Below are 72089 nucleotides of genomic sequence, written 5' to 3' on the forward strand. Positions count from 1 at the left end.
GTGTCAGACTCACTCAGAGTCAGTCAAAGTGTTGTCGTTCACTGAGTGATTCGTTCGCAGTGAACGAGTGAGTGAGTCGCGGCAGTTCCACTCCCGACCGGCAGCCATGCTCGCGGCTGAGCTCAACTGAACTGAACTGAGAAAGGAACGAATCAGTTCATGAAGTGATTCAGTTCACTTCGTTCACTCAAAAGATTCGTTCGTTCGAACGACACGTTCGCGAACGACACAACACTATTCTCCTCCTCTCTCTGGGTGCCAGACAGACTGAGGACAACATGGACCCAAACACGACGATTCTGCGAGTCAAGAGAAAAAGGGGCACCGACCCCGCGGATGCTTTGTTACTGGCTTGCAAACGTATCCGACCAGAGACGTCCCAAAATACCGGCGAGACGGTACCAGAGCCCAATGAAGCCGAGGTGGAAAACTCTGTGTTCAAACTCGTGGCGACCGTAGCGACGCAGGTAAGAGGCCCGCGGGTGCTAACTCAGCTAACCGGGCTAACGTCAACGCAGCTGGCGTGGGAAAGAGTTAGGAGCGGTGTTGGGTAAAGTTCAGTTAGTTAACGCGTCGGTACAACCGTAGCTGGTTTAGTGAAGTTGACTGGCTGATATAAAAGCTGAATTGACCAACTAAAATGACGGCTGTCGTAGGGGAAATAACGCGCCTTCTGTGTTAGCTGTGGTAGCATAGCGCTGGAGCTAACTACCTCCTGTTAGCTCATTTTTGTTGATGTTGAGCGTCGTTGTGACGTGTTAGCCTGTAAAATGGTTTCACTTCATCCAAAATCAATACGCTCTCATTCATATGAAAACGTATTTAAATGCGCCACATCAAGTCACACCCGTCACCTAAGCTATGGAGTGTGGTTTGTAAACATTATAAGGGCAACCTTATGGGTTTAATGACATCACTCAGGAGTTTGACTGATCATTGTGTTTCTATGACTGTTTATCTGATTTAACAAGTGTTTTTAGTGGTGCAGTGAAGAATGGATATGAAAGCTAAGTATAGGTGGCGTGTTCTTTTGAACCTCACGCATGTTTATATATTTATTCCAACCACTAGCAGCTCTTAACTGAATCGACTGATTATTTCAAAATTATTCTGTCTAGGATGCTCCCGTTCAGACGCAGGTTCGACAGGCCCTGGCCCGGCCTCGCATGGCCCATGCCCTGCGCCCCTCTGCCGGCAGCTCACAACGGATCACCGGGGACCTACGGAGCACTAAGTGGAGCACAAGGAGGGAGGAACGCTACAGAATACTGTCCAGCCACCGCACAGGTCTGTCAAGCCCAGCCGAGCAGCAGGATCCCCAGACGGATAACTCTGAGGGGGCAGAGGAAACTGAGAAACACCAGGACAAGTGTTTGGGTCTTGGTGAAATCCAGGTGGTGGATCTCATACATGAGGATGAACAAGGCGAGGACAAGTTGTCTGGCAAGGTGGGTTGAGCGTTATTGTAGTTGGATGATTAGGGATCAATACAGATACATCAATCAGTACCACAAGTTTGTTTTTAAAAGGTGTCACTTCTGCATTATTAGAAAAACAATGGGACATAATATGATTTAAGTAGTAATGTAAAGGTGGCATGCTGGTAGCTGTATGAGATCACCATCTTATTGCTCACCCTCATTTTCTGCTTCAACTATCAACTGATCAATAATGGCAGAACTGTCAGAAAACCAACAAAAAGTAGGACCAAAGAATGTTGAATAAACGGATGCGGATAGTGTTGCCTTCTACAGTTAATAATTAAATGAGTAGGACTCTATCAAAATTCATTACCCTTAAGGTACAGTTCAAACATGGATTTAGGACACACAGTACACAGGCTGTAGTGATAGAACATGTTACCAGAGCTGAAGCAGAGGCTTCAGTCTTCTATCTGTATACACAGGATTTATTCAGGCAACTCAGATTTCAAAGCAGACTTCATTTCAGTTCATGTATGCACCAATAGCCACGCATTTTAAATTTGGCATATTCTTGTCAGGTGTGGGCGGGAAAAACAGTCACATATGAATCGTGACTCTTGTATTCTACTGTTCTCAATCCATTCAATGCCAAAATAAATGTTAAAATGTTAATTAAAATAATGTTAATAACACTGTTAGTGGAAAGGGGAAAAGGTGGAACACAATTGTTAAGTCAGTACAGTGGGGGGAAAAAGTAGGTGCACCTTATGTTTATCTCCCCAAAAAAAAGAAAACTATACACCCGTTCAACATATTGGACAGTGTTGGTTTTTCCTCAGCAGCAGCGAGGCTGTTCAGATATTATGTTAGAAAACAACACAGCTGGGCATTCCTCCACAGCACGAACACCAACTTCAGTTTTTACAGAGGGAATGTTGGTCAGTAAATGACACTTACTGACATACATTGGGATCATTTATCTTAACTGCCACTCACTTTTATATTGTGTTTCAGCGGACTACAGACACCAATTAATGATTTAGCATGCTGTATACTGGAGTAACTTTTCTGTTCATTCAATCGTGAATCAAATCTTGAGATTCCCAAAGATTTCCATCCCTAATTCCTGAAGCCAGCCTGCCCTCCTCCTGCTGCAGGAGTACCTGCTGAGCACTAAATCCTTTAAGAACAGAATTAACTGAAATGTTTAAGTCTGCTTTGTCTTCTACAGCAGTCAATCTTGACAAAAGGTAATGGTAATTGCCTAATGTAGTTTTTTATCTTGTAAAAATAGTAATGTGAAGCAGGAAAGCAATGATGTGTATATTAGCTGTATGAATAACAGTGATGTAACACTGGTCAGGGGAGAGGATGAGCTTTACTGAAGCAGCAACAGCTTTCGTCACACTGTCAAACACTGTTCATATTCATGACACAATGTTCCTTTTAGGCTCCTGATGTAACTGCCATTGCATGCAAATGTAAGGGGAGATGCAGTAACTGTTAAAGTGGCAATATCACAAGATTTCATGTAAATTTAAGTTTAAGTCACTCTTTTTCTGAATGAGGTAACACAGTGCTGATAGAGTCTATAACCTGCTGATGAAGTTCTTACATTCACAGTATTATGATTATAATGAACCAGGTGTCAGTGGCAAATTACCCACCATGCATTCAAATTACAAACAGCACAGATAGTGACACATTTACTTGTGTCTGATCTGCCAGACTCCCTTCACTAGTGTCTTTTTTTTTTCTCTTTTTTTCCCCCCCTTCCTGCTGTGATGTGAGGTCCAAAAAACACCCCTGCAGTTACAGCTTACTGCCATATGATGTCACCAAAGGGAAAGAAATGGAGATGATTGAGATTGCCACTTAAACTATATCTAAACCCCACTTGTCTGTTATGACACCATGCTGACATAATCCTGTGTTGAGCCCTGTGTTGTGTAAGGAATGTGGAATTAGTGTTAAGAAACCAAAGAGTATCACAGATGTTTAATAGCTTATTAATTAATCGTTAAATCACATTTTATTACAAAAATAGATCTTTTATCTGAGCTGACTCATGTGTATTATCTGCCTTTTGTTATTGGAGGTTATTAGTCAGTATTTCTAATATAAACGGCCTCAGTCATGGTTAATTTATCTTCTCCCTTCATTTTTTTCCCCCTTTTCTACAGGTGCAGACCCAGGACCCAGAGGTGATCCTGTGCAACAACACCAAGATGCTGCGGGAGCGTCTGAGCATAACCGGGGAACTAGGTGGCAACAGGCAGCGTGAGCAGGAAGAGGACTACGTGTATGATCTGTACTACCAGGAAACGGTCACACCTGGGTGGATTCAGGACATCCTGTCCGTCAGGGCCTACGCCGATGAGGGAGAACTGGTGTGTGTGGATGGATGGACGGAACAGATGAATGAGTGCAAAAATCGGAGTGAGTGAATGAATAAATGGGTGAAGTAGAGAGTTAGATGACTTAACTTAAATGACTGTGAAATGTGTATTTTGGATAAATGAGCACAGGTCACAGTGCTCGGCAGGTGACTCACACATTTGGACAAGTGGTCATTCAGGCTTTTATCTCTTTATCAATCATTTCTAATAATAAAAAAACAAGGCTGTCAGATAACTGGGTCTTTGTTTAACTCAGGTGCCCGACCTTGTGGTGCATGAAGAGGAGGTGTACGAAGATGATGACGACGAGAATGAAGAAAGCAACTGGAGGAACGATTACCCCGACGAGGAGAGTGAGTCAGGCAGCGACAGAGAGGAGCGCTATGGTGGTACGTTTGCTCATTTGAGATGATCTTAACATTTTTAGTTCAAAACACTCTGGTATTATTTTTTTAGGCAAGTGGGGGTTTTTTTTGAGAACAAATAACACATTTTAAGATGTATAAAATAGAGCGTGGAAAAAACCTTTTGACTCTAGAGGGTTAAAAAAACTCACGGGAAAAGTAGGGCAGGTTTTTTATTTGACACACTTGATGGTGACTGACAGTAATGTCTTCTACATGTAAGCACATGTTCATGTCAGTTATAAAAAATAATTCTGTAACCCATAAAGCATACAACATATCTTTTAAGTGACTCTTTCCTTTCCTTTTCATACCTTTTTACAGTACGTTCATGAAATGCAATATCATCCAATCAAGTCTAAATCTGGAACTAACTTAAACAAGGTTTACTGCCAATTATGATGTAAATGACAAAATGAGGTGGAAAACTAAATTCTATTGCATCTGTGCACATAATGATTTCAAATTATAATCAACATATTTTTCTGTCTTAAATAGATGAGAACTTTTGGCAGATTTCTTCCCGCTTCTCCACATTAGTTTTTTTTAATTTTTTTTATTATAATAATAATTTCCATTAAATCCACATTCATGTAATAAATCTGTGCATACATTTCATTTGCCTCCATGAGAGAAATCCCAATATCTAACTAGAAACCCTGCTGGTTGGTAAATGCAGCAGCCTGTTCCACAAGTTCTCACTTTTTGTATCTCTGTACTCTTGTACATAATGTAAGAACAGAGGAGCTGTTCAAGGAGGTTGTATTTACATGGTGAGACTAGTTAGGCAAGTCCACACACATCCCAGCCAAATACAAGACATCTGAGTGATTTAATTAGTAGTGACAGATTATCGTGTGTGTGTGTACAGCGATGACTGCTCCTAATAATAATCACTTTAGTAACAACATCCTTCCAAATGCCAGCCACTCAACAACAATCAACTCCCTCATTGGCTGATCTGCCTTGTGTGCGTGTGCGTGTGCGTGTGCGTGTGCGTGTGCGTGTGCGTTTGCAGGTTACTGGGAGGAGGAGCACTCGTACAGCCGGAGGAACTGGGAGCGCTACCAGAGGGAAGTGCTGCATGAGCATGCTGAAGATGACGATGAAGATGATGATGGGAACAAATATGATTCCGATTGATCTACCCTCCCATTATTATAGCATCTATTTGTGGCTCTCCTCTTCATGAAATACACCATACTCCATAGACCTCTGTGTAGGGGAAAAAAAACCCAAACATCTTATGTGTAGCACTCATCACACATCAGTTAATAATGAGGTCCAATCAATACATTTATGTGCCAATATTAAAAATTTGACTGAACCACAGAACACTTTCTCGTCTCACTGTTCAGAGAATTGCACATGTACCAAACTCGAGCTCCATCCCTCTCTTTGCTACACAGATGTTGAAGGAGCAGGTGTTATTTCCAGCAGGACCCAGTGTCTTTTTTTTTTTTCTTTTCTTTTTTAATCTGTGGTGGAGTGAATTTGTGTGTGTGGGTGTTTGTTCCAAGTGAACGTGTGTGCGTGTGTGTTGCACATCAGTGTGAGTTGCCTCGTATGCTTCGTGCTGTTAACACTTCTGTTAGTGAGACGTCTCGAGCCGCGCGCGGTTGCAGTTTTTAGGGTGTTTGCATTTTGTGCATGGTAGCGTGTGTACGTACAAGTTGTGTGTGTTTAGAATTTGCATAATGTGAAAGCGTGGCGCGTATATTTTTTGTTGTTGTGGTGAGCGTGTGAGTTTGGTTCAGAAATGTACTTTTTTTTTTTTTTTTTCTTTTTTGGAAGATCCGACTGTTTCTCTGGAATGCTTGTCGAATTAAACTTTTTGTAAATATGTAGATGTGTATAAAAAGAAGGCTTTCAAAATAAATGGAAAACATCTGGTTGTCATTTATTCTTGCATGATAAACATACAGACTGGTTAATTTACATATTAGTCAGACATCACAGAATACAGTGAAAGTTCAATGACTGCTCATGTTACTGGAAGAGGCAGCCTGATGGTTCACGTTGCTGAGTCACTTTCCTGAGGCTAGAGTAATGATTTTCTTCATGATGGATAGTCAATAAGAAAGTGTTGAATCCCAGAGGTGAAAAAAGGAAATCAGTCCCAGCTGATCCAAAGCTCTCAGTGGTCTTCAGCTGAGGTGTTTAATGATCAAGCATCAAAACTTTAAGTTCTAAGTGTATGAATGATACACTAGCTTAAGATCAAGCCCCTTTAAATGTGTGATTGGTCTTTTGCATCAGTTAAGATACAAACTTAAGTAGGCAAAAAAAAAGTGTAGAAAGTCCCACAAGCATCTAGCAGTAATTCACAGATAATTGACAGTAGAACATAGGGGACAAAGATTGTGCGACTGTTGACACAGCTTGACATAATTTATAAATGCAAAGCAACAAAATTACATTAAAGCTATTTTGTCCAAAGTCTTAACATCTGTTTGATGAGTTGAAAGCTAAAGAATTAGAACAAACTGATTTAGTTCAAAGTAAAGCTACACTTGCCTACAGTGTTGGACTGGATATTGCAGACATTAAATGTTTAAAACATTTACCAGTCATTAAACATGCTTAATGGAAAATTGCTCTGTTTCAAACATAATTAAAATGGGGGGAATACCAGAAGGCAATAGGATAAATTGACATCTTCACAAAGCAGCAGACAAAAAAATACTTCCCTTTTTCATTCAGGAAGTAAACACGAATATAATATATTTACCGTAGCTCTTTCTCCTGCTCACACATACTGCACACACACCCTACCATACTTCAGATAAAACAGGTCTTTTTTTTGCATCATTATCAAGTCCCTGTCAAATCTCACAGGCACGTACTACTCAAGAAGGCAGACTTACAACTGCCTGTAAAACCAACGAGGCTATTGATCTATAATGGAGGTCATTAAATTAGTGTGCGTAACAATATTCACTATATGGAGTATAATAATACTATATCAGAATCTGTACTTTTGGCTAAGTTCAGTCTGAATCTGCATCTGTGGCAGAAGTATCAGCGTTGTAAACAAGTGGGTGAAGTCTGAACACTTCGATAAAGTATACAGTACAATAAAAAATCTTTCTTTTTGTCCCCTCACAGCAGCACCCTTGTCTGGTCCACTGGGTGACTGTGAGCTGTGATGCTGCAGAAGCTGCTGGGTAAAGTGTTTGTAGTGCTATTCATTCACTTTTGTCCATCTCTGTCAGTACACAGTAGCAGGAGTACTGGGTGAAATGAGTCAGAGAACCTGCGGTGAAAGAAAACAACATGTTGAGGGAGAATAAAAGATGACGAAGAATATGATCCATGTGACAGATGTGTGGCAGACTCACGCAACAACTTGGTGATGACAGGTGGTCTTTTGGACTCGGGGAGGTAGACGCCCAGGAAGTAGACGGGTACTCCTGACAGGGCGATGGCAATGCCGATTAAAGAGTTGATGGTGTCGCTGTAGAGAGGCACGACCACCAGGAAAATGGTGCACATGCAGAACACCACCGGGTAGAATAACGTCAGCTACAGAGAGAGAGAGAGAGAAATTTCTTTATATAGTGAACATGTTCAGTGCAACTGATTTTAGTAGGCGTATTCAATAAACCTGAGAAACTACAAACTGATGTTACATTCAGTGTAGCAAATATTGAGAATTATTCAGCCTTGTTGAAGCATTTCTATTTTAACTGGTGCAGCTTTTCTAGCAATTACGGCACTAGTTTAGCAGCCCAGGAAACTAACTCAGAGCATTTGCATGTGTTGTGAATCATCTAATATCTACTTGAATAATCAGAGAAAAACACTACCCGAGTTAAACATTAATTTCAGAATAGCTTTTTTGATGCTGAAAAATTCTTACACATTTAAATTCTAGGGCTAGCTGTGATTGGCCGGTCTTACCTTGAGAGGTCTGGGTCGGTCGGGCTCCTTCCAGCGGAGGTAGATCTGTCCTGCGATGGACAGCCCCATGAAGAACCAGTAGCTGAAGCTGTAGTAGTTGATGAGCTGAAAGACGTCTTCCACTGTCAGGTAGATCAGTGACATGATGCACTGAACGGTGGACGGATGGATGAAGAGAGAGAGAGAGAGAGAGAGAGAGTGAGTGTGGAAACAATGAAGGAATGATCATTGTATATAAACAGGAGCTGTTTCAAATGTAATTGTACTCTTTTGCCTTGATGAAATAATGTATTTAGCTTATTGCAGCATGGAAAGCAAAGATATTAATAACTCAAAATCGCGCACACATTCAGCCCATTTATGAGGGGGAGATTAGTGAATGAGTAGTTAATTATTAACAAACATGGCAGATTCCTGGCCTTCCTCCACTTTACATGTAATCAATGAGTATTCGTACATTGAAGATCAGAGCGGGGATTGGAGTGAATCTCTGTATGTGGATCATGGAGAGAGCGTCCGGAAGGTGACCCTCACGAGAGCCAACAAAGAACAACCTGAACACAAGTAATGTATTAAGAGGCAAGCTGTGACATCATTCTTACTGCTGGACTTTCAAACTGCAAATGAACTGCAACATGGCTGGTTTTTGTAACTCTAATCAATGCTCATGTTTTCTTACCTGGATGCAGCTATAATGGAGGCGTTGAGGCCTCCATAGCAGGACAGAGCCACGGCGATGGGGATGATCCAGCTCATCACACCGAGCGTATGATCTGCAAATGTCTGAATCAAGATACATAAACTGGTTTAGTGAGTAGTTTTCAGCAGTTTTCAGCCTCTGATGTGTTGCTGTAGAAAAACAAGACTCACCACTGCCACAGCATCACTGGCCAGTATAGCGCTGATGTCCAGAACAGCATAGTAGGCCACATTAGTCAGGATGTAGATGATGGTGACGATGGGCATAGAGATGGCGATGGCCAGCGGCAGGTTCCTGTAGCACAAAGATGGTGGATTATAACCAAACTGACTCTGGACTCAAATTCTAAACTTGCCTCTGCTTGTATCTTCTATTGAAAAATAAAATTAACCTCTCAGGGTTTTTGATCTCTTCCGTGACAAAGTTGAGGGTATCCCAGCCGGAGTAGGAAAAAAGGGCAGAGTAGAGCGCCAGCGCGATGTTGCCAGGATCTTTAGATGATCCTTGAAAGGCGGATTCAAAGTTGGTTGTGTAACCTAAGACAGAGACAGTTTAAAAAGGAGCAATCAGTAACATTTTAACGCATGTACAAAATGACTGAGTGACTTTATACTTTTTTAACTCCTTACACAGGCAGTTTGATCTGTACTGTTTCAGCTACTGATTTTCAGCCATGACAAGATGCTCTTCTACTCTCCCTCTCACACAAATAAACAAGTTGTGAAAATGCTCACATATGTCTATTAAAGGTGCAGTGTGTAGTATTTAGTGCACATCTGAATGCACCCTCTCCACTTCCAAGCATGAAGGATGGTCTCTGTGGAAGAGGACCTGCTCCTTATGTAGACATAGAAAACAGGCCATTGTAAAGTAATTAAAAACACAATGCTTCTTATTGTCAGGTGATTATACACTAATTAAAACATACTTATGTTCCACTAGATGCCGCTAAATTCTACACACTGCACCTTTAAGACTGAATACAGTTCTTTTACACTTGAGTAGTCTTCTTGACAGGTGTGTTGGTAAAGTAAACATTTACTAAAAAGGAAAAAGAGGACATCTGCACACTGTTTTCACTCAATAAAGATACTCTTAATAAATACATTTTGGTCACTGACCTTCTTAAGGTATATCATATACAATGTATTTATTAAAAAGTACCTTTATTCAGCAAGTGTGCGATGTTCAGTTTTTCCTTTAGAATGCACATCCTTTAAGATGTAACTAACTGAGTCTAAACAAGGGGTGTCAAACATCCAGCCTGCAGGCCAGAACCGGTCCATCAAGGGGTCCAATTCAGCCTACCTGGTAACTTTGCAAAGTGTGAAAATGGCAGAAAAGTAATTCCAGTTTTCAATAAAATGCAGCGCTATGCTGGCTTATTGTCACTCATCATTCCCAGTTAAGATTAGGAGAGACTGTAGAGGAGAAGACTGATCCTTGAACAGCTGTACAGCACAGAGGAACTAAGTGTTGCCGTGATGCCGCTCACCCTGGCACAGCTTAACGATGCCGGTGATGATGATGACGATGAGGGCTGCCACCTTGGCATAGGTGAAAACGTCCTGCACACGGGTACCCCACTTCACGTAGGCAGCATTGATGAATGTCAGTAGGCCTGAGAGGAGAGAGGAGTTCAGCACAGAGGTTAATGGTTTTAGACCTTTTCTTGTAGGAACAGCTGAAACCACATGTGCAGACAGCTGTGGGACTTACACAAGCACGCTGCAGCTATGAACCTGGCTGCTGTGTAAGGTGGCTCACACGTCGGGAAGAGCGGTTGCACCAGGTAGTTGGCGAACGTGATGGCGATGACCGCCTGGCTGGTGGGCTCAATAATCAACAAAGACGTCCACAGACGGATGAAGGCGATGAAGCCACCAAATGACTCCAGGATGTAGGCGTACGACGCCCCTGATTTGGTGATGGTGGTGCCCAGCTCAGCGTAGCAGAGGGCCCCCACCACAGAGAACAAGCCCCCAATGACCCAGATGATTAGTGACAGCCCATAGGAGGCGCTGTAGAACAGCACACCCTTCGGGGAGACAAAGATGCCCGAGCCGATCATATTCCCTACGATCAGGCTGACTCCATTGAGCAGAGAGATCTCTTTCTTCAGCTGCATGCTCTCTTTGGGTGGCTCCACCAGCTGGGAGGAGTGATCGGTGCTGTCATTCATCTTCTTGGAGTCTTGGTGGTCGGCCATGGCGCCCGTCGTCTCAGGGCTGAGTACCAGCTGTGGAGGCTACAGGTCCCTGTTGTCTTTCCAGAGACTTCTGGAACAATCTGTGTGACACATTCAGGAGAAACAAGTTAGAATAGAGCTGTTAAAATAAATGTAGTTTAAAGTGATTCAGCAGAGGCCAAGAGACAATAAACAGAATATTGGAGCTGATGATGTCACTATTAAAGGATGTAGCAACGTGTAAATAAAACACGTCTGTGATAAAACGAGTAAACTGACAGAAAATGTAGTAACATCATCAACTCAAGCTGTTTGTTTCTGCGTGCTCTACTTTTCCAGCTTCTCTATTATTTTCAGAAACATATAAAAGAAATAAATGACACTCAGTTTTTTTAGGAGGAGGTATTATACGTCTGAGTTTTGAATGCTGAGCCACGTCTTGGACAATTTTCTGTCATGACAGACAATAAAGTTTCTGAATCTAAGTCTGAAACTAAAGATCTACTTCCATCACTAGATTTCTGCCACAACACACCTCCTCCAAGAAAGCCAAAAAACACGTGAAAATCCCTTTAAAATGTCTTTTCATTTCAATCATTAGAGTTTTCACCTCCTTTATAATCTCATATTAGTTTAAGAGTATAAGTAAAACATAAATAAAAACTAATGAAAATGTAAAAACTATAACTGGTGGAGTGACACCTAGTTGAGGTAAGGAGCAGGTTAGCAGTGCAGCGCTGTGTGTGTGTGTGTGTGTATATATATTGTAGTGTAGGTGTGGAATGTACAATATCACAGTTAAATAAGACACCTATAAATCACAGTGAAGGGGGGGCTGGTGCTTCTCTCGTCGTCTGTGTGCATGTGAGGCGCACTCTTCAGGCTCGATCATTAGGCATTTGTTCCACACGTGCAGACTCAACGGCTGCACCAGCTGTTTACCTGCTGATAAACAGAGCGATCAATGAGTCAAACAATAGCACTGCTGATCACATGTATCTCATTACTCAACCACAACCTGAATCTGAGGTGTGATGGTTATGTGAGGGTTTATATGTGTGTGCGTGAACCTGTGAAACTCAGCCACTGTTCTACTTTTTGTCAAACTATGAAGAAGACTGTGGGTCTAGGGTTAGGCTGTATCTGGAAATTTGGAGTTGAAACAGCTAATTTATGATGTGACTAACAAGTAATTACTTTGTTTCAGTTTCTCAGCAGTGATGATCTGCATTTTTCTGCAAATATCAGTTAGTTAAGGAATATCTTTGGAATTCGGATCAAAAAATGAGTTGATCAACAGAGCAAATAATTGGCAGGATAATAGAGAATGATGTTTAGCTGTACTCCATATGTCATAGATGACTTTGTAGCTTTATCATTCTCATACTCTCTGAGAGAAAGTGAGATCTTTATCACCTGCGGTTGTGTGCCATTTTAGAGGCTGTTTACACACTCAGTAGGTAACCAGAGACAGTGAGAGGAGGAGCTACAGCCAGGTAAACATGACACACAGCTCCACATAATGACAACTATTCTACATCAATCACAGTGACACTTTTTTTTTTTTTTAAAGTTGCATGAAACCTAACAAGCAGCAGAACATTTAAATGAGTAATGTGTCATTGTGTCAGCTTCTACAAGCCTGAACTGTTTACAGTGCATAACAAAAATGGCCATCAATAATATGTGAATAGACATCAATGGATATGAAGTGCCTTCCTTAAAAATATCATAAACTTAAGAATATGGCACATAAGATGATAAATAGGTGGATAAAGCCTTTCAGTATGTAGGGTGTGTGTGTGTGTGGGGGGGGGGGGGGGGGGGGGTAGTGATGTGTTATCCTAAACCAGCCAGGATGAGCTGGTTTCAGTCTGAAGGCTGGGCCAGTAGGGATCAGTCTATTTCCTGATATGAGGTGAAATCTATATTAAGGGACCAGCGTTTGTCACACTGTAACAAACAGGATGATAAGAACCACATCTTTAACAAAGGCGGACCGGCGTCTGCTTACTTGGAAGAACAAATGTCAAGTTACACTGAATGACAACATGTGACTTCCGCTTAACACTTTCAAAATAAAGACACAATCATATATCTTGCAGTTTTCGTGTAAATGTTTCGTTTTTACTGAATATATACATTTCAATTCATTTATACAACAAAACCACATAACTTTATATCACATATGGACTAAAGTTATACTGACAACGAGGCTGAGCCCCGCTGGTTTAAGTAGCAAAACCTGAAAATATGGTAATAATAATAATAATGAATAAAAACGTAGCTTCATTTGCTGTTAATACACAGCTATCATTAAACATATTAATAATGAGCTCATAATAATAACAGAGCTAGCCTCTCTAATTAGCATCTATCACTGCAGGTTAGCTGATGCTTTGTCCTGCTTGTTGCTAACATTACCACAGCTTTAAATCATAAATATTCAACCCAGAGAAAAAATGTATACGTTCACCTCACCGTTAACGTATGTGACAAAATATACAAAGTGAAATAAATGATAAAAAGCTCATTCCGGCTTTCATTTTGAAAGTGAAGCCGCTCACCTCCGGTGTTATCTCGGCTATTGTCGGTTAGCTTGCCGCAGTTCTCCTCAAAACAAATAAAAAAGGGATTTCCTTTTTGTCTCACAGGTAGCTTTGTCCTCCATATTACGCTTCCTTTGTTACTAACAGTTTCTGAATTAGCTGCAACCGTTTCAGGGGGTTTTCAGTCTTACCGGTGATGGTTTTCCTCCTGCCAAGCGCTTTTTTGACAGTCAGCCAGCCAGCACGGTGTCCGCCGGTAAACACAACTGTCTGCCGCTGCTCCGAGGAGACGTCATGTGACGTTGCTGCACTGACTTCTACACTGTACGCACGCGCGCGCACGCGCACGCGCGATTTAAAACACAGCTTCAGTCACAATCCTGAAAAAACATATTGTTACTGGATACCTTGTCCTTTTCTCTTATATTACATGAACATAAACAGTGCTGTGAGATGGCTATTAAGACCAGTGCTGCCAGTGTGTGAAGGACAGGTGTGTAATTAGAGCAGTCCTGTTAGGAGCATGGGACAGAGGTGAAGCCCTTTGAGCAGCATGTGCCATTATCATGTTAGTGAAGTGTCAGGGATGATGCAACAGAAAACGCAAAAGAAGGAAACTCAATGTGCTGGTAGGTGTGCTCTTAGTATAGAACCCATTCATAGTTACAGTTTACTGCACAATGGGTGCAGAAATTTTGGAGAGGAGTAAAACACATTAGTATTGCCTTATTACAGTTATATGAAGGGTTAAATTGTTGTGTGTTGATCTTTTTATTTTAGTTTCAGTTTTAAAGCAAGGATGAAACTGATAAAACAAATACTACAGTGATTATGTTAGAGATTACCAGACATCAAAGAGAAGAGTGCAAGCTGCAGTCAGAACATAGAGTATTGAGTAACATACTGAGTAACAGTAATTGTACTGTTATGCTTTATAAAGTTGCTTTTCAGGTCACATTGGTGGAGTTGATGTCTTTATGTTTAGCAGTACTCTCCTGGTTCAGAGCCATCTTTTATCACACTGTGACCTCACATGTCTGCTTTGGCTGGCAGTGGAGATAAAAGGCTTGTAAGAGAGTGAAAATAGGCTGCTTTTGAGTTTTTCTTGTGACCGTAAAGTCAGCTTCTTCTTCCAAGATAGTACTGAGTGACTATCATGATGTCATTGTGGGGGTTAAAATAAACAGTGAGCACAGTTGTAGCGCAGACGTTGACAATTTCAGTGGCAAACAAGCAGCATGTTGGAAAACAACAAATGTCAAACCTCGAGGGAGGAAACACACTGCAGATAAGTAGGAGGGACGACTGAACAGGAAAACAGCAAGCCTCAAATGTGCTTACTTTGTACACACACACACACACACACACAGAGAGAGAGAGAGAGAGAGAGAGAGAGAGAGAGAGAGAGAGAGAGAGAAATTAGACAAACACAACCACATGTTCCTTCTAAACATAAAGATTTGTTTTATTAACACTCAATATACATCCATTTAAAACATACAGGATAATTTGAGACAAATTACATAAAAGTTCACAATAGAAAACAAAAATGTTCAAACATCACAGTATCTAAAAGAAAAAATATCAATTGAAGGTTCAGCTGGAGATGATAGACATGTTATATTCATGAAATGTGAAATCATGAAATCATTTGGTCCATTTTGAGCATGAATTCCTGATAATTATTACGGTATGTTCCATCTGTATTATTTTGAATGAAGCTCTGGAATAATCGCAACAGTCATCCTTTATAAAACATTATTGAAAAAGCTAAGTACATTTTTAGAGATTGAAAGTCTTAAAGGATCAGTGTGTAGGATTTAGTGACATCTAGTGGTGACAATTCAGATTGCAAAAAACCTGAACACTCCTCCTCTCACCATCTACTTACAAGTGTGTTGGGGAACTTACAGTGACTATTGGTGCTTTTCCACTATACAGTTCTAGCACTCAGCTCGACTTGGCTTGACTCGACTCGGTACCAGGAATGACCTTTTCCATTACAGTGGTACCTACTCAACGTGGGTGGTCATAGCACGGCTGCACGAAACTGCCGTGACTTCGTTTTATACACGACACAAACACAAACAATGGAGGACACCGGGGCAATAGTGTACTTGCTGCTGGGTCTGTGGCTTTTTGTCACAAATAAAGCAAACCTGGTATTTAAAAATGCCAGGTTTGATTCTTGTCACGGACGGCTCATGACTCTTCCAGTGACGACTCTCTGACCAATCAGTGGCCGACAGTCTGTTGAAGTCACATTTTAGTATTGGCTCGGCTCGCTTGGAACCTCAGCAGAGCAGGTTCTAAAAAAGTGCCAGGTACCAGGTACTATGCCTAGTGGAAACGCAAAAAAAACGAGTGGAGTCGAGTCAAGCTGAGTAGTGCTAGATCTGTACAATGGAAAAGCGCCATTACAAAACACACGTCCATTCTGGGCTTTAGTAAACACTCTAAGGTAGTAAAAATGTCAGTGGTAGGATTCAATAGTAAGTACTATCATATTGATTTTGGGTACACATTTGTTTCATTAGAAAGGTAGTGGAGGGTTTGAGTTCACTCTACATGCTCCTGGGATGGGTGAGAGCGCTGACTTTTGCTGTTTCCATAGAGGCAATCTGGAAGAACATGAGACGCACTGTGTCCTTATTGCTCCTCTTTTACCTGCTTTATATACAGGTCAGTAAACTGTGAATAAACCTTAAATGTTACATTATCCTGCCACGCTTTAATAGTGTGAGTGGTTGCACAGAGTGTAGGATAGTGTGTAGTGAGTTATTTACGGCTAAAAGTCGTTACTAAGTTAAAAAAAAGTCCCCTGCGGACGCCAATTTGTGTCTAGTGTCTCTGTGGCACAAGTTGAGAGTGGATATAAGTTTCTGAGAGCTCCTGTACACTGTGTATCTTCCAGAAAGTTAAGAGTTATGGTTAATGTGTTTACAATGAACATGTACCTTTGTTCAATTTAAATATTCATGTTTACAAATTGAACATTGACTGTTTGAGATATCTGGTAAATGTAGGGTTAAACCATGTGACACAAGCACTTTGTAATTAATACATTTCAGTGGTCTGTACATTTTACTGAAGCAAAGTATCCAGTAGGTTGTATTTAAAGATATACTGTATATTACTGTTGAGTTACACTAAATGTAAATAGAACCAGTTGTATACTAACAAAAAGAAGAAATGTAATTTATTTAAAAAGAATGTTTATTGAATATAAATGATAATGAAAATGTGTTGATCACAGAAACAGAATCTGACCAGAAAGAAATGGTGAGAAAATGATTCAAGTGATATGATAGATTGTATATAAATCTGAAATGAAGAAGAGACAGAGATGTATTGTGTTAACATGTTGTGAGTTGTTGAATAAATCAAACTCAGAGGCAATCTGGAAGGAAACAAGATGCACCATGTCCTCATTGCTCCTCTTATACCCACTTAATACAGGTAGCATATTTGTTACTGTGGTCCTCCATCCCTGGGACTCATAACAAAAACACAACAATTCTTATTTTTAGGTGTTTATACACTAATTAAAACATACTTATAAATATTATGTCTAATTACTCCCTTGAAATGGAATATAATATTACACTAGATGCCACTAAATCTTACAGACTGGTACAAAGTACAAAATTAGCTTATGGTTAAAAAAGACAGCAATTAACAAACCGTACATATAAACAATAAAAAAATAACACAATTTAAAAATATATAATTTAAAAAACATATATTTATATACTAAAATAAAACAATTTCCCTGTGTTTAATTGTAATTTTTTAAAATCTCGAATCCCTTAATTTCTTTCCCTTCTATAACTAGAGCCAGTCTAGGTATTTTACATATAGAGGCTCCAGGCCTCCTGAGTCTCTGGTCTAACAGCACTAAGAGGTAACTAACTGATAGCTGATATTGATGCTGGTACATGATAAACTTTAACTGCTGAAGCTTTGAGTCCACCTGTGTGACATGTGTCATCTAACTCTTCTCTTAGGCCTGTAGAAATTATTGTCTGGTGAGTCTGGTGTTGCTGTTGCCATGGCTAGAATCATCAGACTGTTTCTTCTTCCTGTACAGCATGTAAACCCACAGCATGAGGAAGAAGCCTGGGGGGACAGATGAGAACCAAGATTCATTCAGTTTCTCTTCCTAGTTGAGCTTTTCAGAATCAATCTACAGCATCGTGACTGTGAACCTGTCAGTTACTCTGATTTTAGTTTAGCTCAATCAATAAAGGAAATCCTTGCACTCACTAGAGCATGCACACAGTGTTTGGAGGGTGTTTTTGATTTAGGGTGTTGTGAATGCTTTCTTGTGGATGTCTAATATTCTCTCTGTCCTGTATTACATTTATCAGTTTAGACACGTTTAGTAATGTCATTTTTCAATAGGACTTATTTTGATAGAAAATAAGAGATTTTTTTCCACATCTTTTTTAATTTAAGTTTTAACGTATAAGTTACCAGTAAGAGAGAGTAATGTATATATTGAAAAATGAAATCAAAAGTTTTGAGTGTGATATTTGCACAAAGTTAACTAATAAAATAATGTATCATTGAACAATGTGTGTGAATACAGGTCCATGCATACTGTAGATATAGGTTCATGCATATTGTAGATATAGGGCCATGCATACTATAGGGTCATGCATATAGTCGATGTGGGTCTAGTTGATGTAGAAAATAACTATTTCTCAACTACCAATGTGCAGGTTAATAAGTTCAGCTTTTGGACCTGAATCAAAATAAGTGTGCTGCATGTGAGAGGAAACAGCTTTTCTTCTGATAGGCACAAGTACCAGAAGGCATGGCCATTGTCTCATTCCCACACTGATACAATGGACCACTGGCTCCAAATACAGTCAGCAGTCTCTTGGAATACAATGAAAATAACCCTGTCCAAAAACTGACTATATATAGTTAATCCTTCTGCTACAGTTGTAAAATTCTAATTCTGCTTTCCTTTGGATAAATATATTACCTTGAAATGAATTGAGGATGCAGAAGAGGAAGGTAATGTATTCAGAGAGAGGTCCTATGTCCAGGAAGGTGAGACCCCAAGTTGTCCCAAAAACGCAGCTGAGGCCCCAGATACTGAGAAACGCCACACGGTTCCGCCTCCATTTAGTCATGGTGTTGTTATTCATGGTGGTGCTCTTCCAGTAGAACAGGAGAAGCATCACCATGCCCGTGATCACCAGTATGGGCAGGATGGTCAGAGTGGTGAAATAGTGCGCCAGCCAGGCCTTGCTGTTGTTTTTCATCCAGCACCTGGAAACACAAAAATACCCTTAGAGAAGAAAAGCAAATAATCCCAACAGAGACACACAATCATTTTAATATAACTGACATTACACACCAGTCCTCTACTGTCAAAACAAAACAGGCGTGTGACTGTGACTTATGGCACTAGCTTTTATTTGTACATTATCCAGACATTACTGTGTATGCTATTTTGAGAATCCTTGTAAAAATAATCTTGCTTACATGCGATAAGGATTGGACACGTCATCACTCGGCACCACCTCCCTCAGGCCGTAAATGTCACCTACTGCAGCCAGGATGATAACAGGAACAGCTGGGAGAACTGGAAAATATATTTCAAAGGTTATACACACATTAATATAAAGTTGTTTTTTTAAAATGAAAAGTTACTTGACCCACTCACCAAAGCCGACCAGGATACAGACGTATAGCTTTGGGTTGTGGTTGAAACCTTTGCAGATCAACCAGTAGATGTCTACAACCTCAATACCCATCCAGAAGAAGGAGCTGAGCAGGGCATAGTGAAGGGCTGCCCCCACCCCCACACACACTCTCTCCCCTCCCAGGACCCCGCTAAAGAAGAAGAGCAGATTGAGGAAGGCGAGGGAAGCAGCTAAACCCAGGTGGATAGGTATGGACTCCTCAATAGAGTTATTGTTAGAGGCAGCAGAGAGGCGGAGACTAAAAAAAGAGAAATGTAAATATTTGTGTCATCATTATTAAAGGTTATTTTACTTTCTGATAGGCTACATAAGCTCTGACAAAGCTGTGTTACCGCTTCCTGCAGAGGAAGATGATGAGAACGATGCAGCTGATCACAGACACAGCACAACCCAGAGATGTAATGGTAGTAAGCGCCAGCAGGTGGCGCACCGGTCGATCCTCCAGTTGCTGTGATGTTAGACACAGAACAATGATCTGAGCAACATGGCCTTCATCTAAATACACTGTTAATGCTTTACAGATGTTTTTATTTGCTGTGTTTCTTCACAGGATCTGTTTGTTTAGTGTGTTTGTTTCTTGTATGAAAGAGTATCAGCTGCAGGTCTCACCACCAGGACGGCAAAGTAAGTCATATGGTCACACAGGCACTCAGTGTGGTTGGCTCCTTTCTGCAGAGTCTCACACCCATCACCCAGCCAATGCACCTTTATAGGATCTACACAAACACAATACAGATAGTAACATCCTTCATTATCATCTGTGGGAAAACAGTGAGTGAAGAGGGAAACATATAGATGTTATGTGAGAAACTTTTGTAGGTATCTCATTAATAAGCTCAGGTTCTGACCTTTCCTGGTGTCCCATGAGACACATTTCCTTGAATGCATTTTCTGAAATAAAGATAAGAAGCCATTATTACTTCAAATAAAGATGGTGCACATTTTCAATCATAATAAGAAAGGGTCAGGTGCTTTGAAGTATTCACTGCATCCTTTGATTCAGTAGTGATTAAAAGAGCTTTCACTGTAAATAGCTGTAATCATTCTTTACTTGCTGCATGTCACATCACCCATACACATAGCTCAAGACACGTTCAAATAATACAATAGGTCAGGTATGATTTGCATGTTTGCTCTGCAGAGAAGGAGTTACAGATTGTCCTGAGACTATAAACTGACATGAGGTAAGAATAGAAAAACCTTGAGTGGTTTCTGTGTGCTCTCCTTATTGACGTTATTAATGTTAACGTGATATTTCTCTATATATATGCACTGTTAGCTTTGGGGATCAGACCTCGCTGTCCAACACACTGAGCAGGTGCAGGGTTTTTGACTAGAAACAGACTGAACACAGAATTATTTTCTTCATCTCAGAATTGTTTAAATTGTTTAATGTTGGTCAGCTGCACCACTCTGCTAATGTTAGTGTTAGCTGAGTGACTGCGCTGTTAAACAGTCTGGAGGCTGCACTGTCCTCACAGATGAATTCCACCTTTTCCATTCCTAAGCATCAGTAAGAGAGACATACAAGTCAGATGGATTGGACAATTTGGAACCGGTCCTAAACTGGAACTGTTCCTCGATTCATATCCCTAGTGAAGAGTCAAGCAAGTGTTTCATTCCAGCTACAACTCCACTCACAGTAAAGGGCTTTTCATACTGTAAACATTCACTGTATGAAGCTTTAAATACTTGCTGAATTATGAATGGGACTTTTTTAACCAGATATTGATAAAGTAAAATCTAAAAGTACAACGATTTAGATGATACCAAGTGGATATTATACACTGAGGGACCAAAAGTGCACAAAAGCAAGCAAACTTACAGGAATGACATCATGGTGGAAATTGATCCTGATCTGCTCAGGCAGATCTTTGATGACCTCATTCTCCACGGTGATTCCCACCACATCATTGAGAATCCTGCCCTTCTCATGACCATCCTGAAACACACACACACACATCTTTATCTCTCCGTCATATAACACAGTCTATATATTCACATATAGAAGAACAAAGGTGTCTGTGTTGACAAGGAGCAAACAGAGGCTTACCTGGAACAAGGAGTTGTTTTTGAAGAAGGTGCAGACTACTTTGCTGTGGTTTTTTGCAGCTTGCTTTAGAGAGGGGGGCAGATAGACAGAGGTGGCAGACTCTGGTGGGACACCTTTCATGACCTGGAATACAGAAATGAAGAGAATATATGGAAAGTGAACTTGGTATCTATAAACCAATCATATGTCATACTATAACACAGGAAGTAGCAACATTGCCAATAAAATCTAATATTTTTATGTTGAGACTTTGAGAGGAATCACTGACAGGACGTGTACCACCCTGCTGCTGCTCTGCTTATGAGTATGCATCACAACCTCATGGTGTACACGGTTGTAATGACTACATGTGTCTGTAGATTGCTACCTAAGACTGTGTACTTAGACAAATGGTACTATTTTAAGGTCATTTGGAAGGAAAATGTCAGCTTACCACATGCATCCTCTACTTGTCAGTGAAATGCTGTTATCTGTCACTTTCATGTGGCTATCCTTTCATCTACTTCCTCATCTCCACTCAATCATCATCCTAGACTTAAATGAGTTACTCATTCGCTGAATTAAGAATGTCCTATGAAGTAATCCCTTCATTGAAAAAATCGATGCACACAGATGTGTGGCAGACCACTAAGTGGAGCTGTATAATAGAGAGCGCTGTAATGTCTCCTAATCAGATAGGTTAGTGCCACAGGCTGTGAGTGAATAAATGAATTTGAGTGTCATTCTCTGGATTTATTAAGCATTTTTAACATTTTTAACAGTTGTTCTTTTAACAGAAAAACTCTCTGTTGAGGAATTATTTTATATTTTTCAAGAAAGAGTGAAGTAGCTGCTGTGAGAGAGTACTGCTGTGTCAGAGGTCTGCTGAAAGGCTCTTCACCAGCACCCACAGGACTATTTATTCTTTTTAAGGATAGTTTAATGCAGCTGAAACATCCAAAAAGCTACTTAGTGGCCATTTGAGTTCAGATTATTTTGTTAAACTGATTTCACTTTCATTTTATATTTTAGAGGAAATGTGATTCAGTTATGAATATGCTGCTAAAGCACAACTAAGAAGGAACCAGTGGTAAGAAGGAACCAGAAGGAACCTCTGTGGGAGGTTTCACAGTTATTGGTAAGGCTAGAATTATTCCATATTTTTTCTTATTGTAAACAAACACCAACAGTGAATTGATCCTGTTAACTGTTAATCAAAAGCCTGATCAGTGAGCTACACTGTTGCCCCACTCCAATGAAGACACACATTTAGTTGAGCTAGAGTCACACACACTCTCTAGTTCAACAAAAATAGTTCCCAACAAATACACTTTTACATTTACGTTTACTTTGTTTTCAGTACCCAGCTGTTTTAGAAAATTGTTTAGCTATTTAAAAAATGAAAGTATGCATTTATGACCTGTTTCTAGATGGGGAAGATGACAACTATTGATAGAGATGCGTCTTATTTATTGGTCTTTACAGCAAATCTAATCTACTGTTGGTTTTGGTCTTTTCATCACCTTTATGTGACAATTCAATTTAAATTCCATCTTTAAAACTGCTTTAAGTCCTTGTATCCTTCTGAATGTGATGATGAGTCAATTTTTAACTTACAGGTGAAGTAACGATTTGGCCTTTGAAATCCTCCTTCATCTCCACCTCAGAGCTAGGAGCACAGTTCCTAGACACAAACATTAACACACAAACACACACACCATCATAATTTGAAGTGAAAAATCGTGGTTTGACATGGTCGTTTTAAAACAAACAAGGTTATTTTTTAACTCCAAGTCTCCACAGTATGAAGCTTTGTATCCTGTCTGTAGCCAAAGTTTTCACTCACTTGATTACACAAAACTTCTAAACAGAGGCCTCGGCAATTAAGACAAAGTCATGTGAGGGAGGATGTTGACAAAAACACCCTCACCCAACAGCACATGTGATAAATGAGAAAGGAAATTACATGTGGTCTTGGGTGGATGCCTGGCTCACTGAAGGACATAATGTTTCTGCAAAGAGAAAAAGAAAGAAAGAAGAACATATTTTTGACATGTGACAGAAAACAAAATCATTTGGATCTTCTTTGAATTTTGGGTTGAATGAAGTTAAAGTTGATCAGATCTATCAATCCTTGCATACACTGGACTGGATAAAAAATGGAATTTTAACAATCAACTTGAACACAGAACATCTTTCACTTTACTTAAAAACAGTAAAACGTATTCTGTTTACAGATGAGATCGATAACATCAATCCTTCCTTACTGCAACTGGTGGGGTCTCCCGTGAAGTTGTAGAATTTCAGTGTTTTACTGGAAGTGAAATCCCCTTTGATCTTTATATTGGCGATGCCATAGAGTGCTGGAGGGCTGGACTTTGGGCTATCAGACAGATCAGTGCAACAGGAGTCTGGTAGACCAGTGGGCCAGCATAGAGTGAGGTTCATCCCACCAATCTGGATAAAAAATAAAACAACAACAACAAGCTGCATTATGCTTTCTAACGAGGTATGAAGCTACTGTAGAATATACAGCACATGCTGTACACATGCTGTTTTCACATTTGCTGCTTTTGCTTTTCTCTTGGTAGTATTATGAGTCGTAATAAAAAAGTAGGTTGTCAGTTTAGAGGTTAAAGCAAACATACTCTACAACAAATCCTCATCCTATCTCTTTCTGTCTTTTGTTACCTGCAGTTTCATCTGGTCCAGCAATGGTTCCCAGTACAGACAGAAGTCACTTTCCTCCCCTGAATGAAGTCCATACTGGTCGAGGGGAAGCACTTCAGACCGCATACACTGTGCCGTGATCCGTCCACTAATGGACAGAGAGTTCTTATTGGCTGATATTAACATGTGATCACAGCCTGTGGTCAGGTTGATGTTCAGGTTCAGGGAGCCCCTGCCATGCCGCCAGGTGCCACAAAAGTCCCAGTCATCTTGACTTGAAACTGGTGGATGGAGAAACAGAAAGATGTTTTGTGTTTGAAAACCACTAAAAATACATATTCAGTCTTAATAAGATGAGATGTGAATGTAATATTGACACATTGGAAGTTTTATATACAAACACACATATGAGCTCACACTCTAAAAATGTTCATTACAACAAAGTAAAGCTATCCTGATCAGTCGATTTAGTCACTGTATACATTTTGACCTTTAATTATATTAGTTTCTTTTAACTCCCCCACTTTATGATTCAGTAACAGTGTCAATCTACTTAGTAAACACATAGAATCAAAAGTTTTAGATAACATCATAAAAACACAACACAAAAAGACAATTTAATGGAGAACACGGGTGTGCCAGCTAGCTCTTGGTATTTTTGTGGGAAGACTTGTCTGGAACAGAAAAAATACATTATCATGTATTACAGGTGGGCATGTTAGAGGCACATTCACTACTTTCATCCCCTTTACTGTAAACGCTGGACATTTCCTGTCATGACTCACTGATGGTTTGGGAATCATAGAGAGAATTCAGAGGAAACTTGTTCTCTGGTGAATGCAGAGCTTCACATGTAGCTAAGAGTAGCTGATGACTCTAATATAGAATTAAATGTTCCATGAGAATGTGTGAACTGTTTTCATTGTGTCAGTATTTAATACACTGTGGATTTGCATTAGAAACAGAAACAGGATAATCAATCATAATAAATATGTTTGATGTGCACAAAATCACCTAAGATTCTGTGGTTGTTCTAAAACAGTCTGGTGCTGGTTTCATAGAATCTAAATGCTAGACCTGCTGTGTGTAGTTGTTGTTTCACAGTACACTGACCCTTCTCACTGCAGACATTTTGACTTGACAAACCACAGCGCTGGGACAGGCATGTCTAGCTGATATACAATGCAGCTATCACTAATGCTACTGACAAGTCAAAATGTCTGCAATGAGAAGGGTCGGTTTAGAGAGAAGATGCACAGCAGACATTTTGATTTGAGCATGCACAGAACAGGCTTATAGATTATTTATGTATTATGGAGAGAAAAGATGAACAGAGAGACAGCTGTAAGATTTTGCAATAGTGTGAAGTGATGGCTAAAGTCACCTCAACAACAAGGTCATAACTAATTAATATGTGCGCTCGCCACCATACAGACAGTTTTATCTGTCAACATGATGGATGGCCTTCAGATGAAATGAAAGTATCTGGTTATTGCGACCTCTGTGATGTCATGATTAATGCTACTGACAAGCGAGACTGGATTGGTACCCAGAGATCACATGCTCAAAGTCCAGCTCCTTCACAAGCTCAAACTCGAGCCATCAACGAGAGTGCAGAAAGCCTCCTCACTGCAAATTCAACTTTATTCACATAATCATTTTTTATTTTATTTTCTATTGCAACTGCTTTTTTCTCTTCCTTTTTTTTCCTTCCTTTTGGCTTTTGGTTTCTGTCCATTTCACTGAGTTGTCATTCTTCCCACACATCAGTTAAAACTAACCACACTGCATCATAACCCTTGATGCGGCTGGGCAATCATCACTTGCCAAGCTGTCAAACTGAGAAATGAAACAATCAATCATGAAACTTGATTTTCTTCACATGAAAGCGACAATAATTATCAATATCAATAGAGTGTGTCTATTCCTGTGGAGCCTGACTAAAAAAAAACATATTTCTTCCATCATGGAAGGCCCCTTCCTGCCTTCCTGATCAAGGGCCCAGATTGCCCGTATGGTAGATCCGGGCCAGCTGACAAGTCAAAATGTCTGCAGTAAAGAGTCTATTATATGGTTAATAAGAGACGCTGGTAAGAATCACTGATTCATCTTTATTACATAATCAGGATTAATGTTGAGTCTTTTTTCAGTGTCATCATGTCAGCTGGATGAATGTAGAATAAAAGCAAAAGTAAAACTTAAATATTTGGATGATTTTAGAGAGGAAGAAAGGTGACAGACAGACAGTCATCCTCAGCACTGCAGTGCACCACTAGTCCCACAAAAGTTACAACAATTCTACCTGTGACGTACATTCATGTGCATAAATGTGTGTTGGTGTGTCTCACACTGTGAGGGACACTGAGGTCACAGAGCAGAGGAGTTTCAATTTCTGCTTTAAATCTTATGACAGGGTTCCCACACATTTTCACTGACAGAATTTCACAGCTTTTCTATGGCTTGTCAAGGACCCATTATGTCATTTCAGTGACTGTTCACAACCTTTAATTAAATTCATTACAGACAACAAAATTAAATTAAACAACTTTTCCAAAACTTTGGATGATTTTACTTAATTCCACGAATGAGATATACAACCAGGAATGTTCAAAATCATATGAACCACTTCCTGATCCTGACCCTCAGAAATCTTATTTTACTAATCAAACTGCAGCAATATCAAACAGTATTTTTCTCCTGCACAAAGAAAACATTTTCCTTGTTTCAAGAGTTGAATTGTCAAATACCCATTAGGCTAAAATTACTATGATATATTAAATATAATAGGGCTTTTTTCATCACCAATGTGCTGTTTGTTTTTTCATCTGAAAAACACACATTTCACTGTGAAATGCTCAAATGTGGTCCAACCAAAAGACATGTTTTAAATCTCTACCATTGACATTAAAGTACCTCATACAGTTCTATGCACCAATTTTAGTTCTGAATATGATGATCAAACAGCTGCTAAAGATGATAAAGTGTTTTTTTTCCCCCAGTGTGGTTATCTTACCTGTGGAGATGAGGATGATGAGGATGAAGGCAGCCCTCAGTGGGAGCTCCATTGGTGATGACTGCACGAGATAAACACGTTGAATGAAACACAGCTGTAAAAGAGGAACACCTCTACAATTCATTTCTGCATAGGAAGGAGGATGTCAGTAACCATGTGACAAACCATCAGCAACACCACTAAACCCTGCTGCTGACAAAGTGGAAGATGAAATGAAAACGTGAGCTGTGAAACAGGGTTATTATAGTTAACTAAAATTAAGACTAAAACCAGCAGTAAAAAAAAATCAGTTAACTGCAAAAAGAGAAAAATCAATAAAAACTAGACTGAACAATGCAAAACTAACTAAAACAAAACTGAATTACAGATAAAATCAGCTTAGTTTTAGTTTTGTCTTCTCCCTCCATTTTTACTGTTTTATGTCCAGTCTGACTTCTTGAAATAATGCTGCTCTTGTTGACAGGAGCATATGCCAGCTGCTGCATACTACAAACATGCATTGAGGACATAAAGGCCTGGATGACCTGCAACTTCCTGTTATTAAACTCAGAAAAAACTGAAGTTATTGTACTTGGCCCTAAACTTAGAAACACATTATCTAATGATATAACTACTCTGGATGGCATTACTCTGGCCTCCAGCACCACTGTAAAGAACCTAGGAGTTATATTTGATCAGGACTTGTCCTTTAATTCCCATATAAAACAAATTTCAAGGACTGCCTATTTTCATTGGTGTAATATTGCAAAAATAAGACACATACTGTCTCAAAATGATGCTGAAAAACTAGTCCATTCATTCGCATTCTAGGCTGGATTATTGTAAGTCTTTATTATCAGGCTGTCCTAACAAGTCTCTAAAGACTCTCAAGCTGGTCCAGAATGCAGCTGCATGCATTCTGACAAAAACTAGAAAGAGAGATCATATTATTCCCATTTTAGCTTCATTGCATTGGCTTCCTATAAAATCTAGACTATAATTTAAAATCCTTCTGAGTTTATAATACCTTATGTACCTACTAGAACACTGCGCTCCCAGCATTCAGGCCTACTTGTGGTTCCTAGTATCTCTAAAAGTCTTTAAGTCTCCTATGGAACCATCTCCCAGATTCGGTCCAGGGGGCAGACACCCTCTCTTAAGAGTAGGCTTAAAACTTTCCTTTTTGATAAAGCTTATAATTAGGGCTGGCCAGGCTTGTCCTGGACTAGCTCCTAGTTTATGCTGCTATAGGCTTAGACTGCCGGGGGACTCCCATGATGCACTGAGCTCCTCTCTCTCTCTCTATCCATCCATCTATATCCATTAACATTCATGCACTATTAATGCATTCAATTACCTAAACTTCTTCCCCGGAGTTGTCTGCGCTTTCTGGTCTCACAGGTAATCTGGGCCTGTCGACGTCCAGATGACAGATTCCAGTCCTGGACCTTCTAGCTTCATTGTTGATTTTCATTGTGCTTCTCTCCTCTATCCTTCCTCTCTCTCCTCTCTACCCCAACCGGTCGAGGCAGATGTCCGCCCACTTTGAGTCTGGTTCTGCCTGAGGTTTCTTTCTGTTAATAGGGAGTTTGTTCTTGCCACTGTCACCAAGTGCTTGCTAAGGTGGGAATGTTGGGTCTCTTTATAATTAAACCTGAAGAGTTCGGTTTAGAACCTGCTCTATGTGTAAAGTGCCTTGCGATGACGTTGTTGTGATTTGGCTCTATACAAATAAAGATTGATTGATTGATTGATTGATTGATTGATTGATAAGGCACAAGAATAAGATGCTTAACGTGAAATTTATGATTTTCTAGAAAGAAGTAGTTCCAGGTAGAAAACGTCAAACTTAATATGGAAATATTTTGACTACGAACCAGTAGTAGATAAAAGTAAAAGTGGGATACAGCTAAAAGGGAAAAATCCCACTATTGTGAAAGCCCACCTTTGAAGTTCTCACAGAGAAGGAGGAGACCACAAACACAGCAAATTTTACCTCAGTGTCAGACATTATTTCATCCTTTTAAAAACTAAACTAAAACTAGTCAATTCCTCAAAGAAGAGCAGATGGGGAGGTATTGAGAATATTATTGATCTTGTTAAAAAGAACACAATGTTTGTAGCAGTTTCATTATTGCCATTAATTAAGTGCAGACATCACAGCTCAGTGAGTTCCCTTAAAAAGCTCCACTTTCATCAGAGTACTTACACATTCAACTTGCAATTCATGAAGTGACATGTTCTGAGTGGAGTTTGCAATCATGTGGGTATACAGAGACGCAAAGGGAAATAGAATTGTGGTTGTCCTCAAAGAAAAAAGAAACAAAAAGTTGTGCAGTGGCCTATTTAACCATGTACCAAAACAAACACCTGATATTGGAGACCGACCAAAGCCTCAGACGACCACAGAGCAACGGACATACACAGAGACAGAAACAAACACACACACTACAATGAATACTGTGCTTTGTAATACTTCATCCTTTTTTCCCCCTCTGCAACAATGTTGTTTTACTGCAGATGATATAAATTACAGGCTTAGTACTCTAATAATAAATACATGTCCTTTTCTCATTTCATTTAGAAATAAAAAAGGTGTGTGTCGCAAATGAAAGTGGATTGATCATCTTATTTTCTGTGCATTAAATTCAGATTTGAGTAGGTGCATTTTCTCTAAATATCTGTGCTTTGTCTGTAGTGGCATTGTGTGACTTTGATGTTATGTGACTGGGTTGCTTTATTGTTTTGACATTTGTCATTTCTATAAGCACAGCATGAGAAATATGTAGAATGCAAAGGTGTAACTTCATTATGGTTTAGGATGAGGAAGTAACATATTATAACACACACACACACACACACACAAACACACAAACAAACACAAACACAGGTGTGTGGTGGCTGTTGATCAGGAAGTAGAGCAGGTTGCCCAGTAACTGGAAAATCAACAGTTCAATTCCCAGCTCCTCCAGTCCACATGTAGAAGTTTCCTTGGGTAAGATACTGAAGCCTAAATTGCTGCTGAAGGCTATGCCATTAGTGTGTGGATGATTAGAAGTCTTCGTGATGAGCGGTTTGGCACCTTGCATAGCAGTGTACGATCACTGTGTGAATGTGTGAGTGAGTGGGTAAATGTGGTTTCTGGTGTAAAAACAGTGTGAGAGTGCACAAGACAGTGCATGCAGTCATTTACCATTCTATAACAATTAATTTCCTGGAGACTTAACCTTAACCTTAAAAAGGAACCCTGACAGATTTATATGACTTATATGCCCTAAAACACTATAATTGCCCTGTCCTACTTAAATACATTGTTAGAAACTCTGCAATTGTCTTAATTTGGATTTAAAATTGCAGTAAAGTCTTCAGTGTTGTTCTTCTCACTAACACCGCGCTAGGATTCGAAATGGAAAAACTGAACAGAAGACATTTTTATCTTGTTGTAATGTAAACAGACTGAAAGGATTTTTCCAATTTTATGAAAAATGAAGACACCAAGAATTATTTATATTTATATAGTTGATGACAACATTAATCTAATCAGGTCTACAAGTCTTAATAGTCGAGCATCCTTTAAACCATAACCATCAACTAACCTAGACTATGATCCTGAGCCCTAAGATTATTGATTTACATTAAAGGGAGTTGTTTTTCTCCTCATAATGAACATGAGTACCCGTGACATGACTGTACACACACACACACACACACACACACACACACACACATACACACACGTACAGACCCACTGTGGATGTAAAGAAAGTTAAATAAGCGTATACTATAACAACCGCGGCTGCAACCCAGAATAGTTTCAGACCTGAGTGGTTCTGTGGCATTAACTGAGGATACAAATGTGGTGCTAGTCTACTACACTATAACATGCAGAAACATGGTGTGGTTGAACCATGACCTACTTCAAAAAGCACAAATTCACTTACTAGGCAAAGGTGGACAATATAGAGAAAGACTTCTATTATAGCGTATATACACTATAGCCCACTGTATGCGCAGTAGTGTTTGCCTGCTGGCCCTGCCCACAAGTTTCCACTTGGAACATGAACTTTACATTATGATGATCAGCTCAAGTAAAGTTTTACAAATATAAAACCTCCATGGATCAGACGTTCATTGCAGGAAGAGTAATGATGACCTTGTTTGCAGTTCAAGGTGTCTTGTTAACAGTTTTACAGACATTTCTTTTACAATGGTGGTCTAGGGGGAAAATGCCATAGAAGGGTTTTTCATTGCAAATTACCCTGCGTGGTCACTGGGAAAGATTGATTGCAAGGCTGAGCAGTGGCACCCTATCTAGTTCTTAAAACACATCCATGCCCTGCGTGGACTGTTTTACACTGACATTCCCTGATGTTTCCCCTGCCAGGTCCACTTCACTCAGCTGCTTTTCCCCACTTTAACCTGAATAACAAACCTGTTGCCTGGTGCTCCAGCTGTGAACTAGTGAGAACTGAATCATTGGCTACATTCAGACTTCAAGCCTTAATGCTCAATTCTGATTTATTACTTAAATCAGATTTTTTTTTTTGCTGTTCATATAGTGTTGAAAATGGTTTGATGTTTCAAAAGATTTGATAGAGTCAAAATGGTGACATCTGCTGGACGACTCAGTAAATGTACAAATATACAAATGTATATGTGGAGATAATTAGTCATTTGCTAATGAGGCTTGACCCCTTACTACTCCACCTTACTACCTCTCCAACTTTGCATAGCATTGATGTTACTGGCTTGTAAAGGCGAGAGGTGGGACTCTGGACTTCAACTGTAGCACTAACTGTAGCATTTTGGACTCTTTTAGTAGCGTTATCCCTTTTACACCCTCTCTCAACTCTATAAAATACTCACAAATACACTCACACTGACATATTCATTACATACTGTCATTTATGAGGGGGAGATTAGTGAGTGGGTAGTTTACTAGCACTACAAACATGGGAGAATCCTGCACGTCCTCCACAAAACTTTACATGTAATTAATGAATACTCCAACTAGTGCCCGACTGATTTATCAGCCGATATGAGCCTTTCACAGACATATCAGTATCAGCGTACATTTTTCCGATATGCGCTGATTTGAACAATTTTATACCGAACATATAATATATATATATATATAATGCCGAAATTGATGCTTGGGGTGATTCAGACATGGTGTTGTTACGTAGTTTGTCCAGCAGAGTGCGCATTGAGTCCATTGTTCACAATACTGTCAGCAGTGTGTGAGGCAGACTATCAGAGCTCATGGTATTACCTATGGGTATTACACAGTTGGAGTCAGGCAGTGTCTCCACAGGAAGTTGCCAACAAGTATGTGAAATACATACTGAGAAGTTAATAAACAACAAGCCTATCGTTTTCCTTTTTCAATATAACTAATTTAACATTAAGTCCATCCCTGACAACATGTCAGTCACACGTTAGTTATGTTAACAGCTGTAATTTGTCAGTACAGTCAGTAGTGTAGCAAACTGAAAAGTTGGCATCAAACCAGCTTTCTGCAGCTCAGCAGACGGTGCAGTGGTGGACTGAGTCTGTTCAGTGTTGATTGCAGGCTACACTGCGACCTAGCTGATGAGACACAATGCTGGAAAGTAAATAAACAACGTCCCCATCTCTCATTGACAAGAGTTAATCATACTCAATAGCTACATTAGCTACATTTATTGATAAATAAGCAAAACATTTATTTTTATTTATTCTCTATTTTGTTAGTGTTTACTTCTATAAATGCTTAATAATGTTAAATATACTTGTACTTAACTTTCTAAGTAACTATACTAGTTACTTGTTTAATAAAACAGTCTCATATTAGTGCAAAATCAGTGAACATTCCACATAGAAAAGGTGTATTTTCATTCCAGACAGAGGGTCTGAAAGGTGACCCTCATGAGAGCTCACAAAGAACAACATGAACAAAAGAAGCACAACATGATACCATTCTGACTGCTGCACTTTTAGACTGCAAATAAACTGCAACAAAGCAGCAAAACTGGAAAACAACCACTGCAGGTTTGTGCAACTCTAATTGACCCTCATGTTTTCTTACCTGGATGCCACTATAAAAGCTATAGCAGGACAGAGCCACAGCGATGATGATCCAGCCCATCACACCGAGCGTATGATCTGCAAACGTCTAAATCAAAATACACAAACTAGTTTAGCGAGTGTGTTTTCAGCAGTTTTCAGCCTCTAAGGTGCTGCCTTATAAAAACAAGACTCACCAGCTCCTGTATACTGTGCATCTTCCAGAAAGTTAAGAGTTATGGTTAATGTGTTTACAATGAACATTTACCTTTGTTCAATTTAAATATTGATGTTTACAAATTGAGCTTTGACTGTTTGTAATATATGAGCCTGTTGCCTGGTAAATGTAGGGTTAAACCATGTGACACAAGCACTTTCTAATTAATACATTTCAGTGGTCTGTACATTTTACTGAAGCAAAGTATCCAGTAGGTTGTATTTAAAGATATACTGTATATTACTGTTGAGTTACACTAAATGTAAATAGTGGATTTTGTATACTGAGAAAAAGAGAAAATGTCATTTATTTACAAATAATGTTTATTGAATATAAATGATAATGAAATTGAGTCCTGAGTGATGCCTTTTTCTCCGTCAAGTAATCAAGTCTCTGGTCAAACAGCACTAAGAGGTAACTAACTGATGGTTGATATTGATGCTGGTACATGATAAACTTTAACTGCTGAAGTTTTTTCTCATTCCACCTGTGTGACATGTGTCACACCTCTTTAAGTTCATCTAGCTCTTCTCTTGTAGCATGTGTTGTCTGGTGGATCCGGTGCTGGTGCTACCAAGGCTAGAACTGCCAGACTGCTTCCGCATCCAGTCCAGCATGTAGAACCGTAGCATGAGGAGGAAACCTGGGAGATGGAGAAGAGAATGAAGATTTATTCATTTTCTCTTCCTAGTTGAGCTTTTCAGAATCAATCTACAGCATCGTGACTGTGAACCTGTCAGTTAAACTGATTTTAGTTTAGCTCAATCAATAAAGGAAAGGCTTACACTCACTAGAGCTTGCACAGTCAATTGTGAATGCTTCCTTTAGTATGTCTAATATTCTCTCTGTCCTGTATTACATTTACGTAGTTATGTTATGTAGTTTTTCAATCGGGCTTGTTTTGATTTTAGAGGTTTTTTCAACATCTTTTCATAGACGTTTAATTTAATTGGTGTAGGTTATCAATAGGAGACAACTTAAAATGGTGCGTTCATGGAAAGATTACATTAAAACTGTTAAGTGTAATGTTTGCACAAAGCTAACTCATAAAATAATGTATTGTATAAGAACTATAGATATAGATCCATGCATACTGTAGATATAGGGACATGCATACTGTAGATATAGGGTCATGCATATTGTAGCTATAGGACAATGCATACTGTAGATGTGAGTCTACTTAGTGTAGAAAATAACTATTTCTCAACTACCAATGTGCAGCAAAAAATAGGTTAATAAGTTGAGATTTTGGACAATTTGCACAATAAGTGTGCTGCATGTGAGAGGAAACAGCTTTTCTTCTGATAGGCACCAGTGCCAGAAGGCCTTGATTAAGCATGGCCATTGTCTCATTCCCACACTGATACAATAGACCACTGGCTCCAAATACAGTCAGCAGTCTCTTGGAAAACAATGAAAATAACCCTGTCCAAAAACTGACTATATATAGTTAATCCTTCTGCTACAGTTGTAAAAATGCTTGAATGGTTTATTCCAATTCTGCTTTCCTTTGGATGAATATATTACCTTGAAATGAATTGAGGACACAGGAGAAAAAGGTAACGTATTCAGAGAGAGGTCTTATGTCCAGGAAGATGAGACCCCAAGTTGTCCCATAGATGCAGCTGAGACCCCAGATACTGAGAAGTTTCTTACGGTACTGCCTCTTTTCTTTCTTGGTGCTCTTCCTGTAGACCAGAAAGAGCATCACCATGCCCGTGATCACCAGTATGGGCGAGATGGCCATAGTGGTGAAATAGTGCGCCAGCCAGGCCTTGCTGTTGTTTTTCATCCAGCACCTGGAAACACAAAAATACCCTTAGAGAAGAAAAGCAAATAATCCCAACAGAGACACACAATCATTTTAATATAACTGACATTACACACCAGTCCTCTACTGTCAAAACAAAGCAGGCGTGTGACTGTGACTTATGGCACTAGCTTTTATTTGTACATTATCCAGACATTACTGTGTATGCTATTTTGAGAATCCTTGTAAAAATAATCTTGCTTACATGAGATAAGGATTGGACACGTCATCACTCGGCACCACCTCCCTCAGGCCGTAAATGTCACCTACTGCAGCCAGGATGATAACAGGAACAGCTGGGAGAACTGGAAAATATATTATATAAGGTTATACACACATTAATATCAAGATTTAAAAAAAATAAAATAAACATTACTTAACCCACTCACCAAAGCCGACCAGGTTCCAGACATATGGCTTTGGGGAGAGTTTAAAAACCTCCTGGGACGACCAGAAGTTATTGAAAACCTCTATACCCATCCAGAAGAAGGAGCTGAGCAGGGCGTAGTGGAGGGCTGCCCCCACCCACACACACACACTCTCCCCTCCCACATTGGCCAGGACCCCGGTAAAGAAGAAGAGCAGATTGAGGAAGGCGAGGGAAGCAGCTAAACCCAGGTGGATAGGTATGGACTGCTCCTTAGATTTCCTGTTAGAGGCAGCAGAGAGAAAGAGGGTGAAAGAAGAGAAATGTAAATATTTGTGTCATCATTATTAAAGATTATTTTACTTTCTGATAGGCTACGTAAGCTCTGAAAAAGCTGTGTCACCTCTTCCTGCAGAGGAAGATGATGAGAACGATGCAGCTGATCACAGACACGGCACAACCCAGAGATGTAATGGTAGTAAGCGCCAGCAGGTGGCGCACCGGTCGATCCTTCAGTTGCTGTCATGGGACACAGAACAATGATCTGAGCAACATGGCCTTCATCTAAATACACTGTTAATGCTTTTCAGATGTTTTTATTTGCTGTGTTTCTTCACAGGATCTTAGTTAGTGTGTTTGTTTCTTGTATGAAAGAGTATCAGCTGCAGGTCTCACCACCAGGACGGCAAAGTAAGTCATATGGTCACACAGGCACTCAGTGTGGTTGGCTCCTTTCTGCAGAGTCTCACACCCATCACCCAGCCAATGCACCTTTATAGGATCTACACAAACACAATACAGATAGTAACATCCTTCATTATCATCTGTGGGAAAACAGTGAGTGAAGAGGGAAACATATAGATGTTATGTGAGAAACTTTTGTAGGTATCTCATTAATAAGCTCAGGTTCTGACCTTTCCTGGTGTCCCATGAGACACATTTCCTTGAATGCATTTTCTGAAATAAAGATAAGAAGCCATTATTACTTCAAATAAAGATGGTGCACATTTTCAATCATAATAAGAAAGGGTCAGGTGCTTTGAAGTATTCACTGCATCCTTTGATTCAGTAGTGATTAAAAGAGCTTTCACTGTAAATAGCTGCAATCATTCTTTACTTGCTGCATGTCACATCACCCATACACACAGCTCAAACCACAGTCAAATAAAACAATAGGTCAGGTATGATTTGCATGTTTGCCCTGCAGAGAAGGAGTTACAGATTTTCCTGAGAGTATAAACTGCACCGTTTGTTTTCACGAGACATGAGGTGAGAATAGAAAAACCTTGAGTGGTTTTTGTGTGCTCTCTGGGTGTTGATAAGTTAGGTTGAAACGGATGTCATGGAACAGCATTTGCAGCTACATTTGAGCAGTATTACTAAGACCCCAAATAAAGGGTACTAAATTGTGTGTACAGTCCAGCATATTGCATTTTTGGTTAGCGTACATTTTGTGGGTGATCAACTAAGAATAACTGTGCAAATCACGACAAACAAACATGTTATTTATAGACACAGTTACCAGGTTTGGTAACAAAACATGTGCTAAATTAACATATTTGCATTTTCTCCTCCCTGTACACACTAGGGTAAAAATTCCCCATACTGCATATTCATTATGGCAAACATATTAAATGGACAGCGTGTTGTTGTCTTGCACATTTGAAAGACGCAAGCCTCAGTGTGCCCCATTAGTAAATCAGCTTGCACATGTTTTGCAGGTGATATCAAGTTTACACTCATTTTTACACACGCAAACCTTCAGTAAATCAGACCTTATGTGTGTTAACTGACATATACAGCACAGTCATGTAAAAAACATTTGTGAAGAGTCATGTTTGTGTTTCATTTCTGTTATCTACAACTCCACTCACAGTAAAGGGCTTTGAATACATTAAATGCAAACCGCCATTAAAAGCACACAACAAATACACATAATTTAATGCGTAACTAAACCTTAACCTCTCTGGCTTGTAAACAGCCTATCATATCCCGTGATAATGTAGCATGTCATACTACAAATGATATTCAAATAGCCAATCGTTTAACAGGTGTGTTGTTCCGTTGCACTGTCTTTTTTTCCACCAGATTTTAAACAGTGGAATCTGAAGGTATAGATTTAGATGATACCAAGTGGATATTATACACTGAGGGACCAAAAGTGCACAAAAGCAAGCAAACGTACAGGAATGACATCATGGTGGAAAGTGATCCTGATTGGCTCAGGCAGATCTTTGATGACCTCGTTCTCCACGGTGATTCCCACCACATCATTGAGAATCCTGCCCTTCTCATGACCATCCTGAAACACACACACACATCTTTACCTCTCCGTCTACATATTCACATATAGAAGAACAGAGGTGTCTGTGTTGACAAGGAGCAAACAGAGGCTTACCTGGAACAGGGAGTTGTTTTTGAAGAAGGTGCAGACTACTTTGCTGTGGTTTTTTGCAGCTTGCTTTAGAGAGGGGGGCAGATAGACAGAGGTGGCAGACTCTGGTGGGACACCTTTCATGACCTGGAATACACAATATGTACATGAAAAGTGAACAGGGTATCCATAAACTAATCATTAGATTGCTACCTAAGGCTGTGTACTTAGACAAATGGTACTATTTTAAGGTCATTTGGAAGGAAAATGTCAGCTTACCACATGCATCCTCTACTTGTCAGTGAAATGCTGTTATCTGTCACTTTCATGTGGCTATCCTTTCATCTACTTCCTCATTTCCACTCAATCATCAGCCTAGACTTGAATGAAGTTGTTAAGGGAGTTACTCATTTGATGGGCTAAAAACCTCCTAGAAAGTTAAGCCCTGATTAAAAATGGATGCACACAGTCACAGATGTGTGGCGACCTACTGAGTGGAGCTGTATCATAGAAAGCACTGTGATACCTCCTAATCAGATAGGTTAGTGCCAACTGGGATGAGTGAATAAATGAATTTCAGTGAGTTATTTTCTGGATTTATTAAGCATTTTTACATTTTTAATTGTTGATTATATATGATATATAATTCATTGTTCCATTTTTAAACAGAAAAACTCTCTGTTGTAAGACCTCGTATCCTGAGTGTGAAGATGAGTCCATTTTGAACTCCTGTTTTTGTGTATTTGTCTTACAGGTGAAGTAATGATTTGGCCTTTGAAATCCTCCTTCATCTCCACCTCAGAGCTGGGAGCACAGTTCCTAGACACACACAAACACATACACACACACACACACACACACACACACACACACCATCATAATTTCATGTGAAAAATCGTGCTTTGACATGGTTGAGGCATCAGCAATTAAGACAAAGTCATGTGAGGGAGGATGTTGACAAAAACACCCTCACCCAACAGCACATGTGATAAAAGAGAAAGGAAATTACATGTTGTCTTGGGTGGATGCCTGGCTCACTGAAGGACATAATGTTTCTGCAAAGAGAAAAAGAAAGAAAGAAGAACATATTTTTGACATGTGACAGAAAACAAAATCATTTGGATCTTCATTGAATTTTGGGTTGAATGAAGTTAAAGTTGATCAGATCTATCAATCCTTGCATACACTGGACTGGATAAAAAATGGAATTTTAACAATCAATGTGAACACAGAAAATCTTTCACTTTACTTAAAAACAGTAAAACTTATTCTGTTTACAGATGAGATCGATAACATCAATCCTTCCTTACTGCAAGTGTTGAGGTATCCCTTGAAGTTGTAGAATTTCAGTGTTTTACTGGAAGTGATATCCCCTTTGATCTTTGTATTGGCGATGCCGTAGAGTGCTGGAGGGCTGGACTTTGGGCTATCAGCCAGACCAGTGCAACAGGAGTCTGGTAGACCAGTGGGCCAGCATAGAGTGAGGTTCATCCCACCAATCTGGATAAAAAATAAGAAAACAACAACAAGCTGCATTATGCTTTCTAACGAGGTATGAAGCTACTGTAGAATATACAGCACATGCTGTACACATGCTGTTTTCACATTCTCTTCTTTTGCTTTTCTCTTGGTAGTGTTAGGAGTCGTAATAAAAAAGTAGGTTGTCAGTTTAGAGGTTAAAGCAAACATACTCTACAACAAATCCTCATCTTGTCTCTTTCTGTCTTTTGTTACCTGCAGTTTCATCTGGTCCAGCAATGCTTCCCAGTACAGACAGAAGTAACTCTCCTCCCCTGAATGAAGTCCATACTGGTCGAGGGGAAGCACTTCAGACCGCATACACTGTGCCGTGATCTGTCCACTAATGGACAGAGAGTTCTCATTGGCTGATATTAACATGTGATCACAGCCTGTGGTCAGGTTGATGTTCAGGTTCAGGGAGCCCCTGCCATGCTGCCAGGTGCCACAAAAGTCCCAGTCAACTTGACTTGAAACTGGTGGATGGAGAAACAGAAAGATGTTTTGTGTTTGAAAACCACTAAAAATACATATTCAGTCTTAATAAGATGAGATGTGAATGTAATATTGACACATTGGAAGTTTTATATACAAACACACAGATGAGCTCACACTCTAAAAATGTTCATTACAACAAAGTCAAGCTATCCTGATCAGTCGATTTAGTCACTGCATACATTTTGACCTTTAATTATATTAGTTTCTTTTAACTTCCTCACTTTATGATTCATGTCAACAGACTGTCAATCTACTTAATAATCACATAGAATCAAATGTTGTTACAATGCATGATCATGTATTACACGTGGGCATGTTAGAGGCACATTCACTACTTTAATCCACTTTACTGTAAACGCTGGACATTTCCTGTCATGACTCACTGATGGTTTGGGAATCATAGAGATAATTCAGAGGAATCTTGTTCTCTGGTGAATGCAGAGCTTCACATGTAGCTAAGAGTAGCTGATGACTCTTAACAGGATAATCAATCATAATAAATATGTTTGATGTGCACAAAATCACCTAAGATTCTGTGGTTGTTCTGAAACGGTCTGGTGCTGGTTTCATAGAATCTAAATGCTATATCTGCTGTGTGTAGTTGTGGTTTGACAGTACACTGACCCTTCTCACTGCAGACATTTTGACTTGACAAACCACAGCGCTGGGACAGGCATGTCTAGCCGATATACAATGCTGCTACTGACAAGTCAAAATGTCTGCAGTAAAGAGTCTATTAGATGGTTAATAAGAGACGCTGGTAAGAATCACTGATTCATCTTTATTACATAATCAGGATTAATGTTGAGTCTTTTTTCAGTGTCATCATGTCAGCTGGATGAATGTAGAATAAAAGCAAAAGTAAAACTTAAATATTTGGATGATTTTAGAGAGGAAGAAAGGTGACAGACAGACAGTCATCCTCAGTACTGCAGTGCACCACTAGTCCCACAAAAGTTACAACAATTCTACCTGTGACGTACATTCATTTGCATTTATGTGTGTTAGTGTGTCTCACACTGTGAGGGACACTGAGGTTACAGAGCAGAGGAGTTTCAATTTCTTTTTCCATTCATTTTTCCATTAACTCTAAACAACCTGTTGTATCATTTCAGTGACTATTCACAACCTTTAATTCATTACAGACAACAAAATTAAATTTTCCAAAACTTTGGATGATTTTACTTAATTCCATGACTTTTCCAGGTTTTCCATGACCATGGTAAACCTGTTATACAGAGGGTTTTTTCTTAACATGTTTATAATGTTAGATATACAACCAGGAATGTTCAAAATCATAAGAACCACTTCCTGATCCTGACCCTCAGAAATCTTATTTTACTAATCAAACTGCAGCAATATCAAACTGTATTTGTCTCATGCACTAACAAAAAAAATCCTTGTTTAGAGAGTTGTCAAATGCTCATTAGGCTAAAATTACTATGATATATTTATATAATCGGCCAGCAGCTTAGCATTATTTTTATTATATAGTATGCTATTTGTTTTTTCATCTGAATGTCAGAAAAATTGAAAGTGTCCACATTTCACTGTGAAATGCTCAAATGTGGTCCAACCAAAAGACATGTTTTAAATCTCTACCATTGACATTAAAGTACCTCATACAGTTCTATGCACCAATTTCAGTTTTCTGAATATGATGATCAAACAGCTGCTAAAGATGATAAAGTGTTTTTCCCCCCAGTGTGGTTATCTTACCTGTGGAGATGAGGATGATGAGGATGAAGGCAGTCCTCAGGGTGTTGGTTAGTGGGAGCTCCATTGGTGATGACTGCAAGAAGTGAACACCTTTAATGAAATGAGCTGTGACAGAATAACACATCTACAATTCATTTCTGCATAGGAAGGAGGATGTCAGTAACCATGTGACAAACCATCAGCAACACCACTAAACCCTGCTGCTGATGAAGTGGAAGATGAAATGAAAACGTGAGCTGTGCAACAGGGTTATTATAGTTAACTAAAATTAAGACTAAAACCAGCAGTAAAAAAAATCAGTTAACTGCAAAAAAGAGAAAAATCAATAAAAACTAGACTGAACAATGCAAAACTAACTAAAACAAAATTGAATTACAGATAAAATCAGCTTAGTTTTAGTTTTGTCTTCTCCCTCCATTTTTACTGTTTTATGTCCAGTCTGACATCTTGAAATAATGCTGCTCTTGTTGACAGGAGCATATGCCAGCTGCTGCATACTACAAACATGCATTAAGGACATAAGGGCCTGGATGACCTGCAACTTCCTGTTATTAAACTCAGAAAAAACTGAAGGGTTAGGGTTAGCTGATGAAGTGGAGGATGAAATGAAAAAGTGAGCTGTGCATGTGCTTCCTGTGCAAATAAGTTAGAATTAGGGATGGGAAGTGATAAGATTATATTGATACCAATGGCATTATTGATTCTGCTTATCAGTCTGATTCTTAATTGATTCCTTTATCAGTTCTTGACCAATGCTTTGTGTGAAAAAAAGTTGCCTACATGACTGGTAGGTAAGATAAATGGTTTGCAGCAAAAAGTGAACTGCATTAATGAATGAATTTGAAAACATCTTACAGTCTCCTGCCTCTATGAGAATAAGAAAATGAGGGGGAGGCAGAGTGCTCCGCTATTAACATTAAATATTAATGTTATAATGTTATATATCCAGCAGTGGAGAGCAGCTTCTCTGCTACACTGTTAGATCCAGGATAGACATCGCTGTCCAACACATTTAGCAGGCACAGGGTTGTTGAGGTCGACCCTTCTTGCTTGGTCAAGTGAGAAGATCTCGAATGCAGCAAGGCGTGCATCCCATAGTGAGACATTGAAACGAATATTTAGGAAAGAGAACCAAGGTTAAGATAGGTTGGTTAGCCCAGATTTTTAACAGTGAGTTTTACATATGGACTTAGGGAGCTCATTTCCATATAGGGGGCAATACAGGCACTACTGGGTCCAAAAAATCTAAATTGCAGTTTTCTTTTCATTAATGCTTAAAAGGTTTAAGGCCATCCATGCTCTGATGTCCTCAAGACAGTCCAACAATGGTTGTAGGAGTTCGTACCATTCTGTTTCAGGGGCAGATACATTTGTGTATCATCTGCACAAAAGTGGAATGTGATGGCATATTTTCTGAGGATGGACACCACAGGGAGCATATAAAGAGGAAATGAAGCTTAGCAAAATTCAGTCAGGAAGACTCTAATACATACAGGCATTCAGGGGTAACTTTCCTGCCTTCTTTCACGCATGCTCATCTGTTTCCTAGTTGTCATGTCCAAGGGGTGTGACCTTAAACATTTCATATTCACACAATTGTACTGTTGCACCCAATGTGACTCGTATATTGAGATTCACAGCCAGCTTAACTCTCCCTTGCATCACATCCTCCAAGGAACAGGCAGGTATTGTAGTTGGTTAGGATTTAATACAAGAAAGTGTGAAACTAAAATGGACACATAAAAATACAGAAAAGCATTCATTAATAAACAATAGCCTACAGAGTAGCTTGTCATATGTAGGCTACACATTAACTTATTATGGCTGGGACGACCAATCCAAAAATTTGTAGATCTACGTAAGTAAGTATGTAAGTATGATTTAAATGATGTAAATACTGAATATGACAAAACTAATTAGGTAAGTAATGGTGAAGTAAGGAACACATTAGACATTGAATTCAAAATAACACATATATTGCATCAACGGTCAATTCAAGGGATTGAAGCTTGAAAACTACCGTTATACTGCATCAATGGTGTAAAGTGCCAACAAAATTACTCAAAACGTTGCGAAAAATGTCACAATATTTAACAATATACATTCTAACAATTGTATATAACATGTTCACTTACTTATATTTTCACTAAAAAGGCGAGAAACTACGGAGCCCCAGATATGTCATGGGGGGAAAAATAATAAGTTGTGGCCACGAAATAGCAATTTGTTCCCACAAAGTACTAATTTGTAGCCACGAAATATTAACTCGTTCCCACGAAATAGTAATTCGTTCCCACGAAATAGGTAATTTGTGGCCACGAAATATTAACTCGTTCCCACGAAATAGTAATTTGTGGCCACGAAATATAGCTGTGCACAGCTGGATGAGCAAATCAAGCGCAACTCCTCAAACAGGAACAGCTGTCACACAATGGACAGGGATAGTATGGTAGAGTGTTATTTTAGGCTGGGAATGAAATACAAAGACATTTTGAAAAGCCTGGCATTGGAGGGATTCATTATTAGCGAGAGGCATCTCCACAGACTATTAAGAGCCAGGTCGCTGCACCGGCGTAGGTACGACTTGGATTGACTTGATTTGCTCATCCAGCTGTGCACAGCTATATTTCGTGGCCACAAATTACTATTTCGTGGGAACGAATTAATATTTCGTGGCCACAAATTACCTATTTCGTGGCCACAAATTACCTATCTCGTGGGAACGAGTTAATATTTCGTGGCCACAAATTAGTACTTTGTGGGAACGAATTGCTATTTCGTGGCCACAACTTATTATTTTGTGGGAACAAATTGCTATTTCGTGGCCACAACTTATTATTTTTTCCCCCCATGACATATCTGGGAATCCGTAAGAAACAACTGAGGCTGCAATACAACCTGTTCTGCTCTCAGAATAATTTTTATGATTTAAGGTACTTGAATTACTTGATTTATTGAATGAATTAGATTCAATTTATGGTAAGAAATTCTGCATAAGAAACACACACACACACACACGCTCAGTTATAGTTGTACAGCGAGCTACATAACGGTTTATACTTGCAGTAACGTAGCAACCCGCAGACGGCTGGTCACTCTGAGTCTGAATCGTTTTTTCTCATACTCACGAAAACAATGGCTGTAAGTTTGTTAATTTGATATTTGAAGTAATATATATGTAATGATAAGTTTAGTATTGTAATGTGTGATGTTTATTAACTAGGAAGTCATACAAGAAGTGTTAAAATTAATTTGAGAGCTGATGTAAAGTGAGCGTTGCTTAGCAACAATATGTATCAGCCTACTGTTAAGGTAAACGGCTCATTTGTACCGTGTCGTTTTTTAGCTATTCTTTAAATATCATTACTGTTTATTAGTTTTCTTTACAGCGTGTCACTAAGGTTTTGTATTGTCTTTTATTTGCAGTTTCACTCGTGGTATTTCAACTAAAACCAAGGAAATAAAGGGAGCAACACGCTCTGATCCTGGCTCAAGTGTGATACCTGAGTTTGTGAGTGAGACTGTTAAACTGTGATAACATACACGAAGCACATAACACACAGGGAGAACAGTAGTGTGAGAAAGAGTGAGGAGTGAGGGAAAGAGTGAGGGCTTGTCTAAGTCTAATGAAATGGTGGAGTAACATGCGGGTCAGCAGCCACAGCAATAAGGTGATGACTGCTATTATGAACAGTGAGCCATTCTCACAAACAGATTTAGCAGGAGTCAGCCTAATGAGTGAGGAGCGTTCAAGATCGAGTGTAAGGCGTCCACCAGTTAGTGAGGAGGGTCCAAGATTGAGTGCAGAGTGTCCACTAGTTAGTCAGGAGCGTTCAAAATCGAGTGTAAGGCGTCCACTAGTTAGTGAGGAGGGTCCAAGATTGAGCACAGAGCGTCCACTAGTTAGTGAGGAGCGTTCAAGATCAAGTGTAAGGCGTCCACTAGTTAGTGAGGAGGATCCAAGATTGAGTGTAGAGCATCCAATAGTTAGTAAGGGGCGTTCAAGATCGAGTGCAAGGCGTTCACTACTTAGTGAGGAGCATGCAAGATCAAGTGTAAGATGTCCAATAATCAGTGGGGAGCGTTCAACAAGGAGTGAGAGCAAATGTCCTGAATCCACAGATGATACAAGTAGGAAACACACCTACATGTCGGTGGGCGTCATAGTTGAGAAGCTGATGGCTCGGATCAGCAGAGAGTCAAAGATGGCTGAGGTTGTGAGGATGGAGAACATTATTAACGATGTGTTTGAAGCAGCATGGACACAAGATGAGGATGAAGATTTAGAGATCACTAAAACCCAACTTGAAAAGATCGACAAGTACATCTATAAAGACATGTGCAAGAAATGGGGGTGTGCAGAGAACATGATGCTATCGTTCAGATTAGATGACCCAGTCATTGAAATATTCATCGCCGCGTCTTTGAAACATCACCTGAAGACAAAGAAGAAAAATGTCTTCCGCCGTTTCCTCTCCACCTTGGGCAGCGTTTTTGCAAAATGATGCTTTTTGGTGTAGTTTGGCTTGTGTTAGCTTAGCTTAGTTGAATTAGTTTAGTTAAGTTTAGTTTCCTTTCTTTTCATTTAGTTTATTAATGTTTTTTTTTAACTGTGTTTAGTTTAATTAGTTAAGTTGAATTTAGTTTCTGTTTAGCTTCATTTAGTTAGTTATGTTTCCTTTCCTTTAATTATTTTTTTTAGTAATGTTTAGCTGTGTTTAGTGTCAACTGTATTTAGTTGTTTAGTTGTTGTTATGTGTTATGTGTTGTCTTGTGATGTGTTGTCTCGTGCTATTAAATGTAATAAAAATTTAAATAAATGCAAACTGTAATTATGTAATGAAGTTATTTCAAACCAGAGTATTAAGGGCACAACCCCAAAGTAGAATTTGGATTGAAGTAATGTTTGGGTTGTCTTGCACTGTCAGCAAATATGTATTCATCTTTAACTCATGTTAGAGATGATTATATTTGAGCTTGACAAAATATCACAAAATGTAACAGTTTTCAATCAATTGATTTAAAATTACAGTTTTACTGTTGTAGGATTCATTACAGATGATAATACAGATGTGTTACTCTGCCACATTATAACAGACTCAACAAATCTACATGAAATAAAATAAACATGAATGCTGACTGTAAATTCACAGTGCTGTGATTAATTAAAGGTATCTAACTCAGTTCCAAAGTCAAAGCCCACTGAAAAGTGGAAATTGACTTATCAAGAAGGATAATCTCTCTGCTCTCTCTTTGCATAACAAAGATATGTCACTACAAAAAATGATCATCTCTATTGTCTCTACCACTTATACCAAAAACATCATGAACATTAGAAAAAAATCCTTTTAGAAATTCTGTGGTTTGATATTCAGAACCAGAAGGAGCTACAGACACGATACCAGCTATATTTTTAAACTATATTTTCTATTCGATTTTCCTAATATTTTTTCAGCCCTGATTACTTTATTAAACTGCCCATGTGTGCTTAGAAATGTTGCCAATTGTAGTTAGTAGTGGCTACACAATTATGCATTTTAGTAAGAATTGATGTGCAATGTACATGAGTCCTATGTACTCAGGTAATAATAGGAGGTGGTGGCAGCATCATGAAGCATGGTGGTGGCAGCATCATGAAGCATAGTACTGGCAGCATGGTGAAGCATGGTGGTGGCAGCAGCGTGAAGCATGGTGGTGGCAGCATCGTAAAGCATGGTGGTGGCAGCATCGTAAAGCATGGTGGTGGCAGCATCGTGAATCATGGTGGTGCAGCATCGTGAAGCATGGTGGTGGCAGCATCGTGAATCATGGTGGTGCAGTATCGTGAAGCATGGTGGTGTAGCATCGTGAAGCATGGTGGTGGCAGCATCGTGAAGCATGGTGGTGGCAGCATCGTGAAGCATGATGATGTAACATCATGAAGCATGGTGGTGGCAGCATCGTGAAGCATGGTGGTGGCAGCATCATGTTGTGGGGATGCTTCATGGCCACAGGACCTGGAAGGCTTGTCAAGTTAGAGGCAGAAATTAATACAGCTAGGGAAATCCTGGAGCACAATCTGATTCAGTATGCAAGAGAACTGCAACATGGGAGAAGATTTAGGCCGCATTCACACTGCAAGCCAAAATCCGGTTTTTAGTCCATCTAGATTGGAACCGAATGGCTTTTATGAAGTATGAACAGTCATAAATTACATGACATCCGAATTTTGCAAACCAGATTGAAACCACCTTTGGGAGGTAGTTTCAAATCATCTCTAAATCACGTCTCTACGCTAAGTCTCTACGCTACCTCACTCTATGCGGCACCAGACTTGAGCTTATTGGAGTTGTTGTTGCTAGCTGATATCACTAGAGGCAACGGAGGACATCGAAAACATCAGTCCTTGGACAGAGGACCAAACCATATTCTTAATCTTTGGGGAGATAGCTCCGTTCAAGCTAAGCTCGAGGGTTTGTTGTTGCTGTCACTGTCGCAATTATATGACATCACACAATACATGCTAGAGGACGCCTTTGATCTGACAACGTTGCCACAGCAACCTGTCAGATTGGTCATTAATGTGGTCCAGTCTGATCAGAGCCAAATCCGATTTGGACACTTGCTAAAACAGTGTGGACAGTCAGGCCTAAAAATCAGATTTGAGAAGGAATCAGATTTGAATCAGATTTGCCTGCAGTGTGAACGCATCCTTATTTTTCAGCAAGACAATGACCTGAAGCATACAGTGAAAACTACACAGAAATGGTTTAAAGACAACAAGGTGAATGTTCTGGAATGGCCGAGACAGAGCCAAACCTCAATCCAAAAGAGAATTTGAGGCTGGACTTAAAAAATGCTTGATCCTCTTGCAACGTGACAGAGTTTGAGCAGTTTTGCAAAGAAGAATGGAGTAAATATGCAGTGGCCAGATGTATACATCTGATTGAGACCTATCCACACAGACTCAGTGCTGTGATTGTTGCCGAAGATGCATCTACTAAATACTATATTATACATTTTTAATGAATTGACATTACTTTGTAGAAATCTGTTTTCACTTTGACATTAAAAAGGTTTTTCTGTAAATGATTTTTTAAAAAGGCTATATTATATAGACCATGATTCAATTTATAAAAGCAATAAATAAGGAAAACATCAAAAGGGGTGAATACTTTTCATAGACACTGTATCCAAGTGTGTGGCCACTCCTGATCTCTTTTCTTCTTCTTTGAGCTGGTCTCTGTTAGTGTTAGGCTGCAGTGTGGTTTGTTTGGCATGACTAAGACGTTACATCTCGGTGTGTTGTCCTCTCACAAGCAAGGTAATTTTATTATTAAACTGGGGGAACATATCAATTCAAAATAACACAGTATATTGCATCAACAGTCAATTCAAGGGATTGAAGCTTGAAATCTACCGTTATACTGCATCAACGGTGTCAAGTGCCAACAAAATTACTCAAAACATTGCGAAAAATGTCACAATACTTAACAATATACATTCTAACAATTATAGATAACATGTTCACTTACTTATATTTTCACTAAAAGGGCGAGAAACAACTGAGGCTGCGATACAAACAATAAATGAAAGAACTATGCCCCCTAGTGACCTGGGATATCTAGCAAATAAATGAACAGTTCCAATACAACAATCTTTGTCTTTTAATGATCATTTAATGATTTTATCTGTCTTTTATATTGATGCTTCTACTTTGTAGCACTTTGACATTGGTTTTAAAATGTAAAGTACATTACAAATAAAATGTATTATCATTATTATTGTTAGAATTCTCGAATAGTGCATCGTGTTGCCTAGCAACAGTTGCTATGATACAGTTGTGGTTTCCTGAAGAGTCCATTATTTTGATCGATGATGTCATCATGACTTACTTTGATGCTTTGATCTAGACCCATATCAAAGCGGTAATATTGAACTTAAACATTCATATAGGAGTCCAGCCCACATTAAATCTAGTTATCTTCACAGACTAGTACGTGAAAACTAAGCCAAGAGTTCTCAAAACTCAAAGCATTGACAGCAATCTATCCTACTACATCAGAAATCATAACTGATACTACAATAGAAATGGCCATGGTTAGAGCACAACAAACCCAGAGTGACCTGGTACCAGTCACAGCTGATAATCTTCGCCCATTGGTCCAGACCTTTTTAGAGAAACTGTCACCAGAACAATGGACACTAATTAGAGTAGGCACTCCAGATGATGCCACATTAATTTTAATGGCAGAACTAATTGTAAAATTAATACATGCCATTATAGATGCCGTTCTGGCCGGTATACGCAGCGTAAAAGACGACATCAACAAGGAGACAATTCTCCACTGCCTGACAAACACCATGACAGTAACATTCACTCAGGTTCTGGAAGTTCCTGAGGAGGTCCAAAGCACCGGATCCTCAAAGTTGGCAAAGCTGATGGCCAAAGAGGTGGTAGAGGCGATTAACTCCACCGTCGCCTCCCAAAATAGTGAAGAGCCCATTAAAGAGCAGGTCACTCCACCCCGCAGACTTAACACTATGATTACTCACTTAAGTCAAATGTTAAGTGACTTCACCTGCAAGGGGTGTTTGTGCATTACCCAGAGGGCAAAATCAGTGCCCACCATAGAAGAGGACGATCAGGAGGAGGAGGGGGATGAGACTACTGACACTCCTGTGGTAGAGAAAGTCAAGTCCAACAACAGTATGGAGAAAGTTGTACAGGACATATTGAAAAAGGAGGTTGATGAGATAATGGACCTTCTATTGAATGAAGTTGAGGAGGATGAATATGACGTCCTGCAATCGGAATCCTCTTTAAAGATTGACGTTATTGGAGAATATGTGGCTCGTTCAATCATTAAAGAGTCACAAAGTTCAGAGAGTTCGGAGGCTGGAATGAGGCTGTGTCTGGAACGATCAAAGCTAAAGATCAGAAGTTTCCTTTCAAACATGTTTGCCTTGTCCTGTATTAATAAAACGGTGTCACAGCTAAGGGAAACATACCAAAATGACAATACAAGCGTCAGCAAAGAATCGGTCAAGACCCTCATATGTGACATTGAAAATCTGTTGACAGAAGCTGATGTCATACCAAGTGGTGATGAGCTTCCTGGCACAAAGTCAGCTTCAAATATGGAAGATCCATCGCTCTCAAAGGAACTGTGTGATCTGATCTACAGCCATCTGAGCAGTGACTCAACAAAGAAGACACGCTCCAAGTCTGTTCCACAGAAACATACTGCAATATATAGGGATATTGGCAAAAGAGTGAGGGCTTGTCTAAGTCTAATGAAATGGTGGAGTAACATGCGGGTCAGCAGCCACAGCCATAAGGTGATGACTGCTATTATGAACAGTGAGCCATTCTCACAAACAGATTTAGCAGGAGTCAGCCTAATGAGTGAGGAGCGTTCAAGATCGAGTGTAAGGCGTCTACCAGTTAGTGAGGAGGGTCCAAGATTGAGTGCAGAGTGTCCACTAGTTAGTCGGGAGCGTTCAAGATCGAGTGTAAGGCGTCCACTAGTTAGTGAGGAGGGTCCAAGATTGAGCACAGAGCATCCAATAGTTAGTAAGGGGCGTTCAAGATCGAGTGCAAGGCGTTCACTACTTAGTGAGGAGCATGCAAGATCAAGTGTAAGATGTCCAATAATCAGTGGGGAGCGTTCAACAAGGAGTGAGAGCAAATGTCCTGAATCCACTGATGATACAAGGAGGAAACACACCTACATGTCGGTGGGCGTCATAGTTGAGAAGCTGATGGCTCGGATCAGCAGAGAGTCAAAGATGGCTGAGGTTGTGAGGATGGAGAACATTATTAACGATGTGTTTGAAGCAGCATGGACACAAGTTGAGGATGAAGATTTAGAGATCACTAAAACCCAACTTGAAAAGATCGACAAGTACATCTATAAAGACATGTGCAAGAAATGGGGGTGTGCAGAGAACATGATGCTATCGTTCAGATTAGATGACCCAGTCATTGAAATATTCATCGCCGCGTCTTTGAAACATCACCTGAAGACAAAGAAGAAAAATGTCTTCCGCCGTTTCCTCTCCACCTTGGGCAGCGTTTTTGCACAATGATGCTTTTTGGTGTAGTTTGGCTTGTGTTAGCTTAGCTTAGTTTAATTTAGTTTAGTTAAGTTTAGTTTCCTTTCTTTTCATTTAGTTTATTAATGTTTTTTTTAACTGTGTTTAGTTTAATTAGTTAAGTTGAATTTAGTTTCTGTTTAGCTTCATTTAGTTAGTTATGTTTCCTTTCCTTTAATTATTTTTTTTAGTAATGTTTAGCTGTGTTTAGTGTTAACTGTATTTAGTTGTTTAGTTGTTGTTATGTGTTGTTATGTGTTATGTGTTATGTGTTGTCTTGTGATGTGTTGTCTCGTGATGTGTTGTCTCGTGCTATTAAATGTAATAAAAATTTAAATAAATGCAAACTGTAATTATGTAATGAAGTTATTTCAAACCAGAGTATTAAGGGCACAACCCCAAAGTAGAATTTGGATTGAAGTAATGTTTGGGTTGTATTGCACTGTCAGCAAATATGTATTCATCTTTAACTCATGTTAGAGATGATTATATTTGAGCTTGACAAAATATCGCAAAATGTAACAGTTTTCAATCAATTGATTTAAAAATTATATTGTTTTACTGTTGTAGGATTCATTACAGATGATAATACAGATGTGTTACTCTGCCACATTATAGCAGACTCAACACATCTACATGAAATAAAATAAACATGAATGCTGACTGTAAATTCACAGTGCTGTGATTAATTAAAGGTATCTAACTCAGTTCCAAACCCAAAGCCCACTGAAAAGTGGAAATTGACTTATCAAGAAGGAGAATCTCTCTGCTCTCTCTTTGCATAACAAAGGTATTTCACTACAAAAAATGATCATCTCTATTGTCTCTACCACTTATACCAAAAACATCATGAACATTAGAAAAAAAATCCTTTTAGAAATTCTGTGGTTTGATATTCAGAACCAGAAGGAGCTACAGACATATAAGCTATATTTTTAAACTATATTTTTTATTTTTTTTCCTAATATTTTTTCAGCCCTGATTACTTTATTAAACTGCCCATGTGTGCTTAGAAATGTTGCCAATTGTAGTTAGTAGTAGCTACACAATTATGCATTTTAGTAAGAATTGATGTGCTATGTACATGAGTCCTATGTACTTAGGTAATAATAGGAATAATAGGAGGTGGTGGCAGCATCATGAAGCATGGTGGTGGCAGCATCATGAAGCATAGTACTGGCAGCATGGTGAAGCATGGTGGTGGCAGCAGCGTGAAGCATGGTGGTGGCAGCATCGTAAAGCATGGTGGTGGCAGCATCGTGAATCATGGTGGTGCAGTATCGTGAAGCATGGTGGTGTAGCATCATGAAGCATGGTGGTGGCAGCATCGTGAAGCATGGTGGTGGCAGCATCGTGAAGCATGGTGGTGGCAGCATCATGAAGCATGATGATGTAGCATCATGAAGCATGGTGGTGGCAGCATCATGTTGTGGGGATTCTTCATGGCCACAGGACCTGGAAGGCTTGTCAAGGTAGAGGCAGAAATTAATACAGCTAGGGAAATCCTGGAGCACAATCTGATTCAGTATGCAAGAGAACTGCAACATGGGAGAAGATTTAGGCCGCATTCACACTGCAAGCCAAAATCCGGTTTTTAGTCCATCTAGATTGGAACCGAATGGCTTTTATGAAGTATGAACAGTCATAAATTACATGACATCCGAATTTTGCAAACCAGATTGAAACCACCTTTGGGAGGTAGTTTCAAATCATCTCTAAATCACGTCTCTACGCTAAGTCTCTACGCTAAGTCTCTACGCTAAGTCTCTACGCTACCTCACTCTATGCGGCACCAGACTTGAGCTTATTGGAGTTGTTGTTGCTAGCTGATATCACTAGAGGCAACAGAGGACATCGAAAACATCAGTCCTTGGACAGAGGACCAAACCATATTCTTAATCTTTGGGGAGATAGCTCCGTTCAAGCTAAGATCGAGGGTTTGTTGTTGCTGTCACTGTCGCAATTATATGACATCACACAATACATGCTAGAGGACGCCTTTGATCTGACAACGTTGCCACAGCAACCTGTCAGATTGGTCATTAATGTGGTCCAGTCTGATCAGAGCCAAATCCGATTTGGACACTTGCTAAAACAGTGTGGACAGTCAGGCCTAAAAATCAGATTTGAGAAGGAATCAGATTTGAATCAGATTTGCCTGCAGTGTGAACGCATCCTTATTTTTCAGCAAGACAATGACCTGAAGCATACAGTGAAAACTACACAGAAATGGTTTAAAGACAACAAGGTGAATGTTCTGGAATGGCCGAGACAGAGCCAAACCTCAATCCAAAAGAGAATTTGAGGCTGGACTTAAAAAATGCTTGATCCTCTTGCAACGTGACAGAGTTTGAGCAGTTTTGCAAAGAAGAATGGAGTAAATATGCAGTGGCCAGATGTATACATCTGATTGAGACCTATCCACACAGACTCAGTGCTGTGATTGTTGCCGAAGATGCATCTACTAAATACTATATTATATATTTTTAATTAATTGACATTACATTGTAGAAATCTGTTTTCACTTTGACATTAAAAAGGTTTTTCTGTAAATGATTTTTTTAAAAGGCTATATTATATAGACCATGATTCAATTTATAAAAGCAATAAATAAGGAAAACATCAAAAGGGGTGAATACTTTTCATAGACACTGTATCCAAGTATGTGGCCACTCCTGATCTCTTTTCTTCTTCTTTGAGCTGGTCTCTGTTAGTGTTAGGCTGCAGTGTGGTTTGTTTGGCATGACTAAGACGTTACATCTCGGTGTGTTGTCCTCTCACAAGCAAGGTAATTTTATTATTAAACTGGGGGAACATATCAATTCAAAATAACACAGTATATTGCATCAACAGTCAATTCAAGGGATTGAAGCTTGAAATCTACCGTTATACTGCATCAACGGTGTCAAGTGCCAACAAAATTACTCAAAACATTGCGAAAAATGTCACAATACTTAACAATATACATTCTAACAATTATAGATAACATGTTCACTTACTTATATTTTCACTAAAAGGGCGAGAAACAACTGAGGCTGCGATACAAACAATAAATGAAAGAACTATGCCCCCTAGTGACCTGGGATATCTAGCAAATAAATGAACAGTTCCAATACAACAATCTTTGTCTTTTAATGATCATTTAATGATTTTATCTGTCTTTTATATTGATGCTTCTACTTTGTAGCACTTTGACATTGGTTTTAAAATGTAAAGTACATTACAAATAAAATGTATTATCATTATTATTGTTAGAATTCTCGAATAGTGCATCGTGTTGCCTAGCAACAGTTGCTATGATACAGTTGTGGTTTCCTGAAGAGTCCATTATTTTGATCGATGATGTCATCATGACTTACTTTGATGCTTTGATCTAGACCCATATCAAAGCGGTAATATTGAACTTAAACATTCATATAGGAGTCCAGCCCACATTAAATCTAGTTATCTTCACAGACTAGTACGTGAAAACTAAGCCAAGAGTTCTCAAAACTCAAAGCATTGACAGCAATCTATCCTACTACATCAGAAATCATAACTGATACTACAATAGAAATGGCCATGGTTAGAGCACAACAAACCCAGAGTGACCTGGTACCAGTCACAGCTGATAATCTTCGCCCATTGGTCCTGACCTTTTTAGAGAAACTGTCACCAGAACAATGGACACTAATTAGAGTAGGCACTCCAGATGATGCCACATTAATTTTAATGGCAGAACTAATTGTAAAATTAATACATGCCATTATAGATGCCGTTCTGGCCGGTATACGCAGCGTAAAAGACGACATCAACAAAGAGACAATTCTCCACTGCCTGACAAACACCATGACAGTAACATTCACTCAGGTTCTGGAAGTTCCTGAGGACGTCCAAAGCACCGGATCCTCAAAGTTGGCAAAGCTGATGGCCAAAGAGGTGGTAGAGGCGATTAACTCCACCGTCGCCTCCCAAAATAGTGAAGAGCCCATTAAAGAGCAGGTCACTCCACCCCGCAGACTTAACACTATGATTACTCACTTAAGTCAAATGTTAAGTGACTTCACCTGCAAGGGGTGTTTGTGCATTACCCAGAGGGCAAAATCAGTGCCCACCATAGAAGAGGACGATCAGGAGGAGGAGGGGGATGAGACTACTGACACTCCTGTGGTAGAGAAAGTCAAGTCCAACAACAGTATGGAGAAAGTTGTACAGGACATATTGAAAAAGGAGGTTGATGAGATAATGGACCTTCTATTGAATGAAGTTGAGGAGGATGAATATGACGTCCTGCAATCGGAATCCTCTTTAAAGATTGACGTTATTGGAGAATATGTGGCTCGTTCAATCATTAAAGAGTCACAAAGTTCAGAGAGTTCGGAGGCTGGAATGAGGCTGTGTCTGGAACGATCAAAGCTAAAGATCAGAAGTTTCCTTTCAAACATGTTTGCCTTGTCCTGTATTAATAAAACGGTGTCACAGCTAAGGGAAACATACCAAAATGACAATACAAGCGTCAGCAAAGAATCGGTCAAGACCCTCATATGTGACATTGAAAATCTGTTGACAGAAGCTGATGTCATACCAAGTGGTGATGAGCTTCCTGGCACAAAGTCAGCTTCAAATATGGAAGATCCATCGCTCTCAAAGGAACTGTGTGATCTGATCTACAGCCATCTGAGCAGTGACTCAACAAAGAAGACACGCTCCAAGTCTGTTCCACAGAAACATACTGCAATATATAGGGATATTGGCAAAAGAGTGAGGGCTTGTCTAAGTCTAATGAAATGGTGGAGTAACATGCGGGTCAGCAGCCACAGCCATAAGGTGATGACTGCTATTATGAACAGTGAGCCATTCTCACAAACAGATTTAGCAGGAGTCAGCCTAATGAGTGAGGAGCGTTCAAGATCGAGTGTAAGGCGTCTACCAGTTAGTGAGGAGGGTCCAAGATTGAGTGCAGAGTGTCCACTAGTTAGTCGGGAGCGTTCAAGATCGAGTGTAAGGCGTCCACTAGTTAGTGAGGAGGGTCCAAGATTGAGCACAGAGCATCTAATAGTTAGTAAGGGGCGTTCAAGATCGAGTGCAAGGCGTTCACTACTTAGTGAGGAGCATGCAAGATCAAGTGTAAGATGTCCAATAATCAGTGGGGAGCGTTCAACAAGGAGTGAGAGCAAATGTCCTGAATCCACTGATGATACAAGGAGGAAACACACCTACATGTCGGTGGGCGTCATAGTTGAGAAGCTGATGGCTCGGATCAGCAGAGAGTCAAAGATGGCTGAGGTTGTGAGGATGGAGAACATTATTAACGATGTGTTTGAAGCAGCATGGACACAAGTTGAGGATGAAGATTTAGAGATCACTAAAACCCAACTTGAAAAGATCGACAAGTACATCTATAAAGACATGTGCAAGAAATGGGGGTGTGCAGAGAACATGATGCTATCGTTCAGATTAGATGACCCAGTCATTGAAATATTCATCGCCGCGTCTTTGAAACATCACCTGAAGACAAAGAAGAAAAATGTCTTCCGCCGTTTCCTCTCCACCTTGGGCAGCGTTTTTGCACAATGATGCTTTTTGGTGTAGTTTGGCTTGTGTTAGCTTAGCTTAGTTTAATTTAGTTTAGTTAAGTTTAGTTTCCTTTCTTTTCATTTAGTTTATTAATGTTTTTTTTAACTGTGTTTAGTTTAATTAGTTAAGTTGAATTTAGTTTCTGTTTAGCTTCATTTAGTTAGTTATGTTTCCTTTCCTTCAATTATTTTTTTTAGTAATGTTTAGCTGTGTTTAGTGTTAACTGTATTTAGTTGTTTAGTTGTTGTTATGTGTTGTTATGTGTTATGTGTTATGTGTTGTCTTGTGATGTGTTGTCTCGTGATGTGTTGTCTCGTGCTATTAAATGTAATAAAAATTTAAATAAATGCAAACTGTAATTATGTAATGAAGTTATTTCAAACCAGAGTATTAAGGGCACAACCCCAAAGTAGAATTTGGATTGAAGTAATGTTTGGGTTGTATTGCACTGTCAGCAAATATGTATTCATCTTTAACTCATGTTAGAGATGATTATATTTGAGCTTGACAAAATATCGCAAAATGTAACAGTTTTCAATCAATTGATTTAAAAATTATATTGTTTTACTGTTGTAGGATTCATTACAGATGATAATACAGATGTGTTACTCTGCCACATTATAGCAGACTCAACACATCTACATGAAATAAAATAAACATGAATGCTGACTGCAAATTCACAGTGCTGTGATTAATTAAAAAGGTATCTGACTCAGTTCCAAACCCAAAGCCCACTGAAAAGTGGAAATTGACTTATCAAGAAGGAGAATCTCTCTGCTCTCTCTTTGCATAACAAAGGTATTTCACTACAAAAAATGATCATCTCTATTGTCTCTACCACTTACACCAAAAACATCATGAACATTAGAAAAAAAATCCTTTTAGAAATTCTGTGGTTTGATATTCAGAACCAGAAGGAGCTACAGACATATAAGCTATATTTTTAAACTATATTTTTTATTTTTTTTCCTAATATTTTTTCAGCCCTGATTACTTTATTAAACTGCCCATGTGTGCTTAGAAATGTTGCCAATTGTAGTTAGTAGTAGCTACACAATTATGCATTTTAGTAAGAATTGATGTGCTATGTACATGAGTCCTATGTACTTAGGTAATAATAGGAATAATAGGAGGTGGTGGCAGCATCATGAAGCATGGTGGTGGCAGCATCATGAAGCATAGTACTGGCAGCATGGTGAAGCATGGTGGTGGCAGCAGCGTGAAGCGTGGTGGTGGCAGCATCGTAAAGCATGGTGGTGGCAGCATCGTGAATCATGGTGGTGCAGCATCGTGAATCATGGTGGTGCAGTATCGTGAAGCATGGTGGTGTAGCATCATGAAGCATGGTGGTGGCAGCATCGTGAAGCATGGTGGTGGCAGCATCGTGAAGCATGGTGGTGGCAGCATCGTGAAGCATGGTGGTGGCAGCATCGTGAAGCATGATGATGTAGCATCATGAAGCATGGTGGTGGCAGCATCATGTTGTGGGGATTCTTCATGGCCACAGGACCTGGAAGGCTTGTCAAGGTAGAGGCAGAAATTAATACAGCTAGGGAAATCCTGGAGCACAATCTGATTCAGTATGCAAGAGAACTGCAACATGGGAGAAGATTTAGGCCGCATTCACACTGCAAGCCAAAATCCGGTTTTTAGTCCATCTAGATTGGAACCGAATGGCTTTTATGAAGTATGAACAGTCATAAATTACATGACATCCGAATTTTGCAAACCATATTGTAACCACCTTTGGGAGGTAGTTTCAAATCATCTCTAAATCACGTCTCTACGCTAAGTCTCTACGCTAAGTCTCTACGCTACCTCACTCTATGCAGCACCAGACTTGAGCTTATTGGAGTTGTTGTTGCTAGCTGATATCACTAGAGGCAACAGAGGACATCGAAAACATCAGTCCTTGGACAGAGGACCAAACCATATTCTTAATTTTTGGGGAGATAGCTCCGTTCAAGCTAAGATCGAGGGTTTGTTGTTGCTGTCGCTGTCGCAATTATATGACATCACACAATACATGCTAGAGGACGCCTTTGCTCTGACAACGTTGCCACAGCAACCTGTCAGATTGGTCATTAATGTGGTCCAGTCTGATCAGAGCCAAATCCGATTTGGACACTTGCTAAAACAGTGTGGACAGTCAGGCCTAAAAATCAGATTTGAGAAGGAATCAGATTTGAATCAGATTTGCCTGCAGTGTGAACGCATCCTTATTTTTCAGCAAGACAATGACCTGAAGCATACAGTGAAAACTACACAGAAATGGTTTAAAGACAACAAGGTGAATGTTCTGGAATGGCCGAGACAGAGCCAAACCTCAATCCAAAAGAGAATTTGAGGCTGGACTTAAAAAATGCTTGATCCTCTTGCAACGTGACAGAGTTTGAGTAGTTTTGCAAAGAAGAATGGAGTAAATATGCAGTGGCCAGATGTATACATCTGATTGAGACCTATCCACACAGACTCAGTGCTGTGATTGTTGCCGAAGATGCATCTACTAAATACTATATTATATATTTTTAATGAATTGACATTACTTTGTAGAAATCTGTTTTCACTTTGACATTAAAAAGGTTTTTCTGTAAATGATTTTTTAAAAAGGCTATATTATATAGACCATGATTCAATTTATAAAAGCAATAAATAAGGAAAACATCAAAAGGGGTGAATACTTTTCATAGACACTGTATCCAAGTGTGTGGCCACTCCTGATCTCTTTTCTTCTTCTTTGAGCTGGTCTCTGTTAGTGTTAGGCTGCAGTGTGGTTTGTTTGGCATGACTAAGACGTTACATCTCGGTGTGTTGTCCTCTCACAAGCAAGGTAATTTTATTATTAAAATGGGGGAACATATCAATTCAAAATAACACAGTATATTGCATCAACAGTCAATTCAAGGGATTGAAGCTTGAAATCTACCGTTATACTGCATCAACGGTGTCAAGTGCCAACAAAATTACTCAAAACATTGCGAAAAATGTCACAATACTTAACAATATACATTCTAACAATTATAGATAACATGTTCACTTACTTATATTTTCACTAAAAGGGCGAGAAACAACTGAGGCTGCGATACAAACAATAAATGAAAGAACTATGCCCCCTAGTGACCTGGGATATCTAGCAAATAAATGAACAGTTCCAATACAACAATCTTTGTCTTTTAATGATCATTTAATGATTTTATCTGTCTTTTATATTGATGCTTCTACTTTGTAGCACTTTGACATTGGTTTTAAAATGTAAAGTACATTACAAATAAAATGTATTATCATTATTATTGTTAGAATTCTCGAATAGTGCATCGTGTTGCCTAGCAACAGTTGCTATGATACAGTTGTGGTTTCCTGAAGAGTCCATTATTTTGATCGATGATGTCATCATGACTTACTTTGATGCTTTGATCTAGACCCATATCAAAGCGGTAATATTGAACTTAAACATTCATATAGGAGTCCAGCCCACATTAAATCTAGTTATCTTCACAGACTAGTACGTGAAAACTAAGCCAAGAGTTCTCAAAACTCAAAGCATTGACAGCAATCTATCCTACTACATCAGAAATCATAACTGATACTACAATAGAAATGGCCATGGTTAGAGCACAACAAACCCAGAGTGACCTGGTACCAGTCACAGCTGATAATCTTCGCCCATTGGTCCTGACCTTTTTAGAGAAACTGTCACCAGAACAATGGACACTAATTAGAGTAGGCACTCCAGATGATGCCACATTAATTTTAATGGCAGAACTAATTGTAAAATTAATACATGCCATTATAGATGCCGTTCTGGCCGGTATACGCAGCGTAAAAGACGACATCAACAAGGAGACAATTCTCCACTGCCTGACAAACACCATGACAGTAACATTCACTCAGGTTCTGGAAGTTCCTGAGGACGTCCAAAGCACCGGATCCTCAAAGTTGGCAAAGCTGATGGCCAAAGAGGTGGTAGAGGCGATTAACTCCACCGTCGCCTCCCAAAATAGTGAAGAGCCCATTAAAGAGCAGGTCACTCCACCCCGCAGACTTAACACTATGATTACTCACTTAAGTCAAATGTTAAGTGACTTCACCTGCAAGGGGTGTTTGTGCATTACCCAGAGGGCAAAATCAGTGCCCACCATAGAAGAGGACGATCAGGAGGAGGAGGGGGATGAGACTACTGACACTCCTGTGGTAGAGAAAGTCAAGTCCAACAACAGTATGGAGAAAGTTGTACAGGACATATTGAAAAAGGAGGTTGATGAGATAATGGACCTTCTATTGAATGAAGTTGAGGAGGATGAATATGACGTCCTGCAATCGGAATCCTCTTTAAAGATTGACGTTATTGGAGAATATGTGGCTCGTTCAATCATTAAAGAGTCACAAAGTTCAGAGAGTTCGGAGGCTGGAATGAGGCTGTGTCTGGAACGATCAAAGCTAAAGATCAGAAGTTTCCTTTCAAACATGTTTGCCTTGTCCTGTATTAATAAAACGGTGTCACAGCTAAGGGAAACATACCAAAATGACAATACAAGCGTCAGCAAAGAATCGGTCAAGACCCTCATATGTGACATTGAAAATCTGTTGACAGAAGCTGATGTCATACCAAGTGGTGATGAGCTTCCTGGCACAAAGTCAGCTTCAAATATGGAAGATCCATCGCTCTCAAAGGAACTGTGTGATCTGATCTACAGCCATCTGAGCAGTGACTCAACAAAGAAGACACGCTCCAAGTCTGTTCCACAGAAACATACTGCAATATATAGGGATATTGGCAAAAGAGTGAGGGCTTGTCTAAGTCTAATGAAATGGTGGAGTAACATGCGGGTCAGCAGCCACAGCCATAAGGTGATGACTGCTATTATGAACAGTGAGCCATTCTCACAAACAGATTTAGCAGGAGTCAGCCTAATGAGTGAGGAGCGTTCAAGATCGAGTGTAAGGCGTCTACCAGTTAGTGAGGAGGGTCCAAGATTGAGTGCAGAGTGTCCACTAGTTAGTCGGGAGCGTTCAAGATCGAGTGTAAGGCGTCCACTAGTTAGTGAGGAGGGTCCAAGATTGAGTGCAGAGCGTCCACTAGTTAGTCGGGAGCGTTCAAGATCGAGTGCAAGGCGTTCACTACTTAGTGAGGAGCATGCAAGATCAAGTGTAAGATGTCCAATAATCAGTGGGGAGCGTTCAACAAGGAGTGAGAGCAAATGTCCTGAATCCACTGATGATACAAGGAGGAAACACACCTACATGTCGGTGGGCGTCATAGTTGAGAAGCTGATGGCTCGGATCAGCAGAGAGTCAAAGATGGCTGAGGTTGTGAGGATGGAGAACATTATTAACGATGTGTTTGAAGCAGCATGGACACAAGTTGAGGATGAAGATTTAGAGATCACTAAAACCCAACTTGAAAAGATCGACAAGTACATCTATAAAGACATGTGCAAGAAATGGGGGTGTGCAGAGAACATGATGCTATCGTTCAGATTAGATGACCCAGTCATTGAAATATTCATCGCCGCGTCTTTGAAACATCACCTGAAGACAAAGAAGAAAAATGTCTTCCGCCGTTTCCTCTCCACCTTGGGCAGCGTTTTTGCACAATGATGCTTTTTGGTGTAGTTTGGCTTGTGTTAGCTTAGCTTAGTTTAATTTAGTTTAGTTAAGTTTAGTTTCCTTTCTTTTCATTTAGTTTATTAATGTTTTTTTTAACTGTGTTTAGTTTAATTAGTTAAGTTGAATTTAGTTTCTGTTTAGCTTCATTTAGTTAGTTATGTTTCCTTTCCTTTAATTATTTTTTTTAGTAATGTTTAGCTGTGTTTAGTGTTAACTGTATTTAGTTGTTTAGTTGTTGTTATGTGTTGTTATGTGTTATGTGTTATGTGTTGTCTTGTGATGTGTTGTCTCGTGATGTGTTGTCTCGTGCTATTAAATGTAATAAAAATTTAAATAAATGCAAACTGTAATTATGTAATGAAGTTATTTCAAACCAGAGTATTAAGGGCACAACCCCAAAGTAGAATTTGGATTGAAGTAATGTTTGGGTTGTATTGCACTGTCAGCAAATATGTATTCATCTTTAACTCATGTTAGAGATGATTATATTTGAGCTTGACAAAATATCGCAAAATGTAACAGTTTTCAATCAATTGATTTAAAAATTACATTGTTTTACTGTTGTAGGATTCATTACAGATGATAATACAGATGTGTTACTCTGCCACATTATAGCAGACTCAACACATCTACATGAAATAAAATAAACATGAATGCTGACTGCAAATTCACAGTGCTGTGATTAATTAAAAAGGTATCTGACTCAGTTCCAAACCCAAAGCCCACTGAAAAGTGGAAATTGACTTATCAAGAAGGAGAATCTCTCTGCTCTCTCTTTGCATAACAAAGGTATTTCACTACAAAAAATGATCATCTCTATTGTCTCTACCACTTATACCAAAAACATCATGAACATTAGAAAAAAAATCCTTTTAGAAATTCTGTGGTTTGATATTCAGAACCAGAAGGAGCTACAGACATATAAGCTATATTTTTAAACTATATTTTTTATTTTTTTTCCTAATATTTTTTCAGCCCTGATTACTTTATTAAACTGCCCATGTGTGCTTAGAAATGTTGCCAATTGTAGTTAGTAGTAGCTACACAATTATGCATTTTAGTAAGAATTGATGTGCTATGTACATGAGTCCTATGTACTTAGGTAATAATAGGAATAATAGGAGGTGGTGGCAGCATCATGAAGCATGGTGGTGGCAGCATCATGAAGCATAGTACTGGCAGCATGGTGAAGCATGGTGGTGGCAGCAGCGTGAAGCATGGTGGTGGCAGCATCGTAAAGCATGGTGGTGGCAGCATCGTGAATCATGGTGGTGCAGTATCGTGAAGCATGGTGGTGTAGCATCATGAAGCATGGTGGTGGCAGCATCGTGAAGCATGGTGGTGGCAGCATCGTGAAGCATGGTGGTGGCAGCATCGTGAAGCATGATGATGTAGCATCATGAAGCATGGTGGTGGCAGCATCATGTTGTGGGGATTCTTCATGGCCACAGGACCTGGAAGGCTTGTCAAGGTAGAGGCAGAAATTAATACAGCTAGGGAAATCCTGGAGCACAATCTGATTCAGTATGCAAGAGAACTGCAACATGGGAGAAGATTTAGGCCGCATTCACACTGCAAGCCAAAATCCGGTTTTTAGTCCATCTAGATTGGAACCGAATGGCTTTTATGAAGTATGAACAGTCATAAATTACATGACATCCGAATTTTGCAAACCATATTGTAACCACCTTTGGGAGGTAGTTTCAAATCATCTCTAAATCACGTCTCTACGCTAAGTCTCTACGCTAAGTCTCTACGCTACCTCACTCTATGCGGCACCAGACTTGAGCTTATTGGAGTTGTTGTTGCTAGCTGATATCACTAGAGGCAACAGAGGACATCGAAAACATCAGTCCTTGGACAGAGGACCAAACCATATTCTTAATTTTTGGGGAGATAGCTCCGTTCAAGCTAAGATCGAGGGTTTGTTGTTGCTGTCGCTGTCGCAATTATATAACATCACACAATACATGCTAGAGGACGCCTTTGCTCTGACAACGTTGCCACAACAACCTGTCAGATTGGTCATTAATGTGGTCCAGTCTGGGGGGCGCTAGTGAGATGAGTGCAGAGTAGACGTGTTTTCTCGAGCTCCTCACAGCACGCCAAATCTTACTATTTAAAACCGCTATTTTGAACATTTGACTCGCTTTTTTCGTCGAACTTCATCTCGTGTTCACACTACCACCGAGTGGAACGCAAAAATGTCCGGTAAAACTGCACGGGGCGGAAAGGTACCGCCGCTAACCAACACCTCGGCTAATGCTAGCCGCTCGCCGCCGGTAGCTAACACCTCAGCTAACGCTAGCCGTCCACCACCACGGGCCAATACCTCAGCCACTGCCAGCCACTGGCCGCCGCTAGCCAACACCACAGCTAACGCTAGCCGCGAGCAAGCTAGCGAGAATTCACCGGTCATGTTGCCAGCTGACGAGGAAGACGAGCTTCCACTCGCTTGGCATAAAGTGTCAAAGATGCTCTTGCAGTCTTTTAATGAGCGGTTTGACAAGTTCGAGCAGAGTTTTCAGAGCATTTTGACCGCCCAGCGGGAGATGTCCGAGAGACTGACTACCACCGAGGAACAGGCTGTGGACCATGAGCTACGTATCAACGCGATGGAAACCTCTGTCACCGAATTGCAGCAAGACAACAAGAAGCTACGGGCCAAGCTTTCGGATCTTGAAGGGAGATCCAGGCGCAACAACATAAGAATCATCGGCGTCCCGGAAGGTGAGGAGAGGGGGAGGCCAACGGAGTTCGTGTCCACCCTGATCCCCAAGCTGCTCGGGGACGACAAGTTCACCAAGCCGGTTGTCATCGACAGAGCGCACCGTACGCAACAGCCTAAACCACCGGAGGGATCCAGACCCCGCATGATAATCGCACGGGTGCATCTAACACAGGAGAAGGAGAAGATTCTGCGGCTCGGGAGGCAGAGCCCAATGGAATACGAAGGCAACCGAATCCTAATCTTCCCCGACTACACCGCGGAGGTGATGGAGCAACGGCGGGGCTTCCGTGAGGTGCTGCAGCTCCTGAGAGAGAAGGATGTTCGTCATTCTCTGCGCTTCCCGGCCAGACTCCACATCCACCACCAAGGGCAAGTAAAAGCATTTGATGACCCGGGCGAGGCCAAGACTTTTGTTAACCAAAAACTCTGAAAGCTCAGTTTTGTAAAGATGAAGAGAGTCTAAATATGTCCTGAGTAAACTTTTGCCTCAGCGTTTTTTTTTTTCTTTTTTTTCTCAATGTTAAATCCACCTATAGTGTGCTAATGAGGGGCGGTGGGACGGAGGTTTTCTCCTTTTTCTTTTTTTTGACCGGCGATCCCAGATGTGGATGAGGGTAACTATGCTTCGTTTGGGGAAGCTTTGGGTGGGGGGCTTGTTTGTGGGTTTGTTAATTGTTCATGTTATTGTTGTTTTTTGTTTGAGACAGGCTGCCAGACTAAATGTTAAGTTTGTATCTTACTCTAATGCAAAAGGTACCATACGTGAATAATACTCTAGATTTCATGTCCTTGGTCTCTTGGAACGTACGGGGTTTAGGTCACCCAGTTAAGCGAGGAAAAGTGTTTTCACATTTGAAATCACTGAAATCCGACATTATTTTTTTGCAAGAAACCCACGTTACAGCCACTCAGCATAGGAAACTCAGGGCTAACTGGATTTCACAGGTCTATCAGTCACCATTCACATCGAAAGCCCGAGGCGTTGCCATTCTCTTCAGAAAGACTGTGCCTTTTCGTTTTCAAGCATCCACGACCGACCCAAACGGCAGGTTTATAATTGTAACTGGGCACATCAATTCATTTCCTGTCACGCTAGTAAATATTTATGGGCCAAACACAGATGACCCGGCTTTTTTTCGAAAAGTGTTTGATCTGATCCCAGATGATGATTCAAGCCACATAGTAATAGGGGGAGACTTTAATTGCTATTTAGACCCTTATTTAGATAGGCTGTCTTCTGCCCCCCCACCCACTATTCTTGCTGTACAAACCATTAACAATTTGATGAGAACAAAGAAGGTCGTGGATATTTGGAGATTGCAGCACCCATCTGAGCGGGATTACTCTTTCTATTCACACGTGCACAGATCATACACACGGATCGATTATTTTTTAGTCGACTCTAGATTAATTTCTAACATCACTGACACTAAGTATCACAACATAATAATATCTGATCACAGTCCCGTTAATATTAATCTTAAACTGTGCTCCCCTAGACAAGCCTATAGCTGGCGTTTTAATCCCTATCTCCTTGACGATCAGGCTTTTAAAACACACATCACCACTCATATATCACAGTTCCTTGAGACCAATGACAACGGGGAGGTGAATGACACAACACTGTGGGAAACTCTCAAAGTGTATATTAGAGGGCAAATTATTTCTTATGAAGCAACAATGAAAAAGACGAAACGCAGCAGATTGAAAGAGATCGAAAAAGAGCTACAGACTGCTGAACAGGTTTATCGTAATTCATTACTCCAATCAGATTACAACATAATTCTTAAACTAAAGTATGAGTATAATACCATTTTGGGAGAACAAATAGGCAACTTACTATTAAAACTTAAACGGAAGCACTTTGAGCTTGGTGATAAGCCACAGAAGTTACTGGCAAGACAGTTAAAAGGAGAACAAGCAAAACGAGCTATTTACAAAATAAAATCTAAATCTGGTGATATGCTTACAGACTTAAAGGACATTAATGGACGTTTTAAAGAATTCTACTCAGAAATTTACACCTCTGAATCGACAGCTACACAGGAGGATTTTGATCAGTTCTTTGATTCGCTTGATTTTCCAAAACTGGACGCAGCGTTCAGGGAGAGTCTAGATTCAGATTTCTCACTTTCTGAGTTACAGGAGGCCATCAGATCATTCCCCACTGGTAAAACGGCGGGCCCAGACGGGTTTGGGCCAGAGTTTTACAAAGCCTTTATAGGGGACCTTGCACCCTCCCTGTTGAGAATGATCCGAGATACATTTAAAAACAAACAGCTCCCATCCTCTCTCAGTGAAGCAAACATTTGTGTTTTACTAAAAAAGGACAAGGATGAAACTGACCCGGGAAGCTACAGGCCTATTGCCCTACTAAATTATGATTTGAAAATAATTACAAAAGTTCTAGCAAACCGGCTCGGAAAAAATGTAGCAAGTATCATTCATCCTGACCAAACAGGTTTTATTCCGGGCAGGTACTCCTTCTGTAATGTCCGCAAAATTCTTAACATCATGTATGCAGATTATGGCAAAAATGACAGAGCAGCTATATTGTCCTTAGATGCTCGTAAGGCATTTGATATGATAGAATGGCCCTATCTATTTGCGACGCTTAAGAAATTTGGATTCGGCAACACTTTCATAGAGTGGGTCAAGATTTTATACAGTAACCCAAAATCCTCCATTCTAACGAATGGGGATAGATCTGGTCTGTTCACCCTGCAACGTGGCGTCCGCCAGGGGGACCCATTGTCCCCCCTGCTGTTCAATATAGCGCTGGAGCCGCTGGCTATTGGCATCAGAGGGCACCCAAACATTAAAGGTATTTGCTCAAGCAGTATTGAGACCCGTGTTACTCTGTATGCGGATGATCTCCTTGTCTGTTTAGCTGATCCAGCTGTCTCCATCCCTGTCCTACTAGATTACATAAATGCCTTTGGGAACATCTCTGGCTATACCATAAACTGGGGGAAGAGTGAGTTCATGCCCTTAACGGACCAACTCACTGACGATTTTCTAACAAAATTACCTTTTAAAGTAACGAAGGAGTACTTCACCTATTTAGGGCTTAAACTGACTAAAAACCCTAAACACCTTTTTAAATTTAATTTTACAGAATCTATAGAAAAACTCAAAACAAATATTGAATCTTGGAGAATATTGCCCCTATCTATGATAGGCCGAGTAAATGCAATCAAAATGGTGAGCCTACCCAGATTTTTATACCTTTTCCAGAATTTGCCTATATACTTGAATGCATCTTTTTTTAAGAAGCTTGACTCCATCATACTGTCCTTTGTGTGGGGTTACAAATCACACAGGATATCTAAGGCTCACCTCCAAAAACCTACCAGAAACGGTGGTCTTGGACTGCCTGTTTTTAGACACTACTATTGGGCAGCTAACTCCAGGGCTCTCACCTACTGGAAGGGTGGAAGCGCCATAGCCGAGGAGAACCCTTTGTGGCTACAGCTAGAAGCTGCTACAGTCCACATGTCATCACTCCCTGCCCTTTTGTTTTCTGACCCCGCCCCGGTAGTTAAATTAATTAATCGTAACTTCACTGTGAAGAACTCCTTGCGCATCCTAAAGCAAATAAAAGCGGCTTGCCAGGTTCCCAGTGCTTCCATACAGGCACCCATTTGTCAAAATCATTCATTCTTGCCTGCCCGGCTGGACGGGATGTTTGCTGTCTGGAGAGATGGGGGTATTAAAACATTTTCAGATCTGTACATTAACAGCCAATTGGCATCATTTGCTCAACTAAGCAACAAATTCAATCTTCCAAATTCTCACTTTTTTCGCTACCTCCAAGTCAGACATTATGTCAAGGAGAATTGGCCACATTTCAATTCCATCCCTACCACTCACCCTTTCCTTGAGACCCTCCTGCTCCCTCCAGACTCCAAACAATTAATATCAAAGTTTGTGGGTTCTTTCACCAAGCCAGTCTCCTCTGATTTTATTAGGGTAGCCTGGTCCAAAGACTTGAACTGTGAAATATCAATAGAACTATGGGAGGAGGCACTTTCACGTGTCCATTGTTGCTCTGTTAATTCACGTTACAGGCTAATTCAGTACAAAGTGTTGCACAGGTTACATTATTCCAAAACAAAGCTAAATCGTATTTTTCCATCTGTATCCCCGGTATGTGATAAGTGCAATAATGCTGAGGGCTCACTGGCACATCTTTTCTGGTTGTGTCCTAAGTTGCACAGTTTTTGGTCAGATATATTTGAACATTTTTCAAAAGCCTACTCCAGAGCCATTCGGCCTGACCATGAGCTGGCCATCCTTGGTTGCTCGACTGAGACTTCTGATCTTCTGCATGACACTCAGGTCGCTCTACATCTAGGGATGGTGGTGGCCAAGAAGCTTATTCTCTTAACATGGAAGTCCACCACTCCTCCCGCCTTCGCTCACTGGCTCAGTGAGATGCTGTCAGTCATTCAAATGGAAAGACTGCGCCTTCACAAACCCAATGGACAGAACAGGTTCGAGAGAATCTGGGGTCCCTTCCTGGCCCAATGTCAGGGATGATACCTGACTCAAACTTTCACATGGTACTTGTTTTACCTTAACAACTGCAATTTGTATGTAAAAGGTAAATTTACAAATATCTGGCAGCCCCTTCCCTTTTTGATTTTTATTTTATTTTATTTTTTATTTTATTTTTATTTATTTTTATTTTTATTTTTATTTTTATTTTTTTTATTTTTTATGTTCCTATGTGGTATGTTTTGTACAGTTTTGTAAAATGAAAAACTGTAAATAAAGTATTAAAAAAAAAAAATGTGGTCCAGTCTGATCAGAGCCAAATCCGATTTGGACACTTGCTAAAACAGTGTGGACAGTCAGGCCTAAAAATCAGATTTGAGAAGGAATCAGATTTGAATCAGATTTGCCTGCAGTGTGAACGCATCCTTATTTTTCAGCAAGACAATGACCTGAAGCATACAGTGAAAACTACACAGAAATGGTTTAAAGACAACAAGGTGAATGTTCTGGAATAGCCGAGACAGAGCCAAACCTCAATCCAAAAGAGAATTTGAGGCTGGACTTAAAAAATGCTTGATCCTCTTGCAACGTGATAGAGTTTGAGCAGTTTTGCAAAGAAGAATGGAGTAAATATGCAGTGGCCAGATGTATACATCTGATTGAGACCTATCCACACAGACTCAGTGCTGTGATTGTTGCCGGAGATGCATCTACTAAATACTATATTATATATTTTTAATTAATTGACATTACTTTGTAGAAATCTGTTTTCACTTTGACATTAAAAAGGTTTTTCTGTAAATGATTTTTTAAAAAGGCTATATTATATAGAGCATGATTCAATTTATAAAAGCAATAAATAAGGAAAACATCAAAAGGGGTGAATACTTTTCATAGACACTGTATCCAAGTCTGTGGCCACTCCTGATCTCTTTTCTTCTTCTTTGAGCTGGTCTCTGTTAGTGTTAGGCTGCAGTGTGGTTTGTTTGGCATGACTAAGACGTTACATCTTGGTGTGTTGTCCTCTCACAAGCAAGGTAATTTTATTATTAAAATGGGGGAACATATCAATTCAAAATAACACAGTATATTGCATCAACAGTCAATTCAAGGGATTGAAGCTTGAAATCTACCGTTATACTGCATCAACGGTGTCAAGTGCCAACAAAATTACTCAAAACATTGCGAAAAATGTCACAATACTTAACAATATACATTCTAACAATTATAGATAACATGTTCACTTACTTATATTTTCACTAAAAGGGCGAGAAACAACTGAGGCTGCGATACAAACAATAAATGAAAGAACTATGCCCCCTAGTGACCTGGGATATCTAGCAAATAAATGAACAGTTCCAAAACAACCTTTGTCTTTTAATGATCATTTAATGATTTTATCTGTCTTTTATATTGATGCTTCTACTTTGTAGCACTTTGACATTGGTTTTAAAATGTAAAGTACATTACAAATAAAATGTATTATCATTATTATTGTTAGAATTCTCGAATAGTGCAGCGTGTTGCCTAGCAACAGTTGCTATGATACAGTTGTGGTTTCCTGAAGAGTCCATTATTTTGATCGATGATGTCATCATGACTTACTTTGATGCTTTGATCTAGACCCATATCAAAGCGGTAATATTGAACTTAAACATTCATATAGGAGTCCAGCCCACATTAAATCTAGTTATCTTCACAGACTAGTACGTGAAAACTAAGCCAAGAGTTCTCAAAACTCAAAGCATTGACAGCAATCTATCCTACTACATCAGAAATCATAACTGATACTACAATAGAAATGGCCATGGTTAGAGCACAACAAACCCAGAGTGACCTGGTACCAGTCACAGCTGATAATCTTCGCCCATTGGTCCTGACCTTTTTAGAGAAACTGTCACCAGAACAATGGACACTAATTAGAGTAGGCACTCCTGATGATGCCACATTAATTTTAATGGCAGAACTAATTGTAAAATTAATACATGCCATTATAGATGCCGTTCTGGCCGGTATACGCAGCGTAAAAGACGACATCAACAAGGAGACAATTCTCCACTGCCTGACAAACACCATGACAGTAACATTC

At 39.7% G+C, this 72089-nt stretch overlaps 3 protein-coding genes and 1 pseudogene across 4 annotated transcripts; 1 reads left to right on the forward strand and 3 right to left on the reverse strand.

Annotated features, from left to right (window-relative positions):
- The first annotated feature begins 267 nt into the window (after window positions 1-267).
- On the forward strand, window positions 268-6119 carry slc7a6os (solute carrier family 7 member 6 opposite strand). 2 transcript variants are annotated; one of them, XR_008321620.1, is made up of 5 exons: window positions 268-467; window positions 1119-1448; window positions 3608-3863; window positions 4080-4212; window positions 5246-5377. XR_008321620.1 is itself a non-coding variant. In XM_053322888.1 (5 exons), the coding sequence occupies exons 1-5, from the start codon at window positions 279-281 to the stop codon at window positions 5368-5370; spliced, it is 984 nt and encodes a 327-aa protein (XP_053178863.1). In that variant the 5' UTR covers window positions 268-278; the 3' UTR covers window positions 5371-6119. The 2 variants fall into 2 exon arrangements, 1 of the variants encoding a protein (XP_053178863.1); XM_053322888.1 differs by having other exon boundaries at window positions 3608-3814; window positions 5246-6119.
- A 1244-nt stretch (window positions 6120-7363) lies between these two features.
- On the reverse strand, window positions 7364-11039 carry slc7a6 (solute carrier family 7 member 6). Its single transcript, XM_053315908.1, has 9 exons — window positions 10550-11039; window positions 10326-10451; window positions 9222-9366; window positions 9001-9124; window positions 8810-8913; window positions 8588-8684; window positions 8131-8280; window positions 7569-7752; window positions 7364-7483 (listed from the first exon to the last, which is right to left on the reverse strand). The coding sequence occupies exons 1-9, from the start codon at window positions 11037-11039 to the stop codon at window positions 7416-7418; spliced, it is 1488 nt and encodes a 495-aa protein (XP_053171883.1). The 3' UTR covers window positions 7364-7415.
- A 6546-nt stretch (window positions 11040-17585) lies between these two features.
- Window positions 17586-33244, reverse strand: LOC128377285 (adhesion G-protein coupled receptor G5-like; annotated as a pseudogene).
- A 441-nt stretch (window positions 33245-33685) lies between these two features.
- Window positions 33686-39693, reverse strand: LOC128378444 (adhesion G-protein coupled receptor G1-like). Its single transcript, XM_053338334.1, has 11 exons — window positions 39529-39693; window positions 39105-39294; window positions 38833-38849; window positions 37819-37941; window positions 37606-37722; window positions 36096-36191; window positions 35824-35939; window positions 35443-35702; window positions 35259-35358; window positions 34771-35021; window positions 33686-33886 (listed from the first exon to the last, which is right to left on the reverse strand). Exons 1-11 carry the CDS (start codon window positions 39691-39693, stop codon window positions 33765-33767), a joined length of 1557 nt encoding a protein of 518 aa, XP_053194309.1. The 3' UTR covers window positions 33686-33764.
- Window positions 39694-72089: the final 32396 nt, after the last annotated feature.

This window comes from Scomber japonicus, chromosome 1 (assembly GCF_027409825.1).
Source record: "Scomber japonicus isolate fScoJap1 chromosome 1, fScoJap1.pri, whole genome shotgun sequence".
NCBI lineage: Eukaryota > Metazoa > Chordata > Actinopteri > Scombriformes > Scombridae > Scomber > Scomber japonicus.

Excerpts from the sequence above, each read along its gene's own strand:
- slc7a6os (XM_053322888.1), top strand. The coding sequence starts at position 279 with ATGGACCCAAACACGACGATTCTGCGAGTCAAGAGAAAAAGGGGCACC. Across the intron at positions 468-1,118 it reads TGGCGACCGTAGCGACGCAG|GATGCTCCCGTTCAGACGCA; the intron begins GTAAGAGGCCCG and ends TATTCTGTCTAG. Across the intron at positions 1,449-3,607 it reads AGGACAAGTTGTCTGGCAAG|GTGCAGACCCAGGACCCAGA; the intron begins GTGGGTTGAGCG and ends CCTTTTCTACAG.
- slc7a6 (XM_053315908.1), bottom strand. The coding sequence starts at position 11,039 with ATGGCCGACCACCAAGACTCCAAGAAGATGAATGACAGCACCGATCAC. Across the intron at positions 10,452-10,549 it reads CATAGCTGCAGCGTGCTTGT|GCCTACTGACATTCATCAAT; the intron begins GTAAGTCCCACA and ends CTCTCCTCTCAG. Across the intron at positions 9,125-9,221 it reads GAGATCAAAAACCCTGAGAG|GAACCTGCCGCTGGCCATCG; the intron begins GTTAATTTTATT and ends TTTGTGCTACAG.
- LOC128378444 (XM_053338334.1), bottom strand. The coding sequence starts at position 39,693 with ATGTTAATATCAGCCAATGAGAACTCTCTGTCCATTAGTGGACAGATC. Across the intron at positions 35,703-35,823 it reads ATCTTCCTCTGCAGGAAGAG|GAAATCTAAGGAGCAGTCCA; the intron begins GTGACACAGCTT and ends TGCCTCTAACAG. Across the intron at positions 33,887-34,770 it reads TGTCCTCAATTCATTTCAAG|GTTTCCTCCTCATGCTACGG; the intron begins GTAATATATTCA and ends TCCATCTCCCAG.